This window comes from Anomaloglossus baeobatrachus, chromosome 9 (assembly GCF_048569485.1).
Source record: "Anomaloglossus baeobatrachus isolate aAnoBae1 chromosome 9, aAnoBae1.hap1, whole genome shotgun sequence".
NCBI lineage: Eukaryota > Metazoa > Chordata > Amphibia > Anura > Aromobatidae > Anomaloglossus > Anomaloglossus baeobatrachus.
Window position 1 is genome coordinate 24,530,033 of NC_134361.1, and position 72,089 is coordinate 24,602,121.

At 43.5% G+C, this 72,089-nt stretch overlaps 4 protein-coding genes and 2 pseudogenes across 4 annotated transcripts; 4 read left to right on the forward strand and 2 right to left on the reverse strand.

The window, feature by feature from the left end:
- Positions 1-6,671: 6,671 nt before the first annotated feature.
- LOC142251737 (olfactory receptor 5B21-like) lies at positions 6,672-7,619 on the forward strand. The gene has a single exon (XM_075324792.1). The coding sequence runs from the start codon at positions 6,672-6,674 to the stop codon at positions 7,617-7,619; it is 948 nt and encodes a 315-aa protein (XP_075180907.1).
- Positions 7,620-16,950: 9,331 nt separating this feature from the next.
- Positions 16,951-17,880, forward strand: LOC142251739 (olfactory receptor 8G17-like). The gene has a single exon (XM_075324793.1). The coding sequence runs from the start codon at positions 16,951-16,953 to the stop codon at positions 17,878-17,880; it is 930 nt and encodes a 309-aa protein (XP_075180908.1).
- A 9,882-nt stretch (positions 17,881-27,762) lies between these two features.
- Positions 27,763-32,191, forward strand: LOC142251740 (olfactory receptor 6C3-like). The gene is made up of 2 exons (XM_075324794.1): positions 27,763-28,677; positions 32,117-32,191. Exons 1-2 carry the CDS (start codon positions 27,763-27,765, stop codon positions 32,189-32,191), a joined length of 990 nt encoding a protein of 329 aa, XP_075180909.1.
- A 5,911-nt stretch (positions 32,192-38,102) lies between these two features.
- On the reverse strand, positions 38,103-39,101 carry LOC142251741 (olfactory receptor 1N1-like; annotated as a pseudogene).
- Positions 39,102-43,072: 3,971 nt separating this feature from the next.
- LOC142251742 (olfactory receptor 1N1-like) lies at positions 43,073-44,007 on the reverse strand (annotated as a pseudogene).
- Positions 44,008-55,854: 11,847 nt separating this feature from the next.
- Positions 55,855-56,787, forward strand: LOC142251743 (putative olfactory receptor 2W6). Its single transcript, XM_075324795.1, has one exon. The coding sequence runs from the start codon at positions 55,855-55,857 to the stop codon at positions 56,785-56,787; it is 933 nt and encodes a 310-aa protein (XP_075180910.1).
- The last annotated feature ends 15,302 nt before the right edge of the window (positions 56,788-72,089 follow it).

Here is a 72,089-nt window from a genome sequence, read left to right on the forward strand (position 1 = left end):
GAAAGAAGAGTAGTAAAGGAGGAAAGCAAGAAGTGGTGACAGAGCAGAGAGTGTGCAAAGCCTGAGAGCCCAGCTTTGTGTAGGGCCAGTACAGCAAGGTCAGCGACGGCGGTGACTGTCCGGAGGGGGACCGTTTGGAAGTTCCTGGAAGGACCCCGTTGGCTGTGTGCCCGGTGGTCTGGAGCAGTGTTCCGAAGGACAGTCAGCACCAGGGCAGGGGCCTCTCGGACCCCGGCAAGGCTAGGAGTCGCCAAATTTGCCGAATCCGTCAGTGAAGGGGATGTAGATTCCCCCAACAACCAAGTCCCGATTGAAGGCAACAGTCCAACCTGTACAACAGAGGCACCGCCACCGCCAGGGCACCAGTCTCTGAGGGCCAGCGCCTGCGGGCAAAGTGTAGTGCTCCTCCGGCCCAGCTTGAAGCCGGGGAGCGGGTTACCGGTGGGGACCCATCGCAACCATCCGTACATACAGGTGCAAGGAAGAGGGACATCACCGTCACCTACCGGGAAAGCAAAGCAGCCGTCTGTGGGACCGTCCTACCAGCCGTTGGTTTACCGTACAAACTGTGTCCGTGTCTCAGGCTGAGTGAGTACTACCGTGCCGCAAGGCACAGCGCTGCCCCCGCGTCCCTGCGCCCACCAGGCCCTGCACCTCACAAGCCATCACCGGGTCCCGGGATCACCAACCCCTACCCACGGAGGGGCAACACAACACCTGGCTGCTCCCCATCACCATCCCCGGGATCCCCGCATAGAGCAGCGGTGGTGTTACACATCACCACAACCGTGGGTGGCGTCACGGACATTATCCCAACATCCCAAAAAACCCCTTTCACTCACGGGCGAGGAGTGTCGCTCGAGAAACCCCGGGATCCGGCCCACCGCTCGAGCCACCACTGAGCAGCTGCCGGACCCGAGCAGAAGGGGTGAGCGCGGTGTGCTGACACCCTCCTCCCTGCCCGCGACATGTGCACACCACAGACATCCATAACATCCCTAGCTTCAAAAGTTAGCTGCCACAAAGGTACTAAACACAGAGAGCCTGGCACAGAGACACACATGACCTCATGGAGTACCTTAGATCCTTCCAAATTGCCTTTCACCGTTAAGTGACCCATACTTTGGCTCAGATATCCCTAGAGAAAAGGTTCTTCAGATCCCATTTTTGGATTTACATTCTCTCAATGAAATGACCCAACTGGAGGCTCATTACTCACGACATCATCATGTGAGGTTTTGGACGAAGGTCGATGCCCCATTCGCCTATGGACAAAGTAACATTGAGTCTCTAAATAATGAAGAACAATGGAATCATGGAAGAACATAGAATATTGTATTGTGATGTTATTATGGGCAAAGTGTCCGGTCAAACATTTTATTTTTTTGTTTTTCAGTATAAGACTATAATAAAGGACTTGAAATAAAGATATAAAAATCAGACGTTATTTTCTTAGATGTATCTACAGTTCTGAAATAGCATAGTTGCCGACAGTCCGGTAAATGAGGCCATAAGGGGTGAGATTTAGCAAAACTGAGCCACATAGTGGGGATTTGGGAGCAGAGTCAGAATATTTGGAGGTATTGCCACGTTGTCCTGGGGTCGGTGCTCGAATGTCCTGGATTTTGATTTCTGACCACTGGTAAGCATGAAATGGCACAAATTGACTCAAATTTATCAAAGTGGGGGACGTTAATGATGGTGCAAAACACGTCAGATACATTTATTTTCCTCACATCACGACTGGCCTGCCGTACTTACTTGTATACCTTTTTATGGCCACCATTTTATGACTTTTTTTTACACTTTTTCTAAACACTTTTTTCTGGTTAAAGTTGATGTAACAAAATTCAAAACACAAAAAAAACCCATTGAAAAAAAGCTGCATGGTCAGGTGGAACTGACAGGATGCCAATTTACTATTGAGCTCCATGGAAGCTGTCTACACCTGTCTTCAGTGAGATCTTGTACCATAAATTGAAAAGTCCCTGATGATCATCCACCTAGACCCTCAAACCAGATAGATGGGGTCAGCCAGGATAGGCAACTCATATGCCATTCTTCTCGTGAGTCAGTTTTCCAGAACTCTTCTTTCACGTTCCTCGCCTGCTCTATATCATGGTCTACCTGCATAACCCCAGATGGGTAAAGATGAGCGAATCCGTGGAAGTTTGGTTTGGCAGGCTTAGCCACACTTTAAAGTTCGATTTGGGACCCAGACTTGATCTGAACACCAATAGAAGTCACTGATTGGGAAGTTCGTGTCTCCACTCACATTTCGGCCAGCCATAAACAGATCACTTCCAAGGGTGGGGGAGTTTTTCCATTTTTTGGGGGGGAGGTGAACACTACAACCAATCACGCTCTTGTTACCCCCAGTGCGAGCACTGTAGCAGCTCGCACCGGGCTGAGCACAGAGTGTACCCGAGCACAGAGATTCTCGTGCCAGTGGTTTGTATGTGTAAAGCACCCAAACTCCACACCCAAACTTTGTGTTTTGTTATATAACTAGCATAGAGCACAAGGACAGCCATCCATTATCTACTGTCTAATGACCAGATGAACAATATAGAAAAAGAGCCTCCACAACATGTTTCACCCTTACAGGCTTCATCAGGGGAATGAGGTAAATGCAAACCAAAATGGCAGAACAAACTATTTATAACCTCCCCACCTGACATCAGACCAACTTCATCATTATGATTTCCAATCTGCAGCCAATCTGATCTTCCATAATGCTGGGCCACTGTGCATCTATCAGGATAGGGTCAGAGATATACGCCATTGTCACATGTATATTTACTGACCAATCAGCACAGTCTATTATATGTAGCCGATACAGAGCAGGTCGACATGTGATTACATCATCAGTGTAAAGGAAAACATAAAATCACAATGGTCTCCAAGAAAATGGCACCTACTCCATATTTTGAGCTTTAAAGGGAACCTGTCACCAGTTTTTTGACCTATCAGCTGCGGCCACCACCACCGGGCTCTTATATACAGTATTCTAACATGCTGTATATAAGAGCCCAGGCCACTGTGTAGAACATAAAAAACACTTTATAATACTCACCTAAATTGGTCGTTGCAGTGGATGTTGTTCAAATGGGCATCTTCGTCCTTCGGTGCCGGCGCCTCCTCTTTCGGCCATCTTCGTCTTCCTTCTGAAGCCTGTGTGCATGACTCGTCTACGTCAGACACACTCGCCAGTCCCACGCATGGGCATTACAGTACTTTGATCTGTTTGTGACTTTCTTGTATATCTGTGTATCATCTTTAGAAGAGGATTCCTTCTTGGACAACAGTCATGCAGACCAATGTAATGCAGTGTTCGGCGTATAGTCTGACCACTGACAGGTGGAAACCCGCACCCCTGTAACCTCTGCAGCAATGCTGGCAGCACTCATAAATCTATTCTGAAAGGACACCTTCTGGATATGACGCTGAGCTCATGCACTCAACTTCTTTGGTAGACCAAGGCGAGCACTGTTCTGAGAGGAACCTGTCTGGTTAAACCGCTTTATGGTATTGGCCACCGTGCTGCAGCTCAGTGTCAGGGTGGTGACAATCTTCTTATGGCCTCGGACATCTTTCTGTAGAACAACAATTTTTTTCAGATCCTCCAGATATTTCTTTGCCATGAGGAGCCATGTTGAATTTCCAGTGACCAGTATGAGAGAGTGTGTGAGAGAGAACACCGAATGTAACACCCCTGCTCCTCATTCACGCCTGGGACCGTGTAACAGTAATGAGCCATATGACACCGGGGAGGGGAATTGGCTAATTGGGTAAAATTTGGCCATTGTCACTTATGGGTGTACTCACTTTTCTTGCCAGTGGTTTAGACATTAATGGCTGTGTGTTGAGTTATTTAGAGGACACCAAATTTACCCTGTTATACAAGCTGCACACTGACACTGTACATTGTATCACAGGGTCAGATCTTGTCCCATGAAAAGATATAATAAAATATTTACAAATATGAGGGGTGTACTCACTTTTGTCATATGCTGTATGAATAAATTATCAATAAATATGTATATAACATTACATTTATGTCTATATATACATAGATAAAATTGTGGTCATTATTGGGAAGACATTCTGCATTTTGCCCCCTGACCTTAGCATTTTATTATATGTGTTTCTGGCTATAACTTTGTTATTACTTTTGGAAACAATTATATCTCCCCTCGGGGAAGGAGAACGTCCTTTCCAGGGAGAATTTGTTGACATGTTTATGTTTTATCCGATATTTAATTACAATAAAGGTCCCGGTGGGCCGTTACCGATCTGAGGCGACGATCCCTGGAGATCAATTATAGGTGAACTGTATATCTATTTTTATATATATATAAGACACCTGGCCTGAGGCGTACAGATACTGATATACAAGTGGATTGTTCTAGAATAATGTGCTCGCACAATAATAATTATTGTAATGATAGTAATAATATACTGTAATAATGGAGATTGAGAGAAAATTGATCATTTTAATGGCTGACTAGAGGATTTTTACTCCTACGTTCCTCTAATGGACGGCTTTCTTGGCTTTGAGGGTCTCATGGGTTATACTCGTACGTTCCTCTAATGGACAGCTTTCTTGGCTTTGAGGGTCTCATGGGTTATACTCATACGTTCCTCTAATGGACGGCTTTCTTGGCGGCTTTGAGGGTCTCATGGGTCTTACTGTTGGACATTTCGGACCAGTAGGTTATAAGAAAGCAGCTCAGACCATAAGAGATGAGAACAGATGGACGGAGCAGAAAAGGCAACTGAGGTAAGTGTTGTCTTCTGCTCTTTCCTAATACCGTGTTTCTCCAAAAATAAAAAAATAAGACACTGTCTTAGATTATATTTTGCCCCAAAAAGCGCACTAGGGCTTATTTTCGAGGTAGGGCTTATTCTCGGGGAAACATGGTTGGGGGAAAATTTACCCCCCAAAAAGCAGACTCCCCTTCCTAAGAGAATCATACTTGCCAAACCCTGGACGTCTGCGTGGCTCCCAGGTCCTCCTGCGATCCTTCTGCGTATGCTCCCCGTGGTCCTCCCCTTCTTCAGATCGCACACACACACACTCACCACATTCGGCGATACCGATTGCTTCTGGTCGACAGGGGAACCTGGAACCCAGTGCGGTGAAATGCATAGAGAACTTGCGGTGGAATGTATAGAGAACTTGCGATGGAACGCGTAGAGGACCTGTGGAGGAATGCATCGATGTGTTCCACCGGAGGTCCTTCATACGTTCCACTGCAGATCCTCGCGCTTCACTGCATTGCATCCCAGGTCCCCCTGTTGGACAGAAGCAATCGGTATCGCTGAATGTGGTGAGTGTTGTATGTGATCTGATGTGTGTGGGTGTGCGTTCCACCGCAGGTCCTTCCGTTCGGCGTTTGGTGAGTATGATTGCGGGGTCTTCTCTCTTCTGTCTCCTCTCTTTTGGGGGTGTATGCTTTATATAATGAAGTGTCGTATAGTATTCTTTAACATTTTTAATTGCATGAACACTCCATTATTGATTCGTGACTAGGTCTTATTTTTGGGGTAGGGCTTAAATTTAAGACTTAAGGGTGCTTTACACGCTGCTACATCGCTAGCGATCTCGTTAGTGATGTGACACGCCAGATCGCAGATGCGATCTGCCGAGATCGCACATGTGACCGGTGCTATAGAAACGACCTATGTGCGTACTGGCGTGTCACATCGCTAACGAGATCACTAGCGATGTCGCAGTATGTAAAGCAACCTTTACACTGAAAATCCTGAAAATTCCTGCTAGGTCTTATTTTCGAGGTAGGGCTTATTTTTGGAAAAACATGGTATTCTATATGGCCTACCGAGGATTTTTCGTTCAGCAGGTCTTTTGATACTCACAGCTACTCTTTAACATAATAATTGTGTAGTCCAAAATTCAGAAAAATGGCATTTAGCTTGGGTGCCATTATGGTTGTCAAGGCCTCCATAGACATTAGACTAAAGTCAGCCAAATCTGCCGATATTGTTGTGTTTGGCTGACAGTCTAATGTGTATGGAGGCCCCCAACAGGTGATGTTATGGGGCACTTGGAGAGGTCCGCACCTATAACCAGGATATTCGGTATTTTTTTTAGCAATTTTTTACTCTACTTCATGGGGCCTTTGTTGTCAAAACGGACCCATTTGCCCATTTCAAGCAATCATAATGCAGCTCTAATTTTCATAGCAGTTTAAGAAGTCAAAGCTATGATAGAAAGAATAAAAATGGGAATTTTAATGGTAAGCTCAATAGGGTTTTTTTAAGAAATAAAACCCCTATAACGAAAGGGACTTAACTCAAAGTTCCTTGAAGATCCTTGGCCCAAATTATCCTTGACCCCTCTCTCCCTTGTACTGTTTTATTGTTATGTGAGATGGGCCTTTTGGTCTTCTCATAGCCAAGGACCATGTGCTCGAGACGCTCCCATACCTACATTTTTTGTCCTCAACTTTTTGAGAAAAATGAATTTGTGTTGCGTATGTGTGACCTTTACTGTAATCTAATTTTTTTAAAAAATGTTTGCTTTGGCCGCTCTTTTTTAGGTAATTACTTAAGAAAGAGACTGATGCTCCAAGATCACTTACTAAAATGTTATCTCAAAGATTATGAATGAAGACATTTATCTTCTGAAGCAGATTAAAGAATAAACCATGTTTCGGAATTCTTCAAACCAGACGTTGATGGCGTACTTCATCATTAAAGGGATCTCGGATGTCCCAGAGCTCCAGGCACCAATCTTTCTTCTGGTTCTTCTCATTTACCTCATCACATTTGGGGGCAATGTGACCATGTTTCTATTGATCTGCTTTGACCGCCATCTTCACACCCCCATGTATTTCTTCCTGGGTAATCTGTCCATCGTGGATTTTTCCTCTACCACCATCACTTTACATAAGGTCCTTCTCATATTCATAACTGGTGACAACATGGTCTCCTATATGGCATGTTTAATCCAGATGTATGTTTTTGCTTCTTTAATTGGTCATGAACTATTAATTTTGGCCGCTATGAGCTTTGATAGATATGTGGCCGTCTGTAACCCTCTACGTTATCACACTGTTATGAACCATAGGGTTTGTGGTTTGCTATGTTCTTGCTGCTACTTGATAGGATTTGCCCAAGTCCTTGCCCCTGTTGTCATCTTCTCAGGTTTCTCATGCTATACATCCAATGAGGTCAACCACTTCTTCTGTGATATCTTACCTTTGATGAAAATTACTTGTAACGACACGTCCATCTTGGAGATGGTGGTCTTCATCCAAGGACTTTTCATTATTACTCTCCTGCCTTTTGTCCTCACATTGATCCCCTATATTTTTATTATATTGGCCATCTTGAAGATTAGTTCTGGAAGAGGAAAGAAAAAAGCCTTTTACACTTGTTCCTCCCATCTTACAGTGGTCACCCTTCTCTACGTGACGTTTATCTCTCAGTACTTGACGCCCACCTCATATGGGTCAATAAACACCAAGAAGCTCTTCTCGCTTTTTAACACAGCCGCTGTCCCCATGTTGAACCCATTGATCTATAGCTTGAAGAATAGAGATGTTAAGTCAGCAATGAGAAGGAGGTTGGCATTCTGTAAATCTATGACCTAAGAAGTAATTTTCTATAATACATTGTGCCATGGAGATTGCAATGCCTGGGCTCTTCTCTTTAAACAATTTTACAGGAATTGTGAAAATTGCTCACTTGGTTATCAATTTATGGAACTCCCATACAAGTACATTGAGGGCGCCAAACATGCCACCTCTCCTCTGATGGTGGTGCATGACATGGCCCAGTTCTCAAGGAGGGTGTGTGTCCAAGTGGGGGAACACCCATATATTCTCAACATAGATGTTCCTCGCACTGGTGGGACATGCACCTATCAGAAATTGATGGCATTTCTTGAGAATTTGCCATAAATGTCCCAAATGAGACAGCCCCTTTAATAGATAGGGTCCTATATTTAAGTTTCTCATCTACTGTATAACCAGAGAGGTGAACAGAAGCAAAAGTGTATCTTCCTGTGAAGGACCTATTCTGTCTTTATGTGAATGGACATTGTGTAATACTTTATTTTGTCATCGGAGGTGCTGCAGGGAAGTTAAAGACTTACTGACATGTTTTACCACTGATCAAGGGACCCTTCTAAAAAGTAAAGAAAAACAAATTGGATGGATTGGATACCTCGACAGTAGTAATTATATGTGGAGCATCTCACTCCACCCCTTTAAGGCCCCATTACACGCAACGACATATCTAACAAGATGTCGTCGGGGTCACGGAATTTGTGACGCACATCCGGCGTCGTTAGCGACGTCATTGCATGTAACAGCTCCGAGCGTCTGTTAACGATCAAAAATACTCACCTTATCGTTGATCGTTGACACATCGTTCATTTTCAAAATCTCGTTGGTCGTTGTGGACGCAGGTTGTTCATCGTTCCTGAGGCAGCACACATCGCTACGTGTGACACCCCGGGAACGACGAACAACAGCTTACCTGCGTCCTCCGGCAACAAAGGGGGCGTGTCGTTAATGTGGCTGTTCTCTGCCCCTCCACTTCTATTGGCCGCAAGCCGTGTGACGTCGCAGTGACGTCGCACAAACCGCCCCCTTAGAAAGGAGGCGGTTCGCCGGCCACAGCGACGTCGCTAGGCAGGTAAGTACATGTGACAGGTCCTAACGATGTTGTGAGCCACGGGCAGCGATTTGCCCGTGACGCACAACCGACGGGGGTGGGTGCTGTGTGTAAAGCCCCCTTTAGGAAAAGCGTTCAGATTCTTAAAAAGTGTTGAACCCTTTGCAATTTCTAATCCAACAATACCTTTCCAGTGTGTGTGCTATAAGAGATAACAAAAGTCTACCTTATTACTCGCCACAAAGATTGCCATTACTAACCTGAGAACATTCAGACTGACTGTCACAAAGATGTCTACCACACATGACCCCATACAGTACTTTAGATCCCCTCCAATTTGCCTTCCACGGTAATGTCTCCAATATAATGGCCTAGATCCCCCCAGATTGCCTGCTAATAAGGTTCTCCAGCCCACATTCCTGGACTTCCCTTCTCCACTGGTTATTGGAGGCACTTTAGTTATGACATTATCCTTTCAGGTGTTAGAGAAAGGCCGATGCACCATTTGCCCCATAGCTAAAGTAACCTTGAGTTCTGTCATAATGAGGAGATAAATATGGTTCCTTGGAAAAACTTAAAAAATTATGCTGTGATGTCATTATATGAGAGTACAGCCACAAGGAGGTTTTTGCAGGCATCGACAACTGTCATGGTGGTGTCAGGATCTGTGGAGTCTACAGATTCTGGCACTCTGCCTGCTATCTACTCTGATGTCTGTGATCAGCCAAGGAAGACTCTGACGTCGATCCACAGAGTAGTTCAAAGACAGAATAGCAAGAGCTGGGCTGCTTGTTAATCTTTTTTGATCATATGCTTTGGGGGAGCCAGTCCCATTCGCTCCCCTTCTATATATGCTGGCTGGACATTTCCCTTAGTGCCAGCTATAGCTAATCTATACTGGTCTGGTGAGGTGTTGTGATCCAGACTTACTGGTGGCTGTAGTACTTGTTACTGTGAACGGTCATGATGCTAACACTTGTTATCTTTTTGTTGCTGCCTTCCTGCTCTAGCTTTTCTCCTTAGTCTCTTACTGCTTGTTCCTGTGTGTTTGCTGTGTGTCTAAATTTCGTTTTTCCCTGTCTGTCTTTATCTGTGTTGCCATCACACTCCTGACCCTTCCTTCCCTAGTGGGGGGAAACTGATTAGTTCTGGTCAGGAGACTAAACAGGCACGGGGCTCAGGTATCTCAATAATCAGGGGTAATCCCTAGCGTGACGAGCCGCCTGTCCCTCGCTATCCTTCATCGCATCACGACAGTCTGGTCAAACTTTTTATTGTCTCTTTTTATCAAATTGCTTTTGTTTTCTAGTTATACAAATGTAAGTCCATAATAAAGGACAGAAATATAGATATAAAAATAAGATGTCGTGTAGACACAGTTATTTTTCTAACCTGCAGAAAATGATCTACTGTCATAAAATAAAAAACTTGCCGATAGTCCATTTTTTGATGAGATATTCCAGCAAATCAGGCAGTAAGGGGTGAGATTTAACAAAATCACACCACATAGGGGATGTTTTGAGGGCAGATGCACAGTATTTGTGGGCGTTTCAATGTGGTCCAGGGGGTGCTGCTTAAATGTCCCTCATTTTGAAACCTGACCTTTGGTAAGTATGGTATACACTCAGTCAAATTTATCAAAGTGGAGTAAGTGAGTGAACGTAGCTGGTGCAAAACATGTCTGATACATTGCTCTCCATTATACCATAATGGCTTGATATAATGAAGATAGATACGGAGAAGACCCTGGTGGACCTATCTAGGCGGAGAAGACCCTAGTAGACCTATCTAGGTGGGCGGAGAAGACCCTGGTGGACCTATCTAGGCGGAGAAGACCCTGGTGGACATATCTAGGCGGAGAAGACCATGGTGGACTTATCTAGACAGAAAAGACCCTGGTGGACTTATCTAGGTGCAGAAGACCCTGGTGGACCTATCTAGGTGGAGAAGACCCTGGTGGACCTATCTAGGTGGAGAAGACCTTGGTGGACTTATCTAGGCAGAGAAGACCCTGGTGGACCTATCTCGGAGGAGAAAACACTGGTGGACCTACAGTTTCTAGGCGGAGAAGACCCTGATTGTCCTATCTAATCGGAGAAGACCCTGGTTGACCTATCTAGGCAGAGAAAACCCAGGGGGACCTATCTAGGTGGAGAAGACCCTGGTAGATCTATCCAGATGGAGAAGACCCTGGTGGACCTATCTAGGTGGAGAAGAACCTGGTGGACCTATCTAGATGGAGAAGACCCTGGTGGACCTATCTGGGATTCACAAGATCGATCTTCCTACAGAGCCTTCATCCCTCATGTCACCATAACTCAAGATCTAGCTGAAAGCTGTTAAAATGAACAAAGTAAAAACTCATATTCCATCTTATGTATGCCGTGCACATTTTAGGTCTTCTTTTACCCACATCACTTTTTGTTGTTGATGTAATGAAATGTCTAAACACATAAAAACATCTCTGAATAGCTCTCATAGAGCAGCTGACTGGATGCCAATTTACTATTGAGTTCAATGGAATCTGTCTATACCGGTCTTCAGTGAGCTCTGATACTCCCCCTAGTGGTGGCTGCAACCAGATGCAATGTCTGTGTGACCAATAGAATGGGATATGTATGTAGGATAATAGATTCAGATTTGGATCCTTTTCTTGGATATGACAAATGTACATAAGGCAGATATTTGTCCCGTCTTCGGTGAAACCTTCATAACAGAATATGATACATTATTATCATAATTATAATAATCTGATGGAGGATCACCGGAAGATTAAGAACAACAATAGTTCCTGTCATGTTAAGCAGAAAATCCTTTGGAAGATTATTCTTAGGAACGGTCTTTAGCTAAGTGGTGTTTCCTTGTAATTAACGAAGGCTACAAACAAGTACTGGGTGCAATAGCATCTGTATTTCTATAGATACACTGTTAGGACATAGCCTTATACTACTATTATTATTTATTATTATAGCGCCATTTATTCCATGGTGCTTTACATGTGAAAAGGGGTATACAAAATATGGACAAGTACAATAATCATAAAAAATACAAGGCACACACTGGTACAGGAGGAGAGAGGACCCTGACCGCGAGGGCTCACAGTCTACATGGGGAGAGGGGACCCTGCCCGCGAGGGCTCACAGTCTACAGGAGGAGAGAGGACCCTGCCCACGAGGGCTCACAGTCTACAGGGGGAGAGAGCACCCTGCCTGTGAGAACTCACAGTCTACAAGAGGAGAGAGGACCCTGCCACGAGGTCTCACAGTATACAGGGGGGAAAGAGGACCCTGCCTGAGAGGGCTTACAGTGTACAGGAGGAGAGAGGACCCTGCCCGCGAGGGCTCACTGTCTACAGAAGGAGAGAGGACCCGGCCCCACGAGGGCTCACAGCCTACAGGAGAAGAGAGGAACCTGCCCCATGAGTGCTCACAGTCTACAGGAGGAGAGAGGACCCTGGCCACGAGGGCTCACAGTCTACAGGGGGAGAGAGGACCCTGCCCACGAGGGCTCACAGTCTACAGGAGGAGAGAGGACCCTGCCCACAAGAGCTCACAGTCTACAGGAGAAGAGAGGAACCTGCCCCATGAGGGCTCACAGTCTACAGGAGGAGAGAGGACCCTGGCCACGAGGGCTCACAGTCTACAGGGGAAGAGAGGATCCTGCCAACGAGGGCTCACAGTCTACAGGGGGAGAGAGCACCCTGCCTGTGAGGGCTCACAGTCTACAAGAGGAGAGAGGACCCTGCCCACGAGGTCTCACAGTATACAGGGGGGAAAGAGTACCCTGCCCATGAGGGCTCACAGTCTACAAGGGGAGAGAGAACCCTGCCCTCAAGGGCTCACAGTCTACAGGAGGAGAGTGAACCCTACCCATGCTTCCTGTGCCTTCTTTAGAGCTTAGTAGGGCTTACTAAGCACTCATCCCATCCGTTCCCTACCTAGGGCTCAGTTTTAGGGTCAGTCAGGGACAGGTATTCTGCTCAGCGCATAGGTGCAGAACTTATCTAGGGTGGTTAGGGCAGTCAGGAGCTAGTGGATGGATTGGTCAGGGGTCACCATCTCCTCCTTCCATTTCCTGTTGCCGTATGTGTGGTACTTTCCCATTCCTAACGTTACAGAACCACAGCAACTCAGCCACAAAGTGGAGACCCCGTAATGTTACAGAGAGGGGAGAATGTTAACCACCTGACTGCATTGTTCCCATCATACAGTTTGGTGAAGGAGGAATAATGCTATGGGTTTGTTATTAGAGATTGGCCTTGGCCATTTTTATTACTATTTTATATCGCATTTTTCAGTTGCCTTTTCCTATTTCTCCCTTTAAGACATTTTAGGATCCCCAATTATAGGAAAATCTTCTACATATAGTAATAAAAGTCACTAGCAGTGGTCAGTTTAGATCTGCTACGAAATAGAAGCATTGACATTGCTCACTGAACACTATGTGGATAGTAAAAGAGAAGGCAGTAGCAGTGATAAAACATTTCTGTCTTCTCAATGTCTTCAGCTAACTGTAATAACTGGGGACCCAACCTGCTTACTGCCTGATGTCATCTTGGGAAGATCTGGGATAAGAAGGTCACAGCGTGTTGTTGATCGCAGATCCGCTTATGTGCCCACTCATTATTTACCCTGAGTTGGAGCATATTTAATTCCATCTGATATTGAATGGGTTAAGATTAATTTCTATCCTGCAGGGATCTAACAGGTAGTTGTAACCTCAGTTGCAGCCACTCCCTTCTGCTCTAAATATCTGTTCAACACTCCTCCCTATGCTGGCTATAGCTCATACCTATACTGTCCACTTTGAAGGAGACAGTCTCTGGAGAAGCTGAGGTGTTGCTTCTGTTGCAGCTGAGAAGTTACTGCTGGAGAAGCTGTGAAATGTTATTTGATGTGTATTTCCCCACCCATCTGTCTTTCCTTCCTCATGTTGTGTTATTCCAGTGGAGAAACTAGTGTCTCTCTGGCTTTTACTAGTCAGGGTGAGTCCAGGGCCAGCGAGGGCCTAGGCAAGTGATGGCGCACGGGAGAAGGACCCGTCTACTGACATTAGGCAATGCAGGGAACAGTGTCAGGTGAGTGTTAGGAGGTGACCCCTCTCCCTAGTGCCAGGGCCTGGTACCCTGGTGTTCTCTCTGTGTTGCTCTGCTCCTCGGGTGTCCTTTTGTACCTGCAGTCATATCGCGAAATAGTCTGCAAGAGCGTGAAAACAGTAATGTGAAAAGATGTCACTACAGACTGGAAAATGATATTGCCTGTCGTCAGGAAATCTTTAAACAAATGGATGAAATTGTAATAAGTTATATTTTCCTGTATTTACAAAAAGCATAAAACCCCCCACAAAATTGAGGGCAATATACAGTGTGGTCCAAAAGTAGGTGGACAGTATGTGTAATAGGGTTATCAAACATGGTGTAAAGTGAAACTGACTCAGTTGCCCTTAGCAACCAATCATATTCCACCTTTCATTTTACAAAGAGTCTGTGAAGAATGAAAGGTGGAATCTGATTGGTTGCTAAGGGCAACTGAGTCAGTTTCACTTCACACCATGTGTGATAACCCTATTACACATACTGTCCACCTACTTTTGGACCACCCTGTATATAATATATATATATATATATATATATATATCTATATATATTATATATATATAGTATATATGTATATATATATATATATGTTGCATACAGTATACCTGGTATTTTATATGGGTCAATATATTAAGAGACGCCCCTAATAAATTTGGTACATCAGTGATCTGTTAATTCATGAGAGAAAGGTGAATAAAGTGCGGCTATAAATAAGCGGACTGGCTTAGGAGCGCTGTGCATGATCCTTATGGACCCGGTTGGGGTTTGGTTCTTTGGTTCTGTTGGTTGGCATTCAAGACAAAGAGACGTTTTAGCGAGATTTTTCTTAAATAGTGATAAGACCTCATATACGGTACTAAAAACTATTAATGAGATGTTATTCATCTACGTAATCATGTGATCGTTCACTTGGGATTATCCATTAAAGAAACCTTCATCCTGGTCGGTTCCTCTTGGTCACTGGGGACCTAATTACCTTTATTAACCCAAAGTTACTGGTGTATATATATAATCTCGGAGGTCACCTAATGAACAGAATGGGAATACAGAGAATTCACGTTTTGGATCTCCACTGAAAGTTGCTGTGTAAGTAGAGAGCAGAGGGCACAATGTATGGATGGATGTGGCTTTATTACTTGAGTTAACATTATACTTTTTACACACTGAGTATAGTCATCATTTATTTTATCCCCATGTTCTTTATACAGTATGTCTGGGGTGTCTAAAGGGGGCTTCACACGCAGCGACATCGCTACGAGATGTCGTTGGAGTCACGGAATTCGTGACGCACATCCGGCCTCGTTAGCGACGTTGTTGCGTGTGAAATGCAGGAACGACCGTTAACGATCAAAATTACTTACCTAATCATTGATCGTTGACGCGTCATTCTATTCCCGATTATCATTGCTGTTGCAGGTCGCAGGTTGTTGGTCGTTCCTGAGGCAGCACACATCGCTACATGTAACATCCCAGGAACGAGGAACAACACCTTACCTGTGTCCTCCAGCAACGAGGAAGAAAGGAGGTGGGCGGGATGTTCGGCCCGCTCATCTCCGCCCCTCCGCTTCTATTGGGCGGCCACTTAGTGACGCCGCTGTTACGCCTCACGAACCGCCCCCTTAGAAAGGAGGCGATTCGTCGGCCACAGCGACGTCACTAGGCAGGTAAGTATGTGTGACGGGTGTAAGCGATGTTGTGCGCCACGGGCAGCGATTTGCCTGTGACGCACAACCGACAGGGGAGGGGGTTCTTTCACCAGTGACATCGCTAGAGATGTCACTGCGTGTAAAGCGCCCTTAAGTTAAAAAATTAAATTGTGTCAAATATTTTTTGGACATCTCAAATATTAATAAGAAAAAAAACTAAATATTGTACATCAATTAGAATGAATACATTTGGCCATTTTCATCTAAAAACTAAATATAAATTCATACAAAAATATAAAAAATATAAAATATAAAAGTTTTCTAAATATATTTCATCTATTTTATATTAAGATGATTATACTTACAAAAAATCTTCCTTTTTTATTAATAAGCATTTTTTATTTTCATCAGCATCATTAATAATATAATATGTATAACAATATTCTATAAAAAAAAAATAACCACACTAAGACCTTATGTTCATGTGACACCTAGAATAGTTACACTTTTACATTGATTTTGCATGACTTTTTTTTAATAGTTTCTATTGAATAAATGAATAATTTAATGAATAACTTAGCCCAAAAAATAATGACCCTAAGTGATTTAACTAGAGAAGATAAATTTAAAAATTTCACTATATTTGCTCTTTTTCACAAGATTATAGCATTTTAGTGGCAGAACGTTTTTCACAAACAAACGTTTTTTAACAGATGTTAGATGTTATCCCATCATTGTTGATAGTACTTTTTTTAAATCTGGAAGTGCTGTGACAAAATGTAAAAAATTAAATAAAAAATAATAATAATGTTATTATTATTATTACATTAAAACTCAATTAATAGTATTATTATTATTGTTATTATATAACTCATTTTTATTTTGTTTCATTTTTATTATTTTGATTATTAATAATTATAATGAAAATAATAGTAATAATAATAATAATAATAATAATAATATAAAAAGCGTAACTATTATTATTTTTAGCATTCACTTACATATACATGTAATACATTTTTCTGATTTTTATCCAGAAAAGTTGGATCAATGGCTCATTGAATAACATTGGGTGAAGTACAATCCAATTTTTTATCAGATAGCATTTGGCGTATTTATACATTTTAACCCTTAAATTCACTTCCATATGTTTAGTTAGGAAAAGTAGATGCATATGGTTGTGGTTGTGCCTGACAACAATATAATTCATGGTTATATTGAGCCCACCAGTTTTTGGTAAAAAAAAAAATAAATAATAATTTCTCTAGCTTCTCTAGCTCTACATAAATTTCACCCAGTATATCCAAAAACATTTTACAAAAGTGTGTGGGTATATATATATATATATATATATACATATATATAAATATATATATATATATATATATATATATATATATATATATATATATATATATATATATATATATATATATACTGTATATATTGGAGAAGATTTTTATCCCCAAAAATGTAAAACCATGCCCCAGAAAACTTTGAAATATTTGAGGAACCTATTCACTCTGTGCGATTTGTCTTTTCAGATTCACATTTATCATACAAATGTATGTGAATGAGTCCTCTTTTCAATATTTCATTATTAAAGGGATTTCGGATGTTCCGGAACTACAAATTACAATATTCATCCTAGTGTTAGTGATTTATCTGATCACCGTCGGAGGCAATATGGTGGTTCTCATCGTAATCTGCATGGACTCTCATCTACATTCGCCCATGTACTTCTTCTTAGCTAACTTGTCCATCGTAGACATGGCATCGACCACCACCAGTCTGCACAAGATCCTTATAAGTTTCATTACCGGAGATAAGACTGTCTCATTTATTGGGTGCATGGCACAGTCCTTCATGGCTGGGTCCTTCACGGTCCATGAGTTGTTTATATTGGCAGCCATGAGCTACGATCGCTATGTGGCCATCTGTAAACCTCTAAACTATCATCGGGTTATGAACCATCGGACGTGTGTTCTGTTGGCTTCTTCATGCTGGACCTTGGGCTTTCTCTTTATCAGTCCTCTTGTTGGGATATTTTCCAGTTTTTCATGCTATACATCCAATGAAATCAACCACTTCCTCTGCGATATTGTCCCGTTGTTGAACATCACGTGCAGTAATACCTCAATTTTGGACCTCTTATTCCTCATTGAAGGGTTGTTCTTTTTTACTATTGTCCCATTCATTTTAACATTTGCTCCTTATATTTTTATAATAGTTGCAATATTGAAGATGCAGACCAGCAATGGTAGACATAAGGCCTTCTACACGTGCTCCTCGCACCTCACCGTGGTCATCCTTCTCTACACGCTTCTGATTAGTCAGTATTTGGTGCCAAACTCATCAAGCAACTTTGACTCCAAGAAACTCTACTCTCTATGTAATATGGCTGCCGTACCTTTACTAAACCCAATAATTTATAGCTTTAACAATAAAGATGTAAAGGCGGCTCTAAGGAGAAGGTTTGGACGAAGGGTATGAAATGGTCAAATAAATAAATACTATTCTATATGGACAGGTTTTCTTAGGTAAAAGAAAATTGTATTAACTACATAGACTATATAGTAATAAAGTGCATTATGGGTCTTTTATTATTTCAGGACATTTTCCGCTATATTTTTGGGAGCTCAAAATGGAATTATGCTGCTCTTTTTTGGCCACCAAATGTGCAGAATTAGTCTCGTTTGGACTCTTCCTACAAGTGGACAACCATTCATTATAATGTTTTGGCGGTCTACACCATCTTGCACAGTTGTACAATTTTCCATTGTTTCCATATTTTAATGTTTTTTTTGTACTCTAGTTTTGCATTTTTCAAAGCCGTAAAGGGCCATCAAAATGTCAAAATAACACACAAATAAATACCTATACAGTACTCACCGTACCGCTCACCTCCCCAGCCCCTCCATTCCTTATTTTCACACATCTAGTCCTTGTCACATCTGGGCTTAGTCCATGACTTCCAGGTTTGGTGAGGACCGAGATGGTATTACCTATTTGAGAGCAATGTCATGGTGCACGTCATTATGCCATGACCACCTGGGGTGATTCAGCATGAGTGACGGTGATAAGAAGATGCCAGGAAGACTGGACAGATAATGAGGAGAAGAGGTGAGCAGTGAGTCGAGACCTCAGAGCAACCTACTAGTCCTTGTCACATCTTCTGATCACCGCCTCAAGTATTGAAGCCCTTGGGCTTAGTCCATGACTTCCAGGTTTGGTGAGGCCCGAGATGGTATTACGTATTTGAGAGCAAGGTCATGGTGCACGTCATGATGCCATGACCACCTGGGGTGATTCAGCATGAGTGACGGTGATAAGAAGATGCCAGGAAGACTGGACAGATAATGAGGAGAAGAGGTGAGCAGTGAGGCGAGACCTCAGAGCAACCTACTAGTCCTTGTCACATCTTCTGATCACCGCCTCAAGTACTGAAGCTATTGGCCTTAATCCAAGACTTCCAGCTTTGATGAGACCCGAGATGGTTCTACGTATTTGAGAGCAAGTTCATGGTGCATGTCGTGATGTTGTGACCACCCAGGGTGATTCAGCGTGATTGATGGTGATAAGAAAATGCCACGAAGACTGGACAGATAATGGTTAGGAGCAGAGGAGACGAAGAGGTGAGCGGTGAGGCGACACCTCAGAGGAACCCACTAGTCCTTGTCACATCTTCTGATCACCACCGCAAGTACTGAAGTCCCTGGGCTTAAGCGGGCTTTACACGCTGCGACATCGCTAATGCGGAGTCGTTGGGGTCACGGAATTCGTGACGCACATCCGGCCGCATTAGCGATGCCGTTGCGTGTGACACCGATAAGCGATTTTGCATCGTTGCAAAAACGTGCAAAATTGCTAATTGGCGACATGGGGGTCCATTCTCAAATCTCGTTACTGCAGCAGTAACGAGGGTGTTCCTCGTTCCTGCGGCAGCACACATCGCTCCGTGTGACGCCGCAGGAACGAGGAAGCTCCCCTTACCTGCCTCCCGACCGCTATGAGGAAGGAAGGAGGTGGGCGGGATGTTACGTCCCGCTCAGCTCCGCCCCTCCGCTGCTATTGGGCGGCGGTTCAGTGACGTCGCTGTGACGCCGCACGGACCGCCCCCTTAGAAAGGAGGCGGTTCGCTCGTCACAGCGACGTCGCCGGACAGGTATGTATGTGTGACGACTGTTGTGCGACACGGGCAGCGATTTGCCCGTGTCGCGCAACAGATGGGGGCGGGTACCTACACTAGCGATATTGGGACCGATATCGCAGTGTGTAAAGTAGCCTTTAGTCCATGACTTCCAGAATTTATGAGGCCCGAGATGGTTCTACGTATGTGAGAGCAAGGTCATGGTGCACATCATGATGTTGTGACCACCCAGGGTGATTCTGAATGAGTGACATTGATAAGAAGATGCCACGAAGACTGGTCAGATAATGGTTAGGAGCAGAGGGGGCGAAGAGGTGAGCAGTGAGGTGAGACCTCTGAGCAACACACTTTAAAAAAGATTGAAGCTTCATTAGCTGATCAGAAAAAGACTCCAGGATTTAATGGATTACCCCAAATGGGTAAGTTTTTATGTGTCCTGTAGAAATATATATATATATATATATATATATATATATATATATATATATATATATATATATATATATTTCTCCTTTGTGGTTAGTTTAGGGAAAAGACAGTGCATTGGCATCCCATAATAATTTTGTTGGATCATAGAGGGTCAATAAGTCGATACATAAAAAATGAAAAAAGTTACTACCAGAGTCTGTGTAGTCCCTCTTCAGTTTGATCGCTTTCCTTGGCCCATTCTCTTGTGGTATCTTGGCACAAACTAAGCTCTACAATGTCATGAGATTGCAAGGTCTAGTAAGCACCAGAGGTCCCATTTCTGACTGGACCTACAAATACCTCCACAAAAGAAATAAACTAGTAATGAATAAATAAACAAAAATGTATATATATATATATATATATATATATATATATACACATTTTATTAATCACAATTTATTATCTGCACAAAAACTTGAAAAACACTTCATGAAAAACAAAAAAAAAGAAAAAATAAGTCACCCCCTGATGAAGCCGCAGGCGAAACGTGGATTTTTGTAGTACCTTTTGGGCCATTATTTTATGATTTGAAGGATGTTACATTATCTATTATTTATCTATACCTTTGGGTTTCTGGCCATATAACTTCTGATCATGTAACATGGCACAATCTATCTAAAGTCCAAGTCTATGGTAAAGCCTGAGAATGTAAATTTGGTGCTAATGCAGTCTTATTGCACCGAAATCATTCTCATAAAGGATCAAATTTGGAAGGGAGGACGTCAGTCATCAGGGTCATAAGGAACTAGGTTCATTATTCACCTGGTGGGAGCAATTTTGACTACATTAGAGAAGAGATAATATGGCTGAAATGTCACCAACTAGGTGAAGACACCAGCATATACACTATTCAAAAAAGGTTTGGGATACTTGGCTTTAAGGTGAAATTTCAGGATGATCCTACAATGCCTGCTGACCTTTTCAGGTGACCTTCTCTAATCTTTTGGATGCTCATATCCAACTATCCAATGCTTCAGTTGTCTCTAACAATAAGCTTAACCCATCAGCCCCAAAGCGTTTTCAGTTTTTGCAGGGTTTTTTTTGCTCCCCTTTTTCCGAGAGCCGTAACTTTTTTATTTTTCTGTCAATCTTCCCATATGAGAGCTTGTTTTTTGTGGGACGAGTTGTACTTTTAAATGAAACCATAAGTTTTACCATATGCTGTACTGGAAAGCAGCAAAAAAATTCCAAGTGTGGAAAAATTGCAAAAATAGCATGATCGCACAATAGTTTTTGGGATATTTTACTCACGGTGTTCACTATATGGTAAAACTGATGTGTCAGTCTGATGCCTGAGGTCGGTGCGAGTTTGTAGACACCAAACATGTATAGGTTTTCTTGTATCTAAGGGGTTAAAAAAAATTCACAAGTTTGTCCAATAAAAGTGGCGCACGTTTTGCACCATATTCTAAAAACCCATAAAGTTCTCATTTTTTGGGATCTATGGCTCAGTGATGGCTTATTTTTTTGCGTCTCGAGCTGACGTTTCTAATGGTACCATTTTTGCGCAGATGCTATGTTTTGATCGCCTGTTATTGCATTTTGCGCAAAACTTGCAGCGACCAAAAAACGAAATGTTGGCGTTTGGAATTTTTTTGCTGCTACGCCGTTTACTGATCAGATTAATTGATTTTATATTTTGATAGATCGGGCGTTTCTAAACGTGGCGATACCAAATATGTGTATATTTTTTATTTTTTTAACCCTTTAATTTTCAATGGGGTGAAAGGGGGGTGATTTGAACTTTTAGTTTTTTTTGTTTTTTTTTATTTTTTAAAAGTTTTTTTTTACTTTTTTTTTTTTATCTTACTAGTCCCCATAGGGGGCTATGTGGATCAACAATCCGATCGCTCTGCCCTATCTGCAGATCTCAGCTACAGAGCCGAGATCTGCAGATATGCTGCTTTGCTCTCCGTGCAGGCACTATGCCGGCACTGAGAGGAAGTGACTCATGTTAGCTACAGGCGTCATCACATGACCCTGTGCTACCATGGCAACCACCAAAAGTCACGTGATCACGCACGTGACTTCCGGTGGTGGCGGAGGTAAGTGAAAGTAAATGCCGCGTGCATATACATCTCGCTGCCAGACTTTGGCATAAAAATTACAGCTCTCTATTCTTTGTAGGTGGGAAAACTGGCAGTGTAAGAAATACTTATTTTCCGCATTGTACAGTCATATGAAAAAGTTTGGGCGCCCCTATTAATGTTAACCTTTTTTCTTTATAACAATTTGGGTTTTTGCTATTTCAGTTTCATATTTCTAATAACTGATGGACTGAGTAATATTTCTGCATTGAAATGAGGTTTATTGTACTAACAGAAAATGTGCAATCCGCATTTAAACTAAATTTCACCGGTGCAAAAGTATGAGCACCCTTATCAATTTCTTGATTTGAACACTCCTATCTACTTTTTACTGACTTACTAAAGCACTACATTGGTTTTGTAACCTCATTGAGCTTTGAACGTCATAGGCAGGTGTATCCAATCATGAGAAAAGGTATTTAAGGTGGCCAGTTACAAGTAGTTCTCCTATTTGAATCTCCTATGAAGAGTGGCATCATGGGCTCCTCAAAACAACTCTCAAATGATCTGAAAACAAAGATTATTCAACATAGTTGTTCAGGGGAAGGTACAAAAAGTTGTCTCAGAGATTTAAACTGTCAGTTTCCACTGTGAGGAACATAGTAATGAAATGGAAGAAGACAGGTACAGTTCTTGTTAAGCCCAGAAGTGGCAGGCCAAGAAAAATATCAGAAAGGCAGAGAAGAAGAATGGTGAGAACAGTCAAGGACAATCCACAGACCACCTCCAAAGACCTGCAGCATCATCTTGCTGCAGATGGTGTCAATGTGCATCGGTCAACAATACAGCGCACGTTGCACAAGGAGAAGCTGTATGGGAGAGTGATGCGAAAGAAGCCGTTTCTGCAAGCACGCCACAAACAGAGTCGCCTGAGGTATGCAAAAGCACATTTGGACAAGCCAGTTACATTTTGGAAGAAGGTCCTGTGGACTGATGAAACAAAGATTGAGTTGTTTGGTCATACAAAAAGGCGTTATGCATGGAGGGAAAAAACCACGGCATTCCAAGAAAAGCACTTGCTACCCACAGTAAAATTTGGTGGAGGTTCCATCATGCTTTGGGGCTGTGTGGCCAATGCCGGCACCGGGAATCTTGTTAAAGTTGAGGGTCGCATGGATTCAACTCAGTATCAGCAGATTCTTGACAATAATGTGCAAGAATCAGTGACGAAGTTGAAGTTACGCAGGGGATGGATATTTCAGCAAGACAATGATCCAAAACACCGCTCCAAATCTACTCAGGCATTCATGTAGAGGAACAATTACAATGTTCTGGAATGGCCATCCCAGTCCCCAGACCTGAATATCATTGAACATCTGTGGGATGATGTGAAGCGGCTGTCCATGCTCGGCGACCATCAAACTTAACTGAACTGGAATTGTTTTGTAAACAGGAATGGTCAAATCTACCTTCATCCAGGATCCAGGAACTCATTAAAAGCTACAGAAAGCGACTGGAGGCTGTGATTTTTGCAAAAGGAGGATCTACAAAATATTAATGTCACTTTTATGTTGAGGTGCCCATACTTTTGCACCGTTCAAATTTTGTTTAAATGCGGATTGCACATTTTCTGTTAGTACAATAAACCTCATTTCAATCCAGAAATATTACTCAGTCCATCAGTTATTAGATATATGAAACTGAAATAGCAAAAACCCAAATTGTTATAAAGAAAAAAGGGTAACATTAATAGGGGTGCCCAAACTTTTTCATATGACTGTAAATGGTTAGAAAGCAGAGATCAGAGCTAGCTCCGGCCACTGCTGTTAGCCAGGTGCCAGCTGTATAACACAGCTGTTAATCCTCAGCCTGTTCCATACACCTACATCCAACAATGTAATGTGAGGAAGGGGTTAAAATATGTCTCCACGGTGTATATAACACTAGGACTAAATTATTACTGCATTTCGAAGCTTTTTCCATCTAATGTCCAAACCAATTAAATCCGCAAGGTAAATTATTCAGGCTGCCGTAACTAATTCCAGGGGATTAATTATCAATAACACTGCATGATATATACAGACCTACAATATCAGCGAGCTCTGTACACTCTATACAAAGAACAGCACATGCCACTGGAGTCAATGGCCACTTTATATTTAAGTTGATCAGATACAAACTCTAAAATTTATTGGATCAACCTGATCAGGTATGCAGAAGAAATGAATGTAAATTATGGCCAAGAGTATCCGGAGTGTTTTATGCAATGGAAGTGGATTAAACAGTGAAGCTCAATAAATAGGAGATCATATATTATGAATGTCATTACCATGAATACATCAGAGTCTCAACAATAGAATTGAGGTATATTTCTGTTCTCTGTAGCTCAGGGGCAGCACTGACGATAGCAAAAAATAGCAAAAGGGGTCCAGATTTTGATAACATTGTTTTGCTAGGCATAGAAGAAATACCCACATTCGTGTCTGCCCAGATAATCCCCCCACTGGCTTGGCATAAATGGTAAATAAAAATGAGAGAGAATAGAATTCTCATCAAATTTCACGAAAAATTTGAATTTGCCAGAATTCTATTTATTTTTGTAATTTATTTTTCTGAAATCCGGCAGCCACTATTTTGCTGGAGACAGGGAGGGGTAACCCTCTCCCCCCAAACATACATATATAATATCCCACCACACAGTCCCACTGCTCCGGTCACTGCTCCAGGCTCATCGGCACTGTCTAAACCTCACACTATCATGTCTTTGTGAGGCATAGTTCGCACTAGTAGGGCCGAACACTCCTGAAGAGCAACCGGAGCTTAGGAAACCTGCAATTTAAAATGGGAAATTTGATTTGTATCTAATAAATTCGACTGAATTTGAGTGATTTTGCCGAATGTGAGTTTTGGCAAATTTGCTGTTCTCTAGTAGTGAGTGCAGCCCCTTATAGGAGGTCTAGGAGACAGGAGGAAGCACAATTGCAGGTGGGTCCTATGTCCACAGTGACCTTCTGTAGTGGCACAGATTATACAGGTTGTATATTCACCCTTGCACCATTTTTGGGAATATACGCTTTATGGAGGCGGACACCCAGATGCAGTATACTATGTCTGGGTGTCCTCCTCCAATAGTGGTGCACGACAGAGCACACTGTGACGCAGTCTACATCATTATAGTCAATGGCCCAGTCAGCGCATACGTCCAAAGCCCGTTTTGCGGGGGATTCGAATGGAAGCCCTGATGGGACCACTGAACGGGGAAGCGGTCTAAGTCCTTTATCTAGTTGAGTGCAAAAATGTTACAAATCAGGCACAGCTCCTGCTTCTGACGGCTCTCTCTACACTTCACTCCCTTCTCTCAGTGTTAAAGCCCCTATTCACATTGCATGAAATTCATGCAAACTCATCAATATCGTTCATCTGTATGGCAGAGTCAAGAGAAACAGGTATCTACCAAAATCAACGACAATCACGTCTATCGACAGCTTTTGATATAGCAGCAGGGGTAGGGTGAGATTTATAGACAGAGCTTCAGTGGAGAGGGATAAAGTATCTCCAGCCTAAGGAGGGTGGAGAAAACAGGCTGTAAAAAAGAAAGAAAGTACATGAAGGATAAAGAAGTGCAGCAGAGAAGCCGAGCTAATATATGAGCTATTGAAAAAAACAGCATCCTAAATACACACATACACCATATCCAGGGAGCGACACACAGACCTCTTTGTGGCTTTGGATGCTATTTTTCACCTTAAGAATATTGTGGCTAAATATTATCTTTAATCAGAAATCATATGATATATATATATATATATATATATATATATAGATATATATATATATATATATATATACACACACACACACACACACACACACATAGACATCAATGGTTACCATATTATGCCTCAATCAATCTTAAAGCCTTGCAATGTTGTAGGGGGATGCAGAAGTTAATGTAAGTAAACGTCGCCATGTCCTGGTCACAGGTAATAAGGACAAAGAGGAACTAAATTGTTAAGTGTGTGTTTCTTCGAGGGAAGAGTGTAGAAGAGACTCTGTGTCAGCTAAAAGTTGTGTCACAGTTACTAAATATAAAAGGCTGTGCTGGGCCAAGAAGTGGGTTAGTTGGTACCAGAAGCTGCACTAAGAAGGTTGTGCAAGAACAAAGCAGGCTTACAGTCGCCATTGCTGCAGAAGAGCCTGGAAGTGGTCGTATCCCAGAGAGGGCCAGATGTATACCAGCGCCAGTAGAAGACCGTGACTATGCCAGTAGAAGAACCCTAACAGTGCTAGTAGAAGACTATGATCTATGCCAGCAGAAGACCATGACCTATGCTAGTTGAAGAACCCTAACCAGTGCTAGTAGAAAACTATTTTCTACGCCAGTAGAAGCCCATGACCTGCTCTAATACAAGACCATGAGCTATTCCTGTAGAAGAACCCTAACCAGCACCATTAAAAGAATGTGATCTATGCCAGTAGTAGCCCGAGAACTGTGCCAGTGGAAGACCCGTAATCAGCGCCAGTAGAAGACTATGACTCAATCCAACCTGGGCCTGAGGGACAAACCAGCTGTAGCAAAGGAGTGTTTCCATGGGCCATTGTCTTCTGTGAAGACATATGGTATTAAGTGGGGACTGAGGCTGAGGTTCAGAGCACAAAGGCGGCCAGCTGGTAAAGTGTGTGCAGAGATCCCTTAACTCATACTTGTGGCCTAGCGGTTAGGACCCCATTAGCACCTGTGTTCTTTTTAGTATTATGTAGTTAAGCAGATGACAATGATGAGTAGGGGGACACTGACATCTTCCTGGTAGGGTGATTTGGATAAGACAATGCCGAATGTGACCGTTACTTGGTGGTAGGAGTAATAACGTGTAAATAATGCTGGGATTATATTCCACATACTTGTTTCGCTGATCTCTTCACTGTGAAATTATCTAATTTGCCACAATTGCTTGTGCCATACCCTTGTCTCATATATAAAGCGTGAATCTTTGATTGTATAAAGCTAATAAATAGAGATGATCGAATACCTCAAATATTCAGCTTTGCAAATATTCGATGAATAGGTCACCGCTATGCGAATATTCGATGCTCAATGTAAGTCTATGGGAAGCCCGACTAGTTCCGAATAGTTGTTATTTGGGTTTCACATAGACTTACATTGTGCATCGAATATTCGTGAATAGTCAAATAGCGGCGATTTATTCGGCAAATATTCGCGAAGCCGAATATTTGAGGTATTCGATCATCCCTATTAATAAACCGTTATTGGTTCGGTTACCACTGTCTCCTCATTGTCTGCGCCGTTGCATCAAAACAACCGGCTTAGAATGTAAAATTAGTTGCATAGTTAGGCCTAATTCTACCTGAAAATGCATTTCATAATCCCTGTTATTCCTTAATCAGTATCGAGCAGTGGCGAGCGTGGTCGCTCATCACTAATCGGGAGCAATTGATGGGAGCTTTTCATGGTCCTTGGGTTATTTCCCTACACTAGGTTTTTGCTATGTATGAGAATTAAGGATTAAACCAAAATGGTTGGGTTTATGTTTCTCCAGGACCCCCAAAACATCTGCATGGGCCACATCATGGTGTTTATAATTTTGGGTGTCAGCTGTTGAAAATACATTTTTCAGATACATATTAAAGGTTTTTTGCCGATCAGGTAAGTGCTTTTGCTAATTTGGTATATTCATGGTAGGATCTCATTTCAGGAAATATTGCATGATGATGAAGACACCTAAGAATGAAACCACCTTTTTTATCATACGAGGAATCACAGATGATCCAGACTTTGATGTCATCATCTTCTTCTTGGTTCTTCTCATTTATCTCACCACTCTCGCTGGTAACATGACCTTCTTCTTGCTGGTCTGCTTTGACCGTCATCTCCACACTCCCATGTACATTTTCTTGGGTAACTTGTCCATCGTGGATATGTTATGTTCCACCATCACCCAACATAATGTCCTGTTAGGCTTCATCACCAAAGACAAGTCTATTACCTACACGTCATGTATGGCTCAGATGTACATGTTTGGATCTCTAACTGGCCAGGAGTTATTGATATTGACGGCTATGAGTTATGATCGATATGTCGCCATCTGCAGACCACTCCTTTATCACAATATCATGAATAAGAGAACATGTGTCCTTCTGAACTGTGCCTGTTGGACATGGGGATTTTTGCAAGTCATGCCACCACTTGGGATATTCTACACCTTTACTTGCTACTCATCCATAGTGATCAACCACTTCTTCTGTGACATCATTCCTTTGATGAAACTATCTTGTAACGACACCTCATTACTACGAACCCTCTTTTTTATGGAGTGCTTAGTCCTTATAGGGTGTACGCCATTCATTCTAACCTTCATTTCCTACGTTTTTATTATTCGTAACATACTGAAGATACGTTCCACCACTGGGAAACGTAAAGCCTTCTATACGTGTTCCTCACACCTCACAGTTGTCCTATTGCTCTACACAACTCTTTTCAGCCAATACTTGTCATCAGACCTCAAAGACTCAACAAAACTGTCTGCTCTGTTTAATACAGCCGCTGTTCCTCTCCTAAACCCCTTGATTTACAGTTTAAAGAATAAAGATTTTAAAGCCGCTTTCAAGCGGAAATTGATCTTGCTGAAATGAAAACCCTACCTGGGATTTTTTTGCTCCTTCATCCAGAAGAACATTTGTGACGTCAGACAGTGATGTTGAAGGAAGGTCGAACTCACAATCTCTATTGTAGTTCTTCCCACGATGTTGGATGAGGTTGAGGTCTGGGCTCTGGGCGGCTGGTCATGTTCTTCCACCAAGATCCCCCTACCATGTATTTATGGACCTTGTGCACTGGGCACATTCATGGGTAACAAAAAGGACCTTTTCCGAACTTGGAAAAATAAAAAATGTTCAAGGTGTCTTAAGATTTCCATTCATTGGAAATAAGTAGTCTAACCCGTCTCCTGAAAAACAACTCCATAGTGTTATCGCTCTTCTACCAACATTCCATATTCTCATTTTAAAAAACAGAATTTAATAATTAAGAGGTAGGGGTAGGGATCAATACTTTTCTCTGTACAGTGACTGCAAAACACCTTACTTTCTGATACCAGGTTAATACACCAGTTCACTACAGGATGCAAAAAGGTCACAGCGATACATGAGGGACGTGTACGGGTGAAAAATACTGATGCGTATGAGTTCACATAACCAATCTGTGAGCGTAAAGGAGGAGTAGTAGCCTAAATTCAGACAAATACAACCTGGCATTTGGTGTTGGAAAAGAATAAAGTCAGTGCTTTATGGGGAGTTCTTCGAAGGTTCTGGGCAGCCCATCCGCTCTATTGTCATGGGAGTGACCAGTTGGCTATTAGCCAGCATGGTGCCCTACAGGTAACTAAAGCCTGATTTGTGGGCACCAATAATACTAAGGACCCACCCCCTTATGTATTGTAGATGTATGAGTGGATGTTCATCTTTCATTTACACCTTCGTACCTCCTTCATGTAGAAATATGACCTTTTGTATTAGGTGTGGTCTTTTTGTTTGAGACACCAAGATAGAGAACAAAAAGTAGGCACTGTTTTTTTGTCTTGCTACAGGAAATGTGGGTGGGTCTTTGTCTCTCCACTAGAGGGTCTTTGTCTCTCCACTAGCGGGTCTTTGTCTTTACTGCAGGGTCTTTGTCTCTACACTAGATGGTCCTTGTTTCTCCACTAGAGCGTCTTTGTATCTACTGAAGGGTCTTTTGTCTCTCCAGTACAGGGTCTTTGTCTTTACTAGAGGGTCTTTATCTCTATTGGAGGGTCATTGTCTCTGCAATAGAGTGTCTTTCTCTCTACTAGAGGGTCTTTGTCTCTCCACTAGAGGCTCTTTGTCTCTACTAGAGGTCTTTGTTACTCCACTATAGGCTCTTTGTCTGTACTAGAGGGTCTTTTTTGCTCCACTTGAGGGTCTTTGTCTCTCTCTCCACTAGAGGCTCTTTGTCTCTACACTAGAGGAAATTTACCTCTACTGAAGGGTATTTGTCTCTCCACTAAAGGGTATTTGTCTCTCCACTAGAGGGTCTTTGTCTCTAATAGAGGGTCTTTCTTATTCCACTAGAGGCTCTTTGTCTCTACTAGAGGGTCTCTGTTGCTCTACTAGAGGCTCCTTGTCTCTACTAGAGGGTCTTTGTCTCTCCACTTGAGGGTGTCTGTCTCTCCACTAGAGGGTGTTTGTCTCTACACTAGAGGAAATATGCCTCTACTGAAGAGTATTTGTCTTTCCACTAGAGAGTCTTTGTCTCTACTAGAGGGTCTTTTTTTCTCTACTAGAGGCTCTTTGTCGCCCTTCTTCTGCTTTCCTGTCTGCCTATCTGCATACACGCATAATAAAGATGCTGTCTTTCACTTTTGGACAAGGGAACCATTAGACAACGGCAGGCACAATATGTGTTGGGTAATTAAGAAAGAAAAGTTACAGCCCCTATAATGCTGATAGAAAGTATGATGATGAACAGAATTTATCTATTCCAAAGAGCGAATGATAGTTAGCAAAAGAATTAGATGGTTGCCAGACATATTATGACAAAAAAAACTGAACATGACATATAATAATAAAAATAGACAGCTGCACTCTGAAATGCTAAAGTATGCAAACCATGAATGTAAAAATATAGATATACATTACTGTTAAAGGAAATCTAATTTTTTTTAGATATTTAGCATACAAAAATAGCCATTTCTATAGCTGCCCAGTAGCCTTAGATTTCCTTTAGCAGTAATTCATGTCTATATTCTTACATTCATGGTTTGCATGCCTTAGCATTTCAGGGTGCAGCTATCTTTTTTATCATTATACTAGCTGTACTACCCGGCTTCGCCCGGGTTAATAACTGCTGTTAACAATATAGAATGTATTAACATTCCCGGGATAGAATATATAAATTGAATATTTTAACGCCCGGGATAGTAACTGTCTCTCTGTTTCTCTCCCATTCTCTGTCTGTCTCCCCCTCTGTATATATCTCTCTGTCTCTCTATCTTTGTCTGTCTGCCTCTTTCCCTGTCTGTCTCTGACTGTCTCTGTCTCTTTCTCCGTCTGTCTCAATCTCTTTCCCTGTCTGTCTGTCTCTCTATCTATCTCTTTCCTTGTCTGTTTATCTATCTCTGTCACTTTCCCTGTCTGTCTCTTTCCCTGTCTGTCTCTCTCCCTCTCTTTCCCTGTCTGTATCTCTCCCTCTCTTTCCCTGTCTGTCTGTTTCCCTGTGTGTGTCTCTTTACCTGTCTGTGTCTGTCTCTTAACCTGTCTCTCTCTTTCCCTCTCTTTCCCTGTCTGTCTCTTTCCCTGTCAGTCTGTCTCTTTGTCTGTCTCTTTGTGTTTGTCTCTTACCCTGTCTATGTCTGTTTCTCACCCTGTCTTTGTCTGTCTCTTTCCCTGTCTGTGTCTGCCTCTTTCCCTGGCTGCATTGCGACACGCCAACATTCCATATAAGGGCGTGGCTGCGCATTCTTCTGAAGTTCTGGCTGCACTGTGGCTCCCAGCTCCATTCGCTTTAATGGAGGCAGGTTTTGTGGCGAATAACTTTAAAGAGCGGGGTTAAAATTTCCCCTCAAAACATAGCCTAATACGCTCTCGGGGTCCAGAAGTGTGAGTATGCAAAATTTTGTGGCTGTAGCTGCGACGGTGCGGATGCCAATCCCGGACACACACACACACACATTCAGCTTTATATATTAGATGTCATGTTCAGTTATGCAGCTGTTCACACTATATGTTTGGGAGTGCCGTCAGTCTTTTTGTCTGGACATATTGGACTGTTACGAGTAGCCAGAACAGCTTAAACTTGTATTGGGTGAAGGTACTACCATAAGACCATATTTTTCCTACAGGTTGTGTGTGGAAAGGTAAGTTCTAAAATATATATCTTAAATGCTACTAACCATCCATAATTAGATCAGTCTCACAATTAGCCACCGTTTAATTCATTTATTCTGTAATTAGCCAACAACCTTTGACCTTTAAATAAAATGAACATTCATTTTACAAAATCTCCCTATAGTGCCACAACATTTCAAATATTCTTTTTTCTAAATATTACTTTCAAAAATCAGAAAAAAAAGAACATGGTTCACACATCCAAATATTTATTGTACAGATTTTATTGCAGTGATCCATATACAGTACATTGCTCACAGAGGCCAGCGGACGCAGACATTTTATATGATATTCTGTATGTACCCGTATTTACAAATAGAATCAGCCCTGAAATTGCTTAATTAATAAAACCTTGTATGTCTGGTCTAAACACTCAGAACTTTTACTATTCCGAGTTTATGTGTATACATGTGCATCAGTCCCGGTATTGAAGCTTCCAAACTGCATTTTTATGGATGAAATACTTGTACCTCGAGTTCTAGGTTTCTCCAATCTGAAGATTCGAGAGGCCTATAATGCGTGAATTCCAGTTCTGATGACCAGAGAGAGGTCTGGGCGTTGAGTTCATAACATGGACACTGAAACGCCCCCGTATTATAGCAGGGGCAAACACCATATCTATGGTGCAACATCTTCTCTTGGCTAGGCGAGATCCATCTGAGCCAATCATTTAGCGCAATAATAGAAAATGGTCTCCAAGTTCTCCAAGGTCTTTATCATTCTTTGACAAACCAAATCCACTGTATACTCGTCCAATATGATTTATGTACAGTCATATGAAAAAGTTTGGGCACCCCATTAATGTTAACCTTTTTTCTTTATAACAATTTGGGGTTTTGCTATTTCAGTTTCATATATCTAATAACTGATGGACTGAGTAATATTTCTGGATTGAAATGAGGTTTATTGTACTAACAGAAAATGTGCAATCCGCATTTAAACAAAATTTGACCGGTGCATAAGTATGGGCACCCTTATCAATTTCTTGATTTGAACACTCCTAACTACTTTTTACTGACTTACTAAAGCACTAAATTGGTTTTGTAACCTCATTGAGCTTTGCACTTCATAGGCAGGTGTATCCAATCATGAGAAAAGGTATTTAAGGTGGCCACTTGCAAGTTGTTCTCCTATTTGAATCTCCTATGAAGAGTGGCATCATGGGCTCCTCAAAACAACTCTCAAATGATCTGAAAACAAAGATTATTCAACATAGTTGTTCAGGGGAAGGTACAAGAAGTTGTGTCAGAGATTTAAACTGTCAGTTTCCACTGTGAGGAACATAGTAAGGAAATGGAAGAACCTGTCCCTTTAAATAGTACTCTCCACATTCCATTTTTTATATCCACCTGATGAAGATATTGTGTATATCGAAACGTGTTGTGGCTGATAGAAAACAATAAAGTCTAAAAATAAATAAAAAAAAAATTAATCTAATACTGTGGCCTCCTTAGCGCTCTATCAGACCGTGCTTCTATACTTTACAGTTTCCACTGTGAGGAACATAGTAAGGAAATGGAAGAACACAGGTACAGTTCTTGTTAAGCCCAGAAGTGGCAGGCCAAGAAAAATATCAGAAAGGCAGAGAAGAAGAATGGTGAGAACAGTCAAGGACAATCCACAGACCACCTCCAAAGACCTGCAGCATCATCTTGCTGCAGATGGTGTCAATGTGCATCGGTCAACAATACAGCGCACGTTGCACAAGGAGAAGCTGTATGGGAGAGTGATGCGAAAGAAGCCATTTCTGCAAGCACGCCACAAACAGAGTCGCCTGAGGTATGCAAAAGCACATTTGGACAAGCCAGTTACATTTTGGAAGAAGGTCCTGTGGACTGATGAATCAAAGATTGAGTTGTTTGGTCATACAAAAAGGCGTTATGCATGGAGGCAAAAAAACACGGCATTCCAAGAAAAGCACTTGCTACCCACAGTAAAATCTGGTGGAGGTTCCATCATGCTTTGGGGCTTTGTGGAAAAATCCCGGCACCGGGAATCTTGTTAAAGTTGAGGGTCGCATGGATTCAACTCAGTATCAGCAGATTCTTGACAATAATGTGCAAGAATCAGTGATGAAGTTGAAGTTACGCAGGGGATGGATATTTCAGCAAGACAATGATCCAAAACACGGCTCCAAATCTACTCAGGCATTCATGCAGAGGAACAATTACAATGTTCTGGAATGGCCATCCCAGTCCCCAGACCTGAATATCATTGAACATCTGTGGGATGATGTGAAGCGGCTGTCCATGCTCGGCGACCATCAAACTTAACTGAACTGGAATTGTTTTGTAAACAGGACTGGTCAAATCTACCTTCATCCAGGATCCAGGAACTCATTAAAACCTACAGGAAGCGACTAGAGGCTGGGATTTTTGCAAAAGGAGGATCTACAAAATATTAATGTCACTTTTATGTTGAGGTGCCCATACTTTTGCACCGGTCAAATTTTGTTTAAATGCGGATTGCACATTCTCTGTTAGTACAATAAACCTCATTTCAATGCAGAAATATTACTCAGTCCATCAGTTATTAGATATATGAAACTGAAATAGCAAAAACCCAAATTGTTATAAAGAAAAAAGGTTAACATTAATAGGGGTGCCCAAACTTTTTCATATGACTGTACTTTACTCGTCCAATATGATTTATGTAGCTTCATGTGTATGTAATTATAAAATTTCATGACATCACGATTCAAACTCAGTTAGAAAAAAATGTTTTGGTACCGTGTTATCCAGTTGACAAATGATTGTTAAAAGGTGACTCCGTAGTCTCTCCGAAGTTCTGTAGCCATTGTGTTGTCAATAATGAGTATTGTAGGTGTTTGAAACCAATATGTGACGAACAGCCAGGGGAGGGCATGCAGACATCCCACCCCTGTACATCAAACTGTGACAAAACCACACCTCGCAGCCCCACCCTGACATCTGTGATACATCGGGGTCACGCTATACAGCCTCGTCACGGCAGAGGATAGAGGGCTATACCAGCCGTATAGAACAACACAAAGGAAGGGGAGAAGAATGCCTTATTGTAAGGAAATGGGGGAAGTGGTGACTCCTGACAACAACCTGCAGCTCACCCGCACTGCCCTCACAGACCCTATACAGGATCCACACCTGTCACCGAGCTGGATACCCGGGACCCTGTCTTACCCTGGCAAATGCGCCCTAAGTAGTGATGGAGGGTATGAGTGCTAGTCAACACCACTATCACTACAGGAAGATACAAGGAAACAGTAAAGGGGAAACAGGAATGCCATCACCAGAGCCCTGGTAGAATGCAAAAGACAAACATTTATCTAAGGAGCAGCAACCACAGGAGTCTATGGAGCAACAGGAGACGACCTTTCCACAGCACAGCAAGGAGCATCTATAAACCGCATCCAAATCACCCCAGGGTGAGGTTAATAAAGGAAGTCAGGAAATAGCAACAGAGAAGCAGGTTGGCAGTTCCCCAGGGTCATAGTGTCCACTGGCTGCAGAAACAGGGAACTGTCAGATAACAGTTTGTGCCATCAATCTTGGTGACCTTCTAGCTCTTGTTGCCATCTCCGTGGCAGGCCATGACACATCCGTGACAGTGACATCATAGTCACTGATGACATCATGGGAGATATTAATACAAGTATAGGGGCCCTGAGATGGTGTCTTTACAGATGCTAAACTGGTGAAGACCCAACCACTTCCTACTGCAAGATTGTTTTCCTGCTCATTTTACAATTTAACAATGAGATGTAAAGAAAGGAACTAAACAAATGAAGAGGTAAAGAAAAGCTGAGCAATATTGTTGAAGGAGGCTTCAGTTATCAACATCGGAAAACCAAGGGCTACAGTAAAGGTCCTGCAGAAGAAAGGTGCTGCAGGGGCAGTATAGATAGATGGTTCTGCTGTAAGGGACCTGGTGATGAAGATGTCTGCCGCTGCCCATTGATCTCTAGAGCCTTCCACCCTTAAGAGCTGGACCTCCTCAATAGGGCATACGTCATTTTGAGTAGTTAAAGGGAAAAGGCCCCCTTATTTAATGGGCCAGTCCATTTCTCCAAAGAAAACTATATAGGCTCCAAGTCAATAAGTAGTCCACTCCTTTTTCTTTCCTCCTCACATGGATGTGGAGTAAGGTGGCACTAGTTGTTATATGTCAAGCTAAAACCAGAATCACAAGAGCGTTGTGCATTGGTGAATACCTGTAAGACAGGCCGCTCATAAAATTGTAGGCTATTCAGCCCAGAATCACTAGGTAGGGACCCAGCATATGAGATACACCTTGACGCTGGCTGTTGGGCTCGCATAAAACTGTCTTTTTTTATACACCAAGAGTTTCAATTTTTACTTTTATTTCCTTCGCAGTAATTCTTGTCCAAGTTCTTGTATTCAATGTCAGCTGTTTGATAAATTAATTTTAGGTACAGTATGCACCTGTTCACATTTTTCTGTTAGGAAGTGCCATCAGTTTCAGATTTTGTAAGACAAACATGACAACTCTTATCTCCTTATTTACCAATAAGTGTCTGATATCTACCCGTCCGACATAGTCTCCAATTAGTTGTGCCATCTCTGCCACTTTGATCCTTCTGTTCCATCCCTCAGAAACTCAATCTTTTGTACCCTCCCTACCCCACTCAAATTGCACTGCCATATTATATTTCTCCTTACCCAAAAGAGTCCTGGAAAACTAATGTATGTCTCCTGCATTGTCGCCACTTTTGGTTTCACTGTTTACTTCCTTCCACAAAACCCTATCAGTTTGTCTCTATCATTCCTGAACAGAATCTTGCCAGAGATAACAGCAGGAAGGGTGTTTCACACAGAGAGGGGAGAAAGTATCTACAGTATCAGGGAGGGTGGAGAAAAAAAGCTGTAGAAAACAATGAAAACACAAGAAGGTGAAAGAAGAACAGGATGGATACTCGGCTGAGCCAAATGCTCATGTGTATGGAGGAGTTGGAAGGGATAAAGAAGCCGTCTACTTTCTGAACCTTCAGATCTGTTCTCATATATGTGGCCTGCCACAGGGCCTAGCATCTAGAAAAGCCATTATAAAGTAAGAGTTAGAGGAAGGTAAAGCGGTGGTGAATGACCAACATTTACCAAGGGAAGATGTCTCTTACTTTATGGGGTCAGAAAGGATATTTTTCCCTCTGTTCATCTTAACAAAAACCTAAGAAGGACACCCTAAATTGCTATATGTGACGCTCGCCACAAAAGATGGTAAAGTGGTTAGCTGAAGTGGATCCACTGGACCACAGGGCAGACCCAGACTTATCCTTTAGTGCGAGAGGCTTGATTAAGTGCCCACCATGAGCCGGATGCCAGGTGCTACTCCCGGGACAGAGACCGAGACTATAGGTGCTGACGCCCAGGACAGGGATGGACACAGGTGCAGACAGGCTGAGTCTCTAGAGTAGAAAGGGACCACCAGGATAGCTGAGGCAGACAGCACGGCCAGAACGGAAAGCCAGAAGCACTAACAAGGACAGTAACCACCGGGGTAGATGAGACAGATGGATGGCACGGCCGGGGTTGACAGACACAGTCACTAGTAAAGCTGGAACCACTGGAGTGGCTGAAGCAGATGGCATGGCCGGGGTTGATGGACACAGTCACTAGTAAAGCTGGAACTACCGGACTGGCTGAGGCAAATGGCTAGGCCGGGGTTGACGGATGCAGTCACTAGTTCCAACAGGGCAGGACGGACAGGTAGACGGTATCAACAGGACGAGACAGACAGGAACCTGGTACCAACAGGGCAGGACGGAGTGGAACCAGGTGCCGAAAGAGCAGGACAGAACTGGAGCCATGTACCAACAGGACAGGAAGGACTGGAATCAGGTGCCAACAGGACAAGGTGGACAAGGGAACCTGACAACAAGCTGGCTAAGTCACAGAACCACTAACTAACTGAACACGAGTGTTGCTCAGTCACCTCCCCTACTGGGAAAATTGCCTTAAGTACCCAATGCCTCTCAGCGATAGGCTGAGAGGCACTTCCAGGAAATGATGCACTGGCCCTTTAAGAAAAGGTCAGCGGTGCGCAGGGATGCTGGACAGCATGATGACAGGCGGCCACGGCGGTGAGTAAGCGCACGTCCCTGAGGGGAGGGGAGCAAGGGGTGCAGGGACGCCAGCACTACACTATGGTATTCATCTTTGTTTAGTGTAATAGAAGATCTTCTGTAAAGCCCTTTTTACGTCTTTATTTTTAAGACTGTAGATCATTGGATTGAGCAGAGGGACGGCGGCCGTGTTAAACAGAGCAAAACGTTTCTTGGCCTCCAAAGTGCTACTTAGGTTTGGGGTCAGATATTGGCTGAACAATAATTATAATAATAATTTTATTCATTTATATAGCGCTATTAATTCCATAGCACTTTACATACATTATGTGGCATATAGTAATGTAACCACCATAAGGTGTGAGGAACACGTGTAGAAGGCCTTCAGCCTTCCAGAGCTGGTGCGTATCCTTAGTATGGCGTGTATGATAAATATATAAGACACAAACGTTAGGAAGAATGGGATCACTATCATGGTAAGAAGCCCTTCGATAAGGAACAGAGTCTCAAGAACAGAGGTATCATTACAGGAAAGTTTCACGACTGGGACAATGTCACAGAAGAAGTGGTTGATCTCAATGGAGGTATAGCAGGTGAAGCCACTAACAATAACAGTGAAAGGAATGACTTGTAGAGACCCCAAAACCCAACAGGCGGAGGCCAATATTGCACATATCCCAGTACTCATAACAATGTGATATTGTAAGGGCCTACAGATGGCCACGTAGCGATCATAGCCCATGGCCACCAATATTAACAGGTTAATACTAGCTAAGGAGCCAAACATATGCATCTGCACCATGCAAGCAGCGAAGGAAACAGTTCTATCACCGGTAACGAACTGTATGAGGATCTTATGCAAGGTAACGGTGGAGCAACTAATGTCCAGTATAGACAAGTTGACCAGGAAGAAGTACATTGGGGTATGAAGATGAGGGTCCTGACAAGCAATGAGAATGGTGGAGTTACCAAATAAGATGAAAAGATAAATCAGGAGAACCAGAAGAAATATGGAAAGTTGAACTTGGAGGTCATCTGTTATCCCCGTAAGGATGAAATATTTGATTGGTGTCTGGTTCACTTGCATTGTGGCTAATTATCCGGAGGATACTTATATATAGTAATGGCATGGGCCATGCTCTGAAGTTTAGAGGCGATGTCTGATCAAATTAGGACAAGGCGAGAGCCAAGGTGATGGGACTCCAGAGGATTTTGCAGTCATCCATGTTGTAGATCTCCAATTTTTGTGTTGCTTTTTTAATTCTTCCCAAATTTTCAAATGTTTGGATTTATTTTCTTGATTCACAGAATCTTCCAACATTTGTACACTAAAAAGGAAGAATGAAAACTTATGTAAATGATGAATTAGTATAAATAATAATAAGAATATTCAGTAGTCTTTCATCGTTTTATTTAATGTCTACGTTTTGGGAACACAATTAGTCTTACGATCCAATTTTCCCTCTCCCAGAAACAAATACGCCTAAAGGGGGCTTCACACGCAACAACATCGCTAACGAGATGTCGTTGGGGTCACGGAATTCGTAATGCACATCCGGCATCGTTATCGGCGACGTTGCGTGTGAAACGCAGGAACGACCGTTAACGATCAAAATTACTTACCTAATCATTGATTGTTGACACATCGTTCCTTTCCCGAATATCGTTGCTGTTGCAGGACACAGGTTGTTCGTCACTCCTGCGGCAGCACACATCGCTACGTGTGACACCACAGGAACGAGGAACTACATCGTACCTGCGGCCACCGGCAATGAGGAAGGAAGGAGGTGGGCGGGATATTCCGGCCGCTCATCTCCGCCCCTCCGCTTCTATTGGGCGGCCGCCTAGTGACGCCGCACGAACCGCCCCCTTAGAAAGGAGGCGGTTCGCCGGCCACAGCGACGTCGCTAGGAAGGTAAGTATGTGTGACGGGTGTTAGCAATGTTGTGCATCACGGGCAGTGATTTGCCAACCGACGGGGCGGATGCTATTGCTCGCGACATCGCTAGCGATGTCGCAGCGTGTAAAGCCCGCTTTAGAATTAAGTTTTTAGGAAGCCAGTAAACCTAAAAGGATCTGTGATGTCTGTAACAAGGTAGTGCAGTAAATGTAGAAGTAGCCATACATGCTGAGATCATAAACCAGGAGGACACAACAGTACACGGGGATGGGGAGACAGACAGAGACGAGGTCAAGATAGAAGCCGAAGGTCAGTGTTCCAGGAGAGTACGTACAAAATACAGGGAGCAGGCGAGGATGTGGTCAGCACCCCACCAATTTTCAACCAAAACCTTGAGAAAAGGGTAGAACAAAATAAAAGGTGTCTGTATACTAAATTATAAATTAATATATGTCCATCACCCAAACTCAAAAATAAATATGGGTATGTGAAGGTTCCAAAACAAATAACCAAACCAATTTAACAGAAAAAGGAACCAAAAGCAAAGATAATAAGAAAAAAATTTATTGTGAGAATTAAAAACAAAAGGGTGTCATGACAGAATGGTACACAAGATGACAGCACTCATCAACAGGAGGAGAAAAAGGGAATCACCAAACGATAAAATGTATACAAAAATATCCAGATCCCAATATAACAGTGCCCAAAACAAGTATATGTGGCTATAGTATCAGGGGATGGACGCGCTGATGACAAAGCAATAAAATAATCAGTATAAAGGCGGTGAAACAAACCTGTTGACATCTCCTCCTGCTGGAATGGCGCCACCCGCACCCAACGCATGTTTCGGCAGAAGCCTTCGTAGGGGGCGTCCGAGGTCATAAGCCAGGAAGTCACAACAGAAACAAGGGAACAACAGGCAGAGACTGGTAAACAGCAGTCCAGATTTGAGAAACCAAAAGCTGAACACTGAGCACCATGGGAGCCAACATCACAATTATAAACAGGAAGTATGACTGGTGGCATCCTGAGCTAACACTCTCTCTAATGAAGCAGACCAATCACCGGGAATGAGAAGCATCTGCGAGAGTATCTCTCAGGACCAGTGTGAAACCCAGTGCTGTGAAAAAAACTCCCATAGTATTTATCTTGCATAAAGCTCTGCACCGTAGGCAACATATACCGGCTCTGCAGGAGAGCATGGCAGAACAATACAGAATGTTCTGCACAATGGAGTCATGACAGGGTTATTTTGGAGCGTTGGAGAAAACAGAGAGAAAACAATACCTTTATTGTGTTTTTTTTCCTGCAGAAGAAGCTAGATTAGCTGCGAAACGCGAAAAAAAACCCCCGCATTATACTCACTGGGGTGTCCTGGACCCTCTATAAAGATGTCATTGTTGGTCGATGCCAGGGCATTCTGCTTCTAAGACCTCAAACATCACCAGCAATGGATCTAACAAATATTGTTATATGGCTCCGAGCTGAAATACCAGACATCGCCCATGGATAAGGGACACAGTTCATAGCAAAACTCTTTCTGGGGAAAAAAGTGGCATATTTTTCCTCTATACACCATACTAGATATTCCCAAGACTATTTCTATAGAAAACAACCTATATTTTTACATTGTTAAGCTCAGCCTGATTGTGTGTACTTACATGGGGCAGCCCTTAGGTGCTCCGTATGAACACCACGCCGGCACCTCCTGATACATATACCATCACTATGTACTAATTAATCCCCAGTCTCCATAAAAATAAACTCTGTTGGCAATTAGGGGGCTCTTATTTATAGACGCATTTTCAGGTTTAGATACTCTTGGGTTTTTGCAGACAAAGTAATAGAATAAAGAAGGCTGAAGTCTATGAGGAATTCATCTGTATTTAGCCAAAGAAAATACAAAAAGTGAGATATAATAGAGTGCACCCCATTCAGAGCTGTGTATCACTTTGCATGCTGCGGAGTTCACATCTTCCAACATTCCCTGCTTGTTCAGCGCCTGTACATTAGTGTCAGATTGAAGTTCATTGTGTTATTTGGGGGCTCAGTGGTTAGCACTGTTGCTTTGCCGCACTAGGGTCCTGTGTTCATATCCAAAGGACAATTGTCATGATGTGTCTATGTAGGAGGGTTATCTGTGCCCTGCAGCCCCCCTGAAGACGTCATGGTCGATTTGTGTATGTTTTATGTGTGCAATGTTGTTTACATGTGTGTACTTTTAGGGTGCACTGTTGCCAGCCCACCACTAGGTGTCACTGTTCTCTGGTCCTTAAGGTTAGGGAAGAGCTTAGGACTAGGATGGTGTGACAAGGCTGAAGGAGGGAAAGAAGGCCAGCCCACCCACTATTGGGGTACATGCAGGAGGAACTTCCTGGTAGAGAGGAGATAGCGACACCAGTGAGTAGAGCAAAGAAGCTGTATCTGAGGGAGGTATACTGAGAGAAGTCCAGAATAATTTGGCTCGAGTCTTAGGGTTACCCCACAAACTCAGAGCAAGTGGACAAAGACTCTCTTCAGTAGCCGGGTGCAGAAATAGGCCCGGACCGGCCCTGAAGTTGTGGGCCTTGACTCTAGTGGGAATTCCGAGAAGCAACTGACTCCAATAGGACGTGAGGTAACATAGACCTGGACAGAATACCTTCATATTTTCATATTTTCTTAAGGGCTTTTTACAAGAGCAGATAAGAACACAATTATTGCACCGTAGCATTTGAGGATAATTATTGACGAGCTAATTTTGGTGACCGACATTATTTTTTAACTGAATATTCTCTAAAAAAGGAACAGCATCGATGAACATAATAATTGGGTAATCATAGTCTGTGCAGGGGGTAAAGTTTCTGCTTCTTGTTTGCTGATGTTTTCGGCAAAGTCTAAGTAAGGTTTACGCTGTCGACAGAAATCTTGCTGTTCCGATTGCCATTGTTCTCACCAATGAGTAATTTGGCTAGAGTTCCAGGGGGTAGAAGTTATAGCACCTTCTGTGCTGCCCGGTAGCTGATGGGGACCATTAAAAAAGTTCCTTTGAAGACAAGATTTAGAAGGAGAAGGAAGGGAAATGCTAAAACATTGACTACTGGAAGTTATCCTACTTATGGATCAGGTTTGAGGAAAGTTCAAGTTGGCAGACATGATGGACAACCTAAGTAACTCTACTATTTCCTTGGGTTCGTGTGACACAAGATCTTTTTTAGAGCTCTTTTTACGTCTTTATTTTTAAGACTGTAGATGACTGGATTTAGCAGAGGGATCGCAACCGTGTTAAAAAGTGCAAAAAGTTTCTTGACCTCCAAAGTGCTACTTAGGTTTGGGGTCAGATATTGGCTGAACAGTGGGGTATATAGTAATGTGACCACCGTGAGGTGTGAGGAACACGTGTAAAAGGCCTTCAGCTTCCCAGAACTTGTGCGTATCCTTAGTATGGCATGTATGATAAATATGTAAGACACAAACATTAGGAGAAATGGTAACAGTATCATGGTAAGAAGCCCCTCGACGAAGAAGAGGATCTCAAGTATAGAAGTATCATTACAGGAAATTTTCATGAATGGGACAATGTCGCAGAAGAAGTGGTTGATCTCAATGGAGGTATAGCAGGTGAAGCCACTAACGATAACAGTGAAAGGAATGATTTGTAGAGACCCCAAAAGCCAACAGGTAGTGACCAGTTTTACACATATCTCAGTACTCATAACCATGTGATACTGTAAGGGCTTACAGATGGCCACATAGCAATCATAACCCATAGCCGTCAATAGCAACAGGTCAACGCTACCTAAGAACCAAACATATGCATCTGCACCATGCAGGTCGCGAAGGAAACAGTTCTATCACCGGTAACGAACTGTATGAGGATCTTATGTAACGCAATGTTGGAACAAATGATGTCCAGAATGAACAAGTTGCCCAGGAAGAAGTACATAGGTGTATGGAGCCGAGAGTCCTGGCCAACAATGACAATGGTGGAGTTACCACATAAGGTAGAGAGATAAATCAGGAGAACCAGAAGGAAGTTTGGAAGTTGAAGTTGAGGGTCATCCGTTATCCCCCTAATGATGAAATATTTACTTGCTGTTTGGTTGGCGTACATCGTGGCCAATCATCAGGGAAGTACTTGAACAAAATACCATCAGTCATGCCTTGATGTTTAGCGAGGTCGAAATAAAACAGAATGGAGTGATCTCAAAAACTTTTATAAATATCTCGTATATCCTGTCCTTTTTTTTCCCCAAAAAATTCTTTATTGCATCACGGAATCTTTTTAACAACTGTACAGTGAAGGGAAAAAGAAGCAAAGAGAAATTAATATAAATGATCAGAATTTAAATTAGACATTTTAAAACACTTTAGATATCATATTGCAAACATATTCTGCAGTTGTATTACATAAATTGTCAGCACCTATATCACTCCTTGTCTCGAATAGTGTTCACCATTTAATTGGTGATATGGTGTGGAACGTTTGAACATGGGTCTTTCGAAGATCTGTAAACTTAGAACCTATTTTTCCTTTTTTTTGCAACATGTAACCCTCAAAAAAAATTCCAGACTTTGTCATACACGGTACGGATCTTCGTTTACGGATCGCTACTTGTTTGGACTTCATACACACTTCCAACAAGTAACATGGTTTCTGTAAGTAGCTCTGTTCTGTTGGGCGTCGGTTGTTCTATTCATCTTTGCTTCTGGCACTTTAGGAGTCAATGCCTCCTAGTGCAGTGGCTGGCCCAGGTTTGCTAATCACCATTTCCAGCTCGTCTCCTCCTACTTAAGTCTAGTGAGTTTTCTGTACCATCGCCGAATATAGTTTCTGCTTGCAGTTGTGAAATACTAGCGTCCGAGACATTCCCCTAGTTGGTGACCAGCGAATCATTGTTTGCTCTGTTTGAGAGTTCCCTGGTGTGAATTACTACAACACCTTTCGGTTTATTCCCTCCATTGTCGTTTTGTCCCTCCTCTGTGGTTATTTGTGGTGTGAATGTGTTTCAGATTTATCTCCTCATCTGTGTCTATGGAAGGTTATCACTTTGTGTCCTGCCCATCCCAGGGTTGGTGGTCCGGTGAGAGGTATTAAGGCCCCTTTACACACTGCAACATCGCTAGCGATATCGCTGTAACGTCACTGGTTTTATGACGTAATAGCGACCTTCCCAGCGACATTGCAGTGTGTGGCACGCATCAGCGACCTGGCCCCTGCTGTGAGGTCGCTGATCACTACAAATCTTTCAGGACCGTTTTTTGGTCATTTGTTTGACGTTGCGCAGCATGCATCAGTGTGTTTGACACCATTAACGACATCGTTAGCGACCCAGCCCATAGGCGTGCTATAGCGTTCCCTGCTGTGTGACACGTCCCCAACGACCAGCGAGGTCGTTCTGCAGGTCCGTATCACTGCTGCGTTGTTGGCCAGATCTGCCTGTTTGACAGCTCACCAGCGACTTTCCAGCGATCCCGGGCAAGTCGAGATTGCTGGTGGGATCGCTAGAAAGTCTCAGTGTATAAAGGGGCCTTTAGGCCAGGGTGGTGACCTGGACCTCCCTACCATCAAGGGTACCTCCAGGGTCAGGGTAAGCGCAGGGCCCTCTTAGGGCCAGCTTAGCACCCCCCGACAGACTTCATTAATGGGTTGAAATTGTTTTCATTCACATTTTATAGCAGGCCTCAATATTAATTCAGATCCAAGACCAGACAACTAAATTAATTTCAGACCTGGGACTAGTCCAAAAAATTAATTTGAAACTCCGAACCAGATTTCACACATATTCTGAATATAATTCAGAACCCAGAGGAGGGTAAGTAATGGAAAGAGTTACTGCACAAGCTAAAGGCCCTGTCATACACAGAGATAAATCTTTGGCAGATCTGTGGTTGCAGTGAAATCATGGATATATTGTTCCATTTGTACACAGCCACAAACCTGGCACTGATTGTCCACAATTTCACTGCAACCACAGATCTGCCGCAGATTTGTCTCTGTGTGTGACAGGGCCTTTAGGCCATGTAGTTTTAAGTAATGGTTACTACACTGGCTTGACTTACTACCCCAGCTCTACTGGAGGAAATCGCTAGATCACTGCCAAAATCCAAGTGTCTCTGAGCCGCTCTACCACCTACGAGAGTGCCAACAGCTGAGTCACATTGCTCTGCATGACAATGATAATGACTGAGTCTCCTAATTGTGTTGAGTTTTATACCAAACACAGTCCATGGGTAAGAGACTTTTTCTGAGACAAAACACCTCCTTTTTTAAATTCGTACACCATACAAATCTATAAGATATTACTAGGACTATTTCTGTAGAAAACTACATTGGTGCCACCATATTTTTCATCGCTGTTTATGTCTAAGTCTCTAGGAGGGCTGCAATCAGGTGCCTTGTGTGATCTCATCGCAGACCACTCCTGATAAATATACCATTTAGGTAATGGTAATTAATCTCTAGATGCCACAAGAAAAACTAGGAAGAACTTATTTATAGATTGTGTTTCAAGTATAAATTCTCTTCAGTATTTGTACACATATTAAGGCAATGAAACATGATGAAATATATCAGTAATTCCCCTGTTATTAGGAAAAGTAACTTTGCATTGGCCTGTAATACAGTCACTGAGGTGTGCTACCATGTATTATGCTGAACTCTCATCCCATCCGGAGCTGCATTCATAGCGCTGCAGTTAATTTCTCCAAACAACAACAATCCTGCTTGTTCCGCATATGTACATCTGTGTCAAACATAAGGTCTTTGTGTAGTTACAACTGTACATATATAGTGCGTGAAATAGGTATTGAACATGTCACCAATTTCTTAAGTGAAAATTTTTCTAAATGAGCTAACACCAACAAAGGATAAACTTTTCAAAGGACGTATGAATCAAGCCGCATACAAGGTTATCCTTGAAAAACAGTTGCTTCCTTCTGCTCAGGCAATGTTCCCCAACTCTGAGGACTGTTTTTTTTCCAGCAGGACAATGCGCAATGCCACACAGCTAGGTAAATCAATGTGTGGATGAAGGACCACCACATCAAAACCCTGTCATGGCCAGTCCAATCTCCAGACCTGAACCCCATTGAAAACCTCTGGAATGTAATCAAGAGGAAGATGGATAATCACAAGCCATCAAACAAAGAAGAACTGCTTACATTTTTGCACCAGGAGTGGCCTAAGGTTACCCAAAAGCAGTGTGAAAGACTGGGGGAAAGCAGCCAAGACACATGAAAGCTGGGATTAACAATCATGGTTATTACACACAATATTGATTTCTGAACTCCTCCTGAGGTAAAACATTATTATTATTGTTGTTTCTAAATGATTAGGAACTTGTTGTCTTTTCATTATTTGAGGTGTGAAAGCAATGCATTGTTTTGTTATTTTGACCATTTTTCATTTTTAGAAAATAAACAAAATTTATTGCTTCGAAATTCGGAGACGTCGTCAGTAGTTTATAGAGTAAAAGAACAATTTACATTTTACTCTAAAATATAAAGAGAAAAATCAGAAAAACTGAGAATTATGCAGTGGTCTATTAATTTTTGGCAGAGCTGCATATAAAAACCTGTATGTATACGAATAGGAAATAGACTAATTTCTTCATTATTTTGTGGAAACTTTGGAAGTTCAAGAGATTCCGAGTAGGAAAGTTTCATTAATACTGAAGGTCAAGAAGACCAAAATCAAAAGGAGGATTTTTTTTTTAAGGGAACCCATTAAATAAAATTAAACTGTATGAATTGTCTGGTTCTGGCATCATTTTACAATTTTTGCGATTGCCACAACTATGAGCAAATTGACCAAAATTTGAATTTGGCACCTTGTTAGAAGTCAGCCAGGAAAATTGATTTGCATCAAATTTAGTAGATGCAAATCAAAAATGCCTTATTATGCACTGGGGTCTCTCTAATAAATTTTGGGGTTAAAAAATTAGTATATGCACTTCACTGCTCCAGTCTTCCTCCACGCTCCGCTGTCGGTAGGTCGATATATGTCATGACGTCATCATATGCATCATCCGAAGTGCCTAGGCCTTCACACCGGAAGACACAGAAGGGGACTGTGCTGCCTTTCCTAGCCCTTAATAATCTAGCATTATGGAGGCAAGGCAGCCACCATTTTTCTGGATTCATAGAAAACGTATCACAAAAAAAAGTTGGACAAGGGTGAATCGAAATGTTCTGTAAAATTGATGTACTCACCTGTAGTTGCTATTGTTTGATGTCTTACACTTGTCAAATCAGAGTTCAGAACAAATTTTACATAGTAAAGCCCCATGAATTGAAAACTTAGATAGACCTGCTGTCACGCGGGTACCACGACCGAGAGTGGTCCATCCTATTTCTGGTATAATGAGATTACAGCTTTGGGCTTCATACACACTTGCTCAGGTTAATACTGCTGACTGTGCAGATTCTCTGTTATCCAGCGCTGCTAGTGTTAAGTAGATTTTCTAGTCTCCTGAAACTCTTGAGTGTAAGCAATAGTCAGCTGTTCTCTATTGCTAATTAGCTCTGTTATAAAGACTTCCCTCCAAGTCCAGGTAACTGCTGGTGATAGTTTCTGCTATACTTGCCTGTAGAGGGAACATGTGAGCTGCGGACCAGGAAACCATTCAATGAACGCTTGATGTGAGAAAGTGGTGTTGTTTTTCCCTTCCTTAGTCCTCTTTGTTCTTTCCCTATGGACCTTTCCTCATTATTACCTCTTGTTGTTTGGTGCGCTTAGTATGATTGCTGTGTATTTTACCCATGTCTGTCTAATCCTCTCTGTGTTTTTAACCTAGAGCGGGACTAGTGTTCCCATTGCCCTGCTCACTATACAGGGCTGTGTGCAGGGACAGACAGGGATAGGCATCTGATCGGCGATGGAGTGAAAGAACTCACATAGGGTAGTTAGGGAGTGTACGGATCAATCTCAGGGGAGATTAGGTGGTGACCCTACTCCCCTTTACCTAGCACAAGGGCCCACCATTGTAATGTGTAGCCTGTGTGTTGCGGTGCTCGCTGGGGGTTCCTGTGTACCAACCTCGGTAGTCACACAGTGACACCTGCCCCTTCCATGGTTTTATTGTTAACTTCATAGGATAGTCTTGTGAAAAAATGTAACAGTTGGCAAGTATGCGTTTATTGGATAGGGTGGAAGGGGAGCTACGATTTACAGCCTCACCGAGGCGTTAGGCAGTCAGTATGTTGTTAACTCAATGGAATTTGGAGCTCAAGATCCGAAACTCAGAGCTCCGAACCCTATACGAATAGATTGATCCTCACAGATCTATTGATATTAGAAAAAAAGATGGACATTAATTTCTATTATAATTTACAGAAGGTTTTTTAACTGCAATGTTACAGACCCAAGAGGATAGACCCCCGAGCATTTATTACGCAAGACGAAGAAGTATATAAAATTAATGTAACTGTTCCCTAATTGCCAATTAGGGACTGAATTTGAGGTTAATCATGGGTAAACTCAAGTGATTAATTATCACATAGTAAAGGCTATAAGTGCAGGCAGATATTTATAAGAATCTGGGATCCATGATCAGTGGCTGTGATTACAGAAGAAAGAAGACTACAGGGGGCGCCGGAGACGTCCAAATATCAATATATCCATTAGCAAGAAAAAAAGGTCGATTGGACTGAAATAAGTGGAGGATGTGGCTCGCTCCATGCTGGATGGTACTAACTCATGCTGGTTACGGGTGATTGCTAAGTTACCGGTAAGTTTAGTTAAAACAGGAGTTTACAGTAATATAATCACACGGGCAGAAGAGGAATTAAAAATATATATATAAAATATGGAGGTTTTGCTTATGCTTTATTGCAAATAAAGAAACAAAACAATCCTCAGAATTGATACTAAATTTGAACCCTTAAAGAGGACCGGTCACTTGCTAAAACTCTGTTATTTATTACCTGGTGTAAATGCCGCTGTTCTTCTGAATCCGACGATGTTTTCCTTTTATTCCTGAGCCTCTCCGTTCCTGAAATATGGCTTCCCTTTCTCTGTATCTAAAAATAGTCTTGTGTGACAAGTGGGTGTGGTCCTCAGGTCTTCTCCATGGGTGTGCCCATGAGGATCACGCCCACTTGTCTAACAAGACTAGATTTGTATACAGGGAAAGAGGAGGCCATATCTCAGAACCAGAGAGGCGCAGGAACAAAATAAAGACATCGCCGGATTCAGGAGAACAGCGGCATTTACACTAGGTAATAAAAATACATATTTGTCTGCCGGGTGCTCAGGTTTGGCACAGAAAGATTGCTGGGTGGGGTTGGGGAAAATCCAGCGGTCATGGTGCACATTGGTACCAATTGAACTGTTAGAGGAAGATGGAAGGTCCTTAAAAACTATTACAGGGAACTTAGAGAGAAGCTGAAGTCCAAGACCTCCAATGTGGTGTTTTCAGAAATACTACCGGTGCCACGAGCGTCACTAGTAAGACAATGGGAGCTTAAAGAGATAAATACATGGCTTAGAAATTGGTACAGGAAGGATTCATGGAGAACTGGGCTGACTTCTCAGTCAGCTACAGGCTCTATGGTAGGGACGAGCTGCACCTGAATGGGGAGGGTGCAGCTGTGCTGGGGGAGAAAATGGTCAGATGGATGGAGGAGCTTTTAAACTAGGATCTGGGGGGAGGGAGGGTAGTTGTGCAAAAAAAAAGAGAATGGATAGAGTAGACTGAAAGAGTGAGACAGTAGGGCCCAATGAGGATTATGGGGGCTGGGACGTATGAGGAAAGTAGGGAGGTGAGAAGTAAGAAATATGTTAAATGTCTACTGACAAATGCAAAAAGTCTTGCAAACAAAATGAATGAATTGGAGACTCTTATGTTAGCTACCGATTATGATGTGGTGGGCATTACGGAAACCTGGCTGGATGAAAGCCATGACAAACGTAGAGGGTTATACCACATTCAGAAATGCCAAGAAAGACAAAAAAGGTGGTGGGGTGTGTATATTTATCAAATCTAACTCAAAACCTGTGTTCAATGATGACATTGGGGAGAACTGCAACAATGTAGAGTCAGTATGGGTAAATGTACATGGGGACATGACTCATTCCTTCCAAAGATAATACTAAGGACCAGGGGGCACTCACTGCGGGTGGAAGAATGACGACTCCGGCAGCTAAATAGGAAAGGGTTCTTTACAGTTAGAGCAGTCAGACTGTGGAATGCCGACCACAAGAGGTAGTAATGGCAGATACTATAACAGCTTTTAAAAAAGGGTTGGATGATTTCCTCAGTGCACAACATTGCTGGTTAAAGAAAATGTAGTGATAAAAAAATGTATAAACGTCTTAGAAAGGTTATACTTGTTTGACTTAGGTCTTTTTTCAACCTATGTATCTATGCATTTGTGTCGCCCTGGGCAAGCCAGGGGTCACAGGTCACACACCACCACACCCCACACCCCAGGTAGGCACACCTAAGCTGAACCAAAAATCCTTGTTGCCTTCCTCCAGGAGTCTGATGATGCACACCAGGGGGTGGGCCAGGCGGTTGGCTCCGCCCACCAAGGAGCTCACAGCTCTGGAGGCAGGAAGTTACCAGGCAGATAGCCCCGGGCAGGGGAAGAGTGAAGTCTAGCTGAGGGCTAGAAAGGAGTAAACAACAGAGAAGTGAAAGTAAGAGAAGTGGAAAAGGAGGAAAGCAAGAAGTGGTGACAGAGCAGAAAGTGTGCCAAGCCTGAGAGCCCAGCTTTGTGTAGGGCTAGAACAGCAAGGTCAGCAACGGCGGTGACTGTCCGGAGGGGGACCGTTTGGAAGTTCCTGGAAGGACCCCGTTGGCTGTGTGCCCGGTGGTCTGGAGCAGTGTTCCGAAGGACATTCAGCACCAGGGCAGGGGCCTCTCGGACCCCGGCAAGGCTAGGAGTCGCCAAATTTGCCGAATCCGTCAGTGAAGGGGACGTAGATTCCCCCAACAACCAAGTCCCGATTGAAGGCAACAGTCCAACCTGTACAACAGAGGCACCGCCACCGCCAGGGCACCAGTCTCTGAGGGCCAGCGCCTGCGGGCAAAGTGTAGTGCTCCTCCGGCCCAGCTTGAAGCCGGGGAGCGGGTTACCGGTGGGGACCCATCGCAACCAACCGTACATACAGGTGCAAGGAAGAGAGACATCACCGTCACCTACCGGGGAAGCAAAGCAGCCGTCTGTGGGACCGTCCTACCAGCCGTTTGGTTTACCGTACAAACTGTGTCCGTGTCTCAGGCTGAGTGAGTACCACAGTGCCGCAAGGCACAGCGCTGCCCCCGCGTCCCTGCGCCCACCAGGCCCTGCACATCACAAGCCATCACCGGGCCCCGGGATCACCAACCCCTACCCACGGAGGGGCAACACAACACCTGGCTGCTCCCCATCACCATCCCCGGGATCCCCGCATTGAGCAGCGGTGGTGCTACACATCACCACAACCGTGGGTGGCGTCACGGACATTATCCCAACATCCCAAAACCCCCTTTCACTCACGGGCGAGGAGTGTCGCTCGAGAAACCCCGGGATCCGGCCCACCGCTCGAGCCACCACTGAGCAGCTGCCGGACCCGAGCAGAAGGGGTGAGCGCGGTGTGCTGACACCCTCCTCCCCGCCCGCGACAACTTGGCGTCACAAACAGGATCTTACCGCTCTGCCGTCTGGTAGAGGTGCGCCTTGTTACCGCCGGAGGTATCCGGCAGAAAAATTTCAGAAGCCGCCATCTTTGGCGCGAAAAGTTCCCGCTCGAGCGTCTTCTCGAGCAGTAGAGGCGCGAAGGCCAAAACCCCGCCCCGGGAGAGGAGGGGCCGGAAAGAGCTAAGGGGGACGCGATGGCGGCCGGCCGCATGTAGCTGCGGCTATAAAAGCAGGGACGCCAGGACTCTGCAAACATCCCGTTCCTGGAAACAAACGAACCAGCCGTCATGTGGATGCCGTCCCGCGACACCGTGCCCCCCGCGCCTGGAACCGCGGCGTGGGTGGAGATCCGGACCGCGCAGCTCTACCAACGGCTGCAGGTGAAGATGCAGCTCCTCATGGAGGAGTGGGAGGCCGACATGGCGGACGTTGTAGCCACCGTGCGGAGACGCGAGGAGGAAGCGGAGAAAGGGAGGGTGAGTGACCCACGTCCCGATGCCCTTGAGGGGCCGGTCATTGCGGCTGTGGGGCCCGGTCCAAGCCCTCTCCCTCCGCTGCCTCCCTCGCCACCCGTCCCGCAGGCCGTGACCCCGCCACTAGGCCTGCTACCACCGCAACCGGTAGCAGTACCCAGCGTCCCCGCCCAAGCGGGCCAACCTGTAGCCGGAGCCCGCAGCAAGTCAGCGGTGTTGCCGTGGAAGACTCCGAAGACCGAACCGGAGGCATCCCCTGAGAAACTCCCCGAGCCGGAGCCGATGACCCGCTCCGGGCCGAAGGCCCAGCAGCGGAAAGCCCCTAGGCCCATCTCCCACACCTCGGCTGAGGTAGCGCCGGGTTGTTGCTGCAGGGCAGCGCCCAAGGCCATGACACCGCGGGATACGCCGCCCACCTTCCTGACAGTGGGTAACGTTCTGGATGTCCCGTGGGGCCCGACCCGTGCGCCGGCGCTGGCAGCAGCGCCGTACTGGGATAGGGAGCCGGTACCGCTGGGCCTGGAGATCGCCGAGAGGGAGAGGAAGAAGGCCGAGCTGGTGGCCAGAGCGATCCGGGAGAAAGAAAATCTCCGGCAAGCGACCTTCCGTGACCGGGGACCGCTGTACGAGGGACAGGTAAGGCGGTTTGATGTCCGCCGGGGCTACGGGTTCATTTACGAGCCGGGCCTGGAGGCCGAGGTGTTTGTAGCCCGGCGGGACGTGCATGCTCACCTGCCCGAAGAACATCCCGGCCGTAACCTGATGCCGGGAGATATTGTGCGGTATACCCGACACTTTGGGGAGCGAGGCTGGTTTGCGCTGGACGTTAACCTCAGGAGGGGCCCGGAGGCCCGAGCGAGCGCAGACCTCTACCCCTTGCCAGCAGCCCCAGCGCTTGAAAGACCGGAGTAGGGCAATGGAGGCCCGCAGCACCGTCCCCGTTGGGACCACCTGCTTGTTTGAAAGTTTTGAAAAGTTTAAAAGTTGAATGATAAGAAGAAAAATGATTACCGAACAGTAACCAGATTTGTTTTTGTGATTTGCAACCGGCTGGAGCCGGCACCGTTGTCCCCGTGGGGACCGTTAAAAGTTTATGCATGGGAACTAGCCATGGACAAGCCCGTGAACTTTGCAGGGCAACCACAAACGTTAGTGGCTTGTAAATATGTTGGGTACCGTTACCGTTTCCGCAATGCCGCCTCCGGAGAGGCAGGTTGGAGGGAGGGCTCTGAGCAGAGCAGGCCAGGGCCCAGCCACCAAAGGAACCGGTGGCTACCCTCTGGAGGAAAGGACAGATCCCGCTCGGGTACCGTGTGCTGGACTGTGGGTCAAGGGGTGCTGCCTGGGTTTTAGGGGCAGCATCAGGGCCAGGTTACTTGGGTGGGAGAGAGCGGAAACCGTGACCGTATACCGTTGAAACGTTAAAAGTAAATGTGCCTCCCGTCTTGGGAAGAATTTATTAAAAATGTCTTATGTTATGTTTAACCCTGTTATCCCCTTTTTACAGAAAAATAAAACCGGTGTAGGACGGCAGCCCGCGGACGGTCTGCATTTTGCTAAGGGGAATGTGTCGCCCTGGGCAAGCCAGGGGTCACAGGTCACACACCACCACACCCCACACCCCAGGTAGGCACACCTAAGCTGAACCAAAAATCCTTGTTGCCTTCCTCCAGGAGTCTGATGATGCACACCAGGGGGTGGGCCAGGCGGTTGGCTCCGCCCACCAAGGAGCTCACAGCTCTGGAGGCAGGAAGTTACCAGGCAGATAGCCCCGGGCAGGGGAAGAGTGAAGTCTAGCTGAGGGCTAGAAAGGAGTAAACAACAGAGAAGTGAAAGTAAGAGAAGTGGAAAAGGAGGAAAGCAAGAAGTGGTGACAGAGCAGAAAGTGTGCCAAGCCTGAGAGCCCAGCTTTGTGTAGGGCTAGAACAGCAAGGTCAGCAACGGCGGTGACTGTCCAGAGGGGGACCGTTTGGAAGTTCCTGGAAGGACCCCGTTGGCTGTGTGCCCGGTGGTCTGGAGCAGTGTTCCGAAGGACAGTCAGCACCAGGGCAGGGGCCTCTCGGACCCCGGCAAGGCTAGGAGTCGCCAAATTTGCCGAATCCGTCAGTGAAGGGGACGTAGATTCCCCCAACAACCAAGTCCCGATTGAAGGCAACAGTCCAACCTGTACAACAGAGGCACCGCCACCGCCAGGGCACCAGTCTCTGAGGGCCAGCGCCTGCGGGCAAAGTGTAGTGCTCCTCCGGCCCAGCTTGAAGCCGGGGAGCGGGTTACCGGTGGGGACCCATCGCAACCATCCGTACATACAGGTGCAAGGAAGAGAGACATCACCGTCACCTACCGGGGAAGCAAAGCAGCCGTCTGTGGGACCGTCCTACCAGCCGTTTGGTTTACCGTACAAACTGTGTCCGTGTCTCAGGCTGAGTGAGTACCACAGTGCCGCAAGGCACAGCGCTGCCCCCGCGTCCCTGCGCCCACCAGGCCCTGCACCTCACAAGCCATCACCGGGCCCCGGGATCACCAACCCCTACCCACGGAGGGGCAACACAACACCTGGCTGCTCCCCATCACCATCCCTGGGATCCCCGCATTGAGCAGCGGTGGTGCTACACATCACCACAACCGTGGGTGGCGTCACGGACATTATCCCAACATCCCAAAACCCCCTTTCACTCACAGGCGAGGAGTGTCGCTCGAGAAACCCCGGGATCCGGCCCACCGCTCGAGCCACCACTGAGCAGCTGCCGGACCCGAGCAGAAGGGGTGAGCGCGGTGTGCTGACACCCTCCTCCCCGCCCGCAACATATTTCAGCAAGTAATACTAATTTTAACACTTTTTCAGATACTTGAACTTGGCCACAATGGAAACAAACCGGACATCAATCATATATTTCATCATTAAGGGCATCTCGGATGATCCCCACTTGCAGCTTCCGATCTTCTTACTGGTTCTCCTGATTTATCTCACCACTGTGTCTGGAAACGTGACCATTCTCATTGCTTGCAGAGATCCTCATCTCCACACTCCTATGTACTTCTTCCTGGGCAACTTGTCCATAGTAGACATCTGTTGTTCTACGGTTTCGTTGCATAAGATCCTGACAAATTTCATCGTTGGGGATAAAAGGGTTTCTTTTTTTGCTTGCATGGCCCAAATGTACATGTTTGGGTCATTAGGAGGTCTTGAGCTGTTAATCTTGGCAGCCATGAGTTATGACCGCTATGTGGCCATCTGTAAACCGTTACAATATCACCTTCTTATGAATACCAGAACGTGCGGAATATTGGCTGCTATCTGTTGGATTTTGGCATTTTTGCAAGTACTTCCTCCTGTTGGGATGGTTTATAGTTTTTCTTGTTACTTCTCCATTGAGATCAATCACTTCTTCTGCGATATAATCCCTGTGATAAGAATTTCGTGTGAGGACACCACATTTGTCGAAATACTCTTCCTCATAGAAGGACTATTTCCCATAATCCTGACGCCATTTCTCCTAACGTTCGTGTCTTACATATTTATCATACACGCTATACTGAGGATACGAACCAGCTCTGGAAGACTAAAGGCCTTCTACACGTGTTCCTCACACCTCACGGTGGTCATATTGCTGTACACAACACTTTTTGGACAATATCTGACCCCAAACCTAAGTAGCACTTTGGAGTCCAAGAAACTTTTTTCTCTGTTTAACACGGCCGCCGTCCCTCTGCTCAATCCAATGATCTACAGCCTGAAGAATAAAGATGTGAAAAGGGCTTTACAGAAGATCCTAGGTCCTGGTAAACTCATTTGAAGATTATGAAGGTCAACTCCTTCAACTCAAAAACTTATTCATGTGGTGTACTAAATTCATAAAAGCATTTCTCAATATGCTATGTGGTGCATTGGAAATTAGGGCTGAGGATTCAAGACCTCCATCAATTGGTTCTCATAGAAGGATCTGTCAAATCTAGCCTCCACCAGCCCATAGATTTCTCCAATAGTTTACATCTCATCACAGGTTTCAGAAGCAGGACACCCTACAGCCAATTTATTTTACAGGGAATATGTCATCAGAAAATTATCTATTTTTTACAACATAGGATTTTTTTGGCAATTTTTTTTCTTATCAAAATGAAATATCATTTTTACATTGGCTACAAAAACGTGTATAGACTAACTTCCTCTTGTTACTGGAAAGAAGTCTAAAAGAGCCCCGATTGTCAGTGTGAAAATTGCAAAATTAGTAATTTTGTTATTTAATAAATATCGTAATATGAAAAAAATGGGTATTTCTTTTTTTAAGATACATATAACACAAAATAATACAATATTTTTTGACAACACTTTCTCTTTAACGGGGTACCCTTTAAACATAAAAGGATTGGCCTACAGCTTGTTGATTGCTAAAGAGGTGGAGGGCTCCTTCCTATTTCATTCAGTTGATGGAGAGGGATTTGGGTCAAGCTTTTCCCCCAGATATCTGGAGCCATACCCTTATACTGATTCATACATTTTCCTTTTCTTGTAGACTAGTTGGTATAGAACAAATCACATAAAATGTAAAATAATTCATCCCCGCTGTACTGTAGATGTTCTTTAACCATCAGTACAGTGCTTCACATGTGGAGGAATTGCCAACACATCTTACATACAGTACATGGCGTCACGTTCTCACCCATTACGGTACCTTATGCGAAAGAAATGTTCCAATGACACTTGAGCTGCCTTTCTTATCTAGTTTTCAAAGCTCCATTATGAAGATAAATAAAGGTTTTCTTAGATACTTTATGATTTTTGCAATACAAATCATACTCAGATTCTGGAAATCTGTGACCACCTTTCTATAAACTAATGTGGGTGAAACCTCTTGATGCTATAATGTGTATGGAGGTGATCAGATCTGATGACCACAATATATTGACCTACATTTTGTCACTTGGCTACCTGAGACCCATTTCAGGCCTTCTCCCATGATCCGTACTTGGTTGTCAGAAGGCACTGTCCCATCCACTATGTAAGTCTTGGTGTTCTTGATCTCTGCTTAAGCACTTCCTCCCCTTCTTCAAATTGTTACGCAATTAAATTCTCGCCCATTAAATATATGAATTTGATCTAAATCAAACAATTACAGAATGAATGGATATTTGTATTTAATAAATTATGGGTTTTCTCATTTTCTGAATCATTGTGAACTGTTATATTTGTTCTTGTATTAGCAATATGTTACTACTTTCTTCGACTATCTCTACAAAAAGTAATTGAACAATAACCAGAATGGGATTTAAGGACATAATTTCCTCCTATTTGCATGACATATAGGTTTCATTATGAAAAATGCAAAGGAACAATGTGTCATATACTATAAATACTCACAATTTGGCTTCAACCAAGAAACATGATAATGGTGGCTGTGTTACCAATCCAGAAATGGAGACAACATGTGATATAAACATGATAGGATATCTTAATTATGGCTGTGCTTTTATTATTATTACTATTATTAGGAGTCGTAACAATTTTATTATTGATTTGTAATTGCTTTAATTTGAGGGTTAACACAAAGGCGGTCTCTATATATGTGGACACTCCCATTTTATAGCAATATCAAATTGAATGAAAAAACTTAGTAAGAACATTTTTTCAAAAAAGGAGCAGAAAGTGCTGAATAATCAATACAATGTTTATTCAATATATAAATATCAACACATACTTTAAAAGAGATGTATACAACAACAGAACAGACTAGCAGCATAATATTATTGCACATGTACCCAATCCACTGTGCAAAGTGACTCGTGCTGTGCAAAATGCAATTAACCTCTACCTAATGCCAGCATACATCGGACTTTAACCTAAACTACTTTCCAAACATGGAATAACTAGCAGAATGCCCATATATAATCTGGCAACAATGGAGATTCAAATATTACCAATTACTGCACAGAAAAAATGTATTGAAGTCACTGTACTATGTGAACATATAAATACTATGCCATGTAACCCAGTTGCAAATGAATGGTGGAGCCGTTACCCAGTTGCGTCCATAGATGGCGCTTATGTCCAACTTATAAGCGGGACCAGTACAAGTAAATACTAAACATATGATTAGGTCAGCTGGCAACTGCAGACAGCTCCCGAATGGGAAGAAGTACCTTTGTCTAGCAGGCGCCAAGCTGACAAATCACTGGGACGGTACCCACCACCCACCAGCATGAAGATACCTGGGTATATTGTAGTAAGAAGCCGCCAGTCTCTTACCCCGACGTACGTTTAGCTAACCCGCTTCAACGGGTTGTTGTTGTATACATCTCTTTTAAAGTATGTGTTGATATTTATATATTGAATAAAGATTGTATTGATTATTCAGGATACCTCGACGTACGTTTCGCTAACCCGCTTCAACGGGTTGTTTTTGTATACATCTTTTTTAAAGTATGTGTTGATATTTATATATTGAATAAAGATTGTATTGATTATTCAGGACTTTCTGCTCCTTTTTTTAATTTGAGGGTGTTGTACATATAAAAAAGTGCAAAAAGGGTTTACAGTACATAAATAAGTGTAAAATATGTTAAAAACAAACAAGTAAAATAGATTAAATAAGTGACAGAGTGGTATGTATGGAAAGAAAAAGTGCAAGGAAAGGAAATAGGTGGGCTAGCGAGTTCCACAAATTTACCCCAAAGTCCCCCTCCCCTCTGTAACAATGACCCTCTTTAGGAACCAAATATATAACTTAGGTAGGTATGCATACGTTCCTGGGAACTGAAGTCTACGGGAATTACTCTAATTTGGAAATTTCTGGGATTCTGATTACGAACGGTGAGAATCAAAGAAATACCGTAAACAGGTGTGTGATATCCAAAAATCTCCAAGGGCTTCACAGAGTGTTTGTATATTTATAGGCTTCATGGATAAAGGCGTTCCGTACATAAAATAGCAGCAAATAGTAAAATTCATGGCTGCAAAATACGTAAAAGACACTTCCTCTGTCCACTTTACTTAGTCACAACGCTCTTTAGTAATCCGGTAGTAGGATTAGACTAGAAGGACTAGATTGTACCCGTTTACAGGAAATGTCTCAGCACTGAGCTGGGAAGCTCCTCCAGCCATCTCTATGGTAGCTTCTGTGGAGACACGAGGGTCAGTGGGTGCTCTTGTTGGCTGGCCGGGCTGTCTTCAGAAAGACAGACCTGGGCTCATCCCACTGAATGCCCGCACTCTGTCCACGTCTGCAAAACTCCACTCAGACAGCACAGGGTGAGGGAACCACACTTGGTAAGACTTTAGTGGTTCACCAAAATGAAAAAACATATCGAACATCCCCACCAAGAACATAAGAGGGTAGAAGCAACCGAGTTTAATCCTTCTGCTGGCCCACCAAGGATTAGTATTTTTGTGAGTTCAGGGCTTAAGCCCAAAATAGTCCAGTCAGCAGCACCCCATTTTTGGTGGGCACCAACTGACAGGAGACAGCAGCAAGCTTAGGAAGTTGACCGAGCACAGTAAGATATCTAGCCAGGCAACCAAGTTGTCCCAACCTGGGTTCTCTAAGTGAACTTGTGGGCTCAGTGTTGAACAGGTCCAGAGCAGAGTCAGGACCAGACCAGAACGAGGCCAAGTGAGGCCAGGATGAGGCCAGAGCTAGGGCAAAGTGAGACCAGGATGAGGCCAAGTGATGCCAGAGTGAGGCCAGAGCGAGGCCAGAATGAGTCCAGAGTGATGCTAGAATGAGGCCAACTGAGACCAGAACGAGTCTCTCAAAGAGATGCACTGAGTTGTAACCTCCAACTCCATAAAATACTAGGGCTGTTGTGAGGTCAAAAATCACCAGAGACCGTTGGGAGCAACGCTGGAAACAGATGAAGACGTCGTCAGGTGATTATAAGACAGGGGGATGTAGATCTAAAGCATTACTGCAGCGGGGAAATAAAAAAAAATGTTGGAGTGGTCCTTTAAAGATATAGTGTCCACTTGGAATCATAGAATGGAAAGGTTGGAAGCGACCTCCAGGGTCATCGTGTCCCCCCCCCGGCTCACATCAGGAGTCACTATTTGAAGGCTTCAATTGAAGGAGACCTCGTCACCTCTCGTGACCGTCTGTTCCACTCATTGGTCTCCTCACTGTCAAAAAGTTTTTTCTAATACTTCTTCTGCATCTTCTCTTTTTTAGTTTCATCCCATTGCTTCCAGTCTTTCCTTCTGCAAATAAGACTAGGGCTGGTCCCTCTACTTTGTGACAGCTCTTGAGATATTTGTAGACCGCTATTAAGTCTCCTCTCAGTCTTCTTTTTTGCAAGTTAAACATTCCCAGATCCTTCAGCCGTTCCTCACAGGACATGATTTGCAGACCGGTCACCATTCTGGTCGCTCTTCTCTGAACTTGCTCCAGTTTGTTGATGTCTTTTTTTAAAATGTGGCGCGAAGAACTGGACTCAGTATTCCAGATGAGGTCTGACCAAAAAGGAGTAGAGGGGGATAATGACTTCACACAATCTAGACTGTAGGCGCCTGTCATTGTAAGATGTCGGCATAGGCCCGTGTGCTCCTGCCCTGAAGACACTGATCGCCGTTGTAGTAATGTGAACTGGGTTTATGCGGCTATTATGGATGTAATGTGCATAAAGTACGTGTGGCCATCTAGTGGCCGGGTCTAGGTACTGCTCCCTGGTATAAAGAGTAGGTTCTGCCTAGTGACAGGAGAACCTTAGGTAGGGAACAGCTAATCTCTGTGGGTCACAAACAGCTGCTGGATATAGGCTGACTCCATCTTGGTTTAGTTTGAGTAGTGGTTTGAGTGTATACAGTATAATGAGTGGGAGAATTGTGAGAGCTTGACAGATACCCAAGACCAAAGTAAGAGGGTGTCTGTGGCATCCGTGACCTGACCCTCAGGGTCAAACCGGAAACAGAGCTTGTGGGAAGAACTCCAGTTGGGGACGGGTAGAGGGTCACCTCCGTCCCGCAGTTGTGAGTTTTAGGCCCAAACTCTACAGAGGTTCCCCGGTCAGTGACTGACGTCAGCGGTACTAGTCCTCAAGTGAAGCTTGACATAGACCTGGGCAAACAGGTCATCACAGAAACCTACTTTAGACGAGGCAAGTCCAATCTTGGTCTGCACTGTTATAGAGAACAAGTCCCGGTGGGCAGGAGGAGACCCTGGCCAGGGAGGACTATATGACTGTATAGTGTGGGACTATGGTACCAAGCAGTAAGGAGTCTGGTCTTTTGGCTTCCATCTGATGGATACGTGTCTGTATACTGTTTATTTCTACTGCCTAGTAAAGCGTAGTAGTAGACTGCTTGACAATCTGCTATGATCCCAACTGGAAACTCAATTTTGCCATTAAAGGGAATGTCAGCAGGTTTTTGCTATGTAATCTGAGAGCAGAATGATTCCAGTAATGTATCACTAATAGGGCTGTGTTTTGCAGTTTCAATACAATCAGTGTTTTATCAGCAGAAGATTATCACTGCAGAACAACTGGCTTTGTGCCTCCTCCGTTTCACCACTAATTAGCAGCTTTTCTCAAAATACAGTGCACACAGAAAAGTTGCCAATCAGTGATGTGGGCGGGGTTGTACATAGCTCTGCTCTATCTGCAGCAGAGAAAACTGTGATTTTATCACGACTGCAGCAACCAGTAAACTAAAGTGATACATCGCCGGAATCAGGGTCTCAGCCCCTACATCATACTAATCAAATTACATAGCAAAATCCTGCTGACACATTCCCTTTAATTTTAGGCTACTACTTAACCTACCCCATCATTGGGAACATAGAAAGGGGCTGCCATGATGAGCATTAACAAGACCTTTAAGGATAGTCATGGATGTGATACACGGACCCTCGCACTTATTACTAGTTACTCTACTATTTTACTTCTTAGTTTCTTTCTCTTATTGTTCGGAGCCCTCGAAATTTCATCCCACGGCTCAGGAGATGTATAAAGTGCTGCCAAACTGTATCCGAGAAGCATCTGCCGTCCACGATGCACCAGGGACGCACGCGCACATCTTATGCTTACACTGCGTCTCGGTGACTTCTTACATTATTATGATTGTTACATTATTTTCCTTCATCCCGTACAATATTACAGAAGGTGAGTGGCCGCATTGTCTTATCCTATAGCCCCGCGCCATATATCGGGGTATTCCAGGCTCCTAGGATTGTGCACATTCTTGGAATAACATATCTGAATAAATAGTAGAATTGTTAGAACGTACTTAACCTGACTTATCCTATATTCATTTATTTTTACTTTTCGTTGCCTCATTTTACCAGCATTTATTTTCTTTATTTTTCTAATTTTTCAATAACCGTATAAGGGCCTGTGGGTCATAGTCAGGTCATTTTGGGGAAAAAAAACAAACATGAAATTTATTAGTGTTTTGCATTTATTTTAAACAATTTACAGAAGAAAGGTTAAAAACAAGTTATCACCGATCCATGGAATAGAATAAGAAAAAAAGAACAGTTGCACTCTGAAATGCTAAAGCATGAAAACCATGAATGTAAGAATAAAGATATACATTACTGCTAAAGGAAATCTAGGAAAAATTTAGATATTTAGCACAAAAATGGCCATTTCTATAACTGCCAGTATAGGAGATATGCCTTGATGTGGCTACTGAGCAGATACCAAAATGGCCATTTCTATATTTTCCCTTTAGCCACATCCCAGTATATGAGATATGCCTTGACGTGGCTACTGGGTAGATACAAAAATGGCCATTTCTATATCTGCCTTTTAACATCCCAGTATATGAGATATGCCTTGATGTGGCTACTGAGCAGATACAAAAATGGCCATTTCTATATTTTCCCTTTAGCCACATCCCAGTATATGAGATATGCCTTGACGTGGCTACTGGGTAGATACAAAAATGGCCATTTCTATATCTGCCTTTTAACATCCCAGTATATGATATATGCCTTGATGTGGCTACTGAGCAGATACAAAAATGGCCATTTCTATATTTTCCCTTTAGCCACATCCCAGTATATGAGCTATGCCTTGACGTGGCTACTGGGTAGATACAAAAATGGCCATTTCTATATCTGCCTTTTACATCCCAGTATATGAGATATGCCTTGATGTGGCTACTGAGCAGATACAAAAATGGCCATTTCTATATTTTCCCTTTAGCCACATCCCAGTGTATGAGATATGCCTTGACGTGGTCACTGGGCAGATACAAAAATGGCCATTTCTATATCTGCCCTTTAGCCACATCCCAGTACATGATTGTTATATATATATATATATATATATATATATATATATAAATATAAAACGTGGTTACTGGGGAGATAAAGAAGTTGCTGTTTCTGTGCTAGATATCTCAATTTTTTCATAGATTTCCTTTAGCAGTGATGCATATCTATATTCTTATAGTCATTGTTTTCATGCTTTAGCAATTCAGAGTGTAACTTTCTTTTTTTTTTTTTTTTTAACTATATTTTTATTCAAATTTTTCAATAACATAACACTGGCATAAGCGAATTCAGCATTGTAAATTCAACATTTCATTGTCATGTTTGATCATCCCAAATTCCATACCAATTTTTAAAATCAATAACCGTAACATGGCAAGATAAAGCAAAGGAAAGCAGCGACCCCTTAACCCATCATTCTTATCATTCCCCCCATTGAACCCTTGTGAACATGGTAATGACATACAATAAAGAAGTCCCACTCAAATCGGTTATTTCCCCCTGTCCTTTTAGTCAGCTTTTGGCCTTTCCTCCCCCACCTGCAAGCCATCCAATGTATCCTTCAATTTTTCAGTATGATACCAGACTGTGTCTTTGAAAGGTGACATAATCCTGACTATCTCCTCCCGAGTACAATAGGCCAGTATGAATTTCTTCCATTTGTTAAAGTGCTGTCGTATTCTATCCGCCCTCCTTTCTGCATCCAATCCTTCTATTTCAAGAAGATGCATGAGCTGACCCAAGATCTCTTCAATCGCGGGGACCCTAGACTCCAACCAATTTTTTAGTATCGCTCTCTTGGCTGCCAGAAGTATCACATGTATAAGTCTGGGTGGGTTAGTCATCTTCCCTTTGGTATCGTTCCCCTCCTCCCAATGGTGAAAAATAGCGAACCCAGGTGAGAGCCGAACTTCAAGACCCCACACCTTTTGTATACAACTTTTGATCTGTGACCATAATGGACTCAAATGGGGGCAGGACCACAACCCGTGAAGGAGATCAGTTCCACTACTCTTACACTTAGGGCAATACGTAAGCCTGTCTGGCTTTGTTGCTGATGGAGGGAGATTAAAACCATAAATTGCCTTGTGCATAATTCTAAATTGGGTTTCTCGCCAATTCTCATTTAAAATTGATTTACGAAGAGCATTCCACCCTCCCCTAATTTTTACCCCCATAGACGGGTCCTCAAATTGTTTTTCCCAAGATTTAAATAAACCTTCCGGGTGCTGTCCTATTAATAGATCACGCATGGCTCCATAAAGAAAAGAGATAGATGATGAAGTTATTGAGTTCTTTACCAGACAATCAAAAGAGTTAAATACTACCTCCTGGGTCACATCATGCAACTGAGTCATAATACTATATCTCACTTGGTCATATTGGATTACTTGGTTAGGCCCCAGGCCATACTGCGCTATAATTTCGTCTCTACTCAACCATCTAGGTTCTGAGGTGTGCAAGAGATGAGCAACAGTCCTTATACCCCGCACCTTCCACTCTTCAAACAGCTTATTGCTTGTCCCCTGCACAAACTCTGGATTCCCCCATATAGGCAAGTATTTGGATATTTTATGGGGAAGTTTGTAGTTTTTCCTCAACGCCTTCCACGCTGCAATCGTGTCTTTAAATAAGGAAGAGTGCTTGATTTTCACTGGGAGATTAGCCTGCCTAGTATGAAGTAATGCCACCAGATCCCAAGGTTGTGCATAGTCTCTCTCAAGCTCCAACGCTGAATAATGCCTAGAGCCTTTAATCCAATCCAATATATATCTAGTCAAACAGGCTATATTGTAACCCCGAATGTTCGGCAAACTCAGACCTCCATGAACCTTAGATGCCATCAACTTCTTAAGCCCTATACGAGGGCGTTTCCCCCTCCAAATGAAGTGTGAAAAAGCTCTATTTAGCTGGACAATATCTTTATGCTTGAGAAGCAGGGGAAGTGTTTGAAGATGATACATTAATTTTGATATCGACATCATCTTAATTAGGTGGACTCTACCGATTAGGTTCAATGGAAGGTTGTGCCATCTTTTAAGATCTTGCTCTATTTGGCTCAGAAGGGGTGGATAGTTTAGACTATAAAGGGTTGCCGGAACCTTACCTATTTTAACTCCCAGGTATGTGATATATGACTTAGCCACTGTAATTCCTTCAAAAGGGTTCTGCTCCCGTGTTTGAACATTTGTCCCTCCCAGGTATAGGAGCTCGCACTTTGACGCATTAATCTTGAAGCCTGAGTACGCTCCAAACTCTCGCAAAATTTGTAAAATCTCGGGGACCTGCTGAGCTGGATTCGAAAGGAAAAGCAAAATGTCATCCGCAAAAAAAGCTGACTGAATTTGTCTATTATTTACAGAAATACCCTGGAAGGTGCTATGTGTAGATAACAATCGTACCAATGGTTCCAGAGCCAGATTAAAAAGTAATGGGGAAAGGGGGCAACCCTGTCTGGTTCCTTTCAGTAACGGAAAAGGGGCTGACAGATATCCTGGAATGTAAACTTGAGCCTTCGGATTTGTGTAAATTTCTCTAATGTAGGTATAAAATGACCCCGAAAAACGCATTTCATCTAGAACTCTATAAAGCCATGACCACTCAATATTGTCAAAGGCTTTCTCGGCATCTATTGTAAGCAAAGCGGGAGATTCTCCTTTCAGAGGCCGAAGGTTAACCCTATCCAGGACAAGAAGAACTTTTCTAATATTTAGTGTCCCTGATCTTTTCTGAATGAAACCGGCCTGTGCTGGGGAAATCAGTTGGGGAAGAATTATAGCTAGACGATTTGCCATAATCTTTGACATTATCTTCATATCTAGGTTGATAAGTGATATGGGCCTATACGAACCCGGATCCTTCGGGTCCTTCCCCTGTTTAGGGATCAATTTTATATATGCCCGGTTATTATTTTGGAAAGACGCATTACCGTCTAGTATGCTATTATACAGCTCTAGTAATGTAGGTAAGATCTCTTCCTTTACTGTTTTATAGAATTCTCCCGTAAATCCGTCAGGGCCAGGGGCTTTATAATTATGCATGGAGTTGATTGTCCCCAATACTTCTTCCCCCGTAATTTTGGCATTCAGAAAAGTGCGATGCTCTTCTGTGAGTCGAGGTAGTGTCACTTTAGATAAAAGATTATTATCAGGAAATTTGTCTCGCTTTTCCGACGAATAAAGGTTTCTATAATACGTGCCTAAAGTCTCAATTATTGTCTTAGGGTTTTTGTGTATCTCCCCCTTTTGATTTTTTATTTGCATGGGTCCCTGAGTTATAATCCTATTTTTCGCTAAGTTGGCCAGTATTTTCCCTGCTTTATTTCCAAAGCGATGTAATGTAGCTTCTTGCATTGACCTAGCCATTTGTTCCCGTTTTTCCGCCCACCCATTAAAAGCTCTTTGGGCTATTACCCATCTATCTCTATGGTCCCTATCAGGATGCTTTTGAAAAGAAGTATATGCTTCCCTCAATTTATGGGAGGTTTCAGTAAATTTAAGATGAGCCTTTTTCTTCAAATAGGAAACATGTGCTATCGTTCTGCCCCGTAATACTGCCTTCGCCGTGTCCCATAATAACATAGGTGTGTCTTTATGTTGATCATTATGTACCATAAATTCCGTCCACCATCCCTTTAATTTCAAGGAAAAATCTTCGTTATCTTTAAGGAAGGAAGGATATCTCCACAGATAGTCCGTTCCTCTGGGATAAATGTTTGCTAGGTCTAGCACCACCGGGGCATGGTCAGAAATCACCAAATCCTGGATAGTAGCTGAGGGGAGCGCACGTACCAGGTTCCCTGAAATAAGAAAGTAGTCAATGCGACACCAGGAGCTATTAGCATGTGAATAGTGCGTAAATTCCCTATCCTGAGGGTGCAGTAGTCTCCACGCATCCCATAAGGCCGTGGCATTTAACAGAGGACGCATAACTTTATCATGGACATTTGGGGGGCCTTTAGCATTTTTCCTGTCCTCTAGCACAGATACCACCGAGTTGAAATCCCCCCCAATTATTAGATTAAAATGGGCATGTTCTAAAATTTTGGCCTCAAGTCGTTGAAAGAATGATTTGTTGTTTTCGTTCGGGGCATAAATATTAAAGATTTTATAAATTCCTCCAGGTATCTCCACTGAGACCATCTGAACCCTACCTTCCGTGTCCGCATATGTTTCCAGGACTTGATGTTGTAATCTCCTACTTACTAATGTAATAACCCCTGCTTTCCTTTTAACTGAAGATGGCCCATAGACTCGTCCAACCCACAATTTCCCCATCCTCTGCATGTCTGAACCTTCCAGATGAGTTTCCTGAAGGAGCGCAATGTCCGGTTTGAGGCGATTAAGGTGGCGTAATATCTTAATTCTTTTTTGGGGGGAACGTAACCCCTTAACATTCCAGGTGACTATTCTCATAAAGCACATGCAATAAATGGAAATCCTGCCTTTCGTTTACCATGTTTTTGCTGCCCTCCCTTGCCCAAAAAAATTCAACCAATTAGACAATTGAACATAGTGCTCACTTGCAATAGTGAGAGTAGTAGTAATAATAATAACTCTGTGTAAAATCTTTGCTACTTCACTTGAATCCAAAATCCCCAAACATTTCAAACATCTCCCTCCCCTCCCCCCCCAACTATACCATAATACTCAGACTTCACTTTTTTCTGATCATTTTCCAAGCTCAGTCAACCTTATACTTGTATAGCATATAGCATTTAACCAATATAAAGGACTGTCCCACCTACAAAGAAAGAGAGAAGGAAAAAAAAAAAAAAAAAAAAAGGTTCTCTTTCCTTTCCTCCGCCTCAGATTTCTTGAACTTTTTCCACTGCGGCTTCTCCAGCCTAAATCAAAAACAGGTGTCCCACCTTGAACTTTACACATCCGACATTTGTCTATTTGTCTCAGGTTCCCTTAAGTTCCTTGTTTTGTTGTCTCCGGTCCTTCGGGGAAGCTGTAGCGAGCTTCACAGAGCTCCCTTTGGTCACTCTCTGGTTCAGTGAGTCATTGCGCCCTTGTCCTGGAGAATTCCTGAGGTCACGAGGACTGCTGATACGCTCAATAAAGGCCTCTGCCTCCTTTGGACTTGAGAAAGAATTGTAGGATCCATCCTGATGTCTGATAATCAACGTTGCCGGGTACTTTAACTGGAAGCGTATATTTCTCTTAAATAAGGCAGAGCATATGTATGAGAATGCCCTCCGCTGTCGTGTGACCTCCGCAGAAAAATCCTCGAAGAGCAAGATGCGCGAGCCTTTCACCTCCAAGGGATGTTTCAATTTCTTGTATGCCTGTAATATTTCCTGTTTATCGGAGAAGTCCAAGTATTTCATTATGACTTGTCTTGGGCGTCTGTTATTTTCACTCTCATCACCTCTCCTTGGCGGACCAATGCGGTGCACCCTTTCCACTTTTCTCCTTCCTGCTACTCCCAGGGTTGTAGGAATAGTGGATTCACACAATGTACGTAGCTCACCAACCGGGTATGTTTCAGGCAGGCCGACAATGCGCAAATTGCTTCTTCTGGAGCGGTTCTCCAGATCGTCCACACGGTCCCTCAGGGTCAGATTCTCCCTGGCCAGACGCATGACTGTAGTGTGGTCAGAGCTGAAGTCCTCCTCTAACGTCGACATTTTGGTTTCCATAGCCGCAACCTGTTCCACCGTCTCATCAAGTTGGTTCTGTATGGCACTGAGAGCTTTTGCTATTGATGCTTTAATTGTAGCGGAGATGTCAGGTAGCAAACGATTGGCGACTTCATCAGCCAGACGCTTATAATCCATACCCTCCACTGTTTTGAATACATCCGGGGTCCCCGGGGAATCCTCCATCTCCATCTGATGAGTATTTTCAAGTGATCGAGGGACACTTAATTCTGTATGGGCAGTCACAATCTTTTTTTCACACTGTACGCTGGATGTATGAGGATTTTGTGTTTTGGAGCTGCTGCGCAGCAGGTATCTTTCCATCAAATAGTGAATGAAGGGACGTAAGTTTTGACACTGATTTAGTGTGGGTTGTCAGACAAATCTTGATTCTGCTCCCCCTTTTGTTTATTCTCACTTTCACCCCTTTCTCCCCCCTGCCAGAGTTATATGAATTTTCACTGTCCTGAAACTTTGCAGGGATGTATGTTTAAACTTCCCTCCTTCAGCTTCTTTCACTTTCTCCAGAGCTTTGCACTGATTCTGTATGCCTAGAGATTCAGCACAGGTCTGGACAGCAATGGGGGAAGGGCCCAGGGATTCCCGGCTTTTTAAGGCTATGTGCACACGGTGCGTTTTTCTCGGCGTTTTTGCGCGTTTTTCGGGTGCGTTTTTGGCCTCAAAACTGCATGACTTTGCTTCCCCAGCAAAGTCTATGAGTTTTCATTTTTGCTGTCCCCACATAGCGTTTTTTTTCAGCTGCGTTTTTGTGGTGACCACAAAAACGCAGCATGTCAATTATTCCCGCGTTTTTCACTGCGCTTTTCATCCATTGAGTTCAATGGGATGTTGAAAGACGCAATGAGAAACGCAAATAGCTGCGTTTTGGTGCGTTTCTAAGACCAAAAACGCAGCTATAAGCGCAGGAGGTGGGTAGTAAAGTGACGTGTACAGGAAGAGGATTCCTTCTGTCAGTATATACAGAAGCGTGAATCCTCCCGGTACCGTCACCGTCGCTTCCACCTCCCGTCCTGGGCATGTATGCTGCCGTGCGGCGCCATGTACAGGCAGGAGGTGGAAGCGGCTGCGAAAACAAAAGTTAACAGTAGAATAAAAAAAAAAAAAAAGTTATACTCACCTGTCTGCAGACTCCCGGTGCCATGCCCGCTCCCATCTCCTCTCACGGTATCGCCACCCCCGCTCCGGCTGTGTGCAGTCTCCCCGGGGCAGGACCTTGCTTGCAGGACCTGGCGATGGATCACCTGATGCAGTCACCTGACGCATCAGCTGATCGAGTCTCGGGCTGACGCGGGCGCCCGGCCGGTATCAGCGGATGCGTCAGGAGACTTCATCCCTGATTACCGGCAGCTGCTGCAGCGATCGGACAGGATCAGACTCCCGCCCCATCGCTCCGGGAGCTGCCGGTAATTCAGCACATAAGTGAGTATTATTTTTTTTTTTTCTACTGATGCATCTGCTGATTGTATAATCGGCGTTTATGCAATCAGCTGATGTGTGATGGGATTCAGGCACTTGATCCTGACACATCATCTGATCGCTTTGCCTTCCAGCAAACCGATCAGATGATATTGGATCCTGATTGGACGGCGCGGGACCCTGACCCAGGATTACTGCGGAGGGGGGTTTATTTCAATAAAGATGGAGTCACTAATTGTGTTGTGTTTTATTTCTAAAAAAAATATTTTTCTGTGTTGTGTTTTTTTTTTATCTTTACTAGAAATTCATGGTGGCCATGTCTAATATTGGCATGACACCATGAATTTCGGGCTTAGGGCTAGCTGATAATATACAGCTAGCCCTAACTCCATTATTACCTGGCTAGCCACCCGGCATCAGGGCAGCCGGAAGAGTTGGATACAGCGCCAGAAGATGGCGCTTCTATGAAAGCGCCATTTTCTGGGGTGGCTGCGGGACTGCAATTCACAGCGGGGGTGCCCAGAAATCATGGGCACCCTGCACTGTGGATTCCAATCCCCAGCTGCCTAGTTGTACCCGGCTGGACTCAAAAATGGGGCGAAGCTCACGTCATTTTTTTTTTTAAATTATTTCATGAAATTCATGAAATAATTTAAAAAAAAAAGGGCTTCCCTATATTTTTGGTTCCCAGCCGGGTACAAATAGGCAGCTGGGGGTTGGGGGCAGCCCGTACCTGCCTGCTGTACCCGGCTAGCATACAAAAATATGGCGAAGCCCACGTCATTTTTTTTTTTTTGGGGGGGACAAAGAA

Coding starts and splice junctions, on each gene's coding strand:
- LOC142251739 (XM_075324793.1), top strand. CDS start 16,951: ATGTATGTGAATGAGTCCTCTTTTCAATATTTCATTATTAAAGGGATT.
- LOC142251737 (XM_075324792.1), top strand. CDS start 6,672: ATGTTTCGGAATTCTTCAAACCAGACGTTGATGGCGTACTTCATCATT.
- LOC142251740 (XM_075324794.1), top strand. CDS start 27,763: ATGATGAAGACACCTAAGAATGAAACCACCTTTTTTATCATACGAGGA. Junction 28,678..32,116: donor TCAAGCGGAAATTGATCTTG/CTGAAATGAAAA, acceptor TTTTCTAAATAT/TACTTTCAAAAATCAGAAAA.
- LOC142251743 (XM_075324795.1), top strand. CDS start 55,855: ATGGAAACAAACCGGACATCAATCATATATTTCATCATTAAGGGCATC.